The 72089-nt window shown below is 44.1% G+C and overlaps 1 protein-coding gene across 1 annotated transcript; it reads left to right on the top strand.

Annotated features, from left to right (window-relative positions):
- Positions 1-18437: 18437 nt before the first annotated feature.
- LOC147629729 (VAN3-binding protein-like) lies at positions 18438-65790 on the top strand. The gene is made up of 7 exons (XM_086811271.1): positions 18438-19573; positions 19745-19846; positions 43231-43606; positions 43805-44002; positions 44092-44141; positions 44365-44422; positions 64919-65790. The coding sequence occupies exons 1-7, from the start codon at positions 19214-19216 to the stop codon at positions 65119-65121; spliced, it is 1347 nt and encodes a 448-aa protein (XP_086667397.1). The 5' UTR covers positions 18438-19213; the 3' UTR covers positions 65122-65790.
- Positions 65791-72089: the final 6299 nt, after the last annotated feature.

Raw genomic sequence — 72089 nt, 5'->3', positions numbered from 1 at the left:
CTCTCTCTCTCTCTCTCTCTCTCTCTCTCTCTCTCTCTCTCTATGGTGCACAGTCCTAGAGCTTATTGACGCCTACAATAATCTCTCTCTCTCCCTCCCCCCCCCTCTCTCTCTCCTTATTTCTCTCTCTACAGTTCTTAGACATGCATCTTATTCAAGCCTCTCTCTCTCTCTCTCTCTCTCTCTCTCTCTCTCTCTCTCTCTCTACTGTGCACAGTCCTGGAGCTTATTGATGCCTACAATAATCTCTCTCTCTCTCCCTCTCTCTCTCTCTCTCTCTCTCTCTCTCTCTCTCTCTCTCTCTCTACTGTGCATAGTCCTGGAGCTTATTAACGCCTACAATAATCTCTCTCTCTCTCCCTCCCCCCCTCTCTCTCTCTCTCCTTATTTTTCTCTCTACAGTTCTTAGACTTGCATCTTATTCAAGCCTCTCTCTCTCTCTCTCTCTCTCTCTCTCTCTCTCTCTCTCTCTCTCTCTCTCTCCAATTATTGCAGCATAATCAACCATGGAGGTTAGTGCACCTTCGTCGAGGAGAAGGCCAAGAGACACAATAGAGTCTATTCTCTTACACAATGTGAGGGATGAGCAAGATTCTTGACTTGGGATGAAATTTCAGAAGGGAGATTAGGTCTATTTACAACCCAGTGTCACTGGACCCCATTGAGTTTGACGTCGAGATGTGGTTGAGCACCATTGGAAGGGGCATCTACTAGGTTTCAAGGACTCAAGGCGTGATGGGTTGGTGGCTCTTGTACATGTGTACTCAAAAATAGATATTTCATTGCGGCCCCAATGGCACACTCCTCTTTTTCCTTGTAATTGTATGGATTTCTCTCTAGTAGGTTGGTTTACATGGGCTCTTGTTTTCAACCTCATTTGATGGATTTGTTTGTTTCCAGATATTTTCCCTTCCAACTTCATTGAGGAGCAGCATGTACAAAGACTAATAGGGACATTCTATATCGTTCATGCTCATATAGAGGATGGAATACTCTCCAACATTGCCGCTTCTAACCTTGCTTGTCGGAAAGTTTTCTTCTACACACAAAACTATGTAGTGCCCACATAGGCCAACGGGTTTAGTAAGCTTGAAGAAATCCCATCCCCTCCTCTCTCTAGCACTGAATGATGTTTGGACTACGATTTCTCTTAAGGAAAAGATGGCTAGTGATATACAAGCCTCTTTGAAGTACACCACGGTGGCCTCAAGATCAACGGGTCTAACTTGGGCATGCCCTATGCATGTGTTTGCCCACATGTTTCAGGCCTTGAGTGAACACAAAGGCCCATTGTGTACATGTGCAAGGTTGTGGGTGTTGAAGAAGAGATGGTTAATTTACTTGGCCAAGGGTGGGACCTTATGGAGGGGGAGCACAAAGGGGAGAATTTCAAGTGCAATGTAGTACAGTCCAGTGTCTCCTTTCGATTCTTGCGAGCACGTGCCACTTTGTGCATTCGATTTTGTTATGACCGGTGGATGAGGAAGAAGGGAGCATGGATTCCCTTACAAGCTCAAGAGGAGGTTGCAGAGCCCATAGCTTTCAATATGTTTACCAAATGTGGGGGTAGAGATTGTCCAAGTAAGCAAGCATTGGCGCCTATTGAATGTTCGTGATGATCACCTACGCATCTTGGGATATGAGGGAATCAACAATGCTTGCTTCAAATTACAACGCAGGAAGGTAAGGGTTGTTTGCTCTTTAAACAAATGTATTTGCTCATAACTATCGTAGTTCACTTACAATGAGGTGTATTTGGATAGGTTAGAAGGTGGCTAGAAGTAAGCACCAAGGTGTCCTCATATTGGGGGCAAGATGACGTCACTTTAGCTCAAGGGACCTAAGTTGGAAGTGTTCATTTTGTAATCTCACTCCTTTTTGGGAAGATGTTTTGTAATCTCACTCCATTTTGGAGTTGGTCTATAATCTCACTCCGTTACACATAGTTTTATAAATATATTTATTTTCTACGGTACTTTGGTCTAATGAATAGGCATTTTGATTTATTGAAATTGTGGTTTTGTGGTATGGTTGGTTTATTTTCATACAAACCTTCTATAAATATCCAAGCCCCTTTTAGGGTTTTTTTTGGTCCAGTGTGATAGGACACAAACCTTCTATAAATACCCAAAGCCCCTTTTATGTGTCATTTTTTTCTTCGCACTCTCCAAAGCACCTAAACAACCCTCCTCATCATGACGCCCCTGGAGCAATTCATGGACTTCCTTCATGAGAGTAACTTCCTTGAGGCCACGCACCTACACGCTATGGTCACTCGTGTGGTTGACTAGACCTCCACCATCTGACTGCACTCAGATCTATTTGCCGACACGCCCACCTACATGGAGACCCACTTGAGGCCGCACTCACTGGCATTACGAGATGATGATGGCTTGTCGGTGCCATGTAAACTACTCGAGCACATAGCCCACAATGAAAAACCCTTCAAAAAATGGCTTAAAAGATTTGAACGTATGGCGGCACTCTCAGATCACTTCATAGAGCTTGAAAACAAACAAGTCCACAAGCTCGGGAAAGGGGATAGTGGCTAGCGCTTCCTCTCATGGTTGGCATGTTTTGTCTTCCACATTTCTAAAGGAACTGAGGAAGGTGAGGTTGAGCTCCCCCAGTTATGCCTTGGGGGGTTTATCACAGAGAAGGGTAAGCAAGACAGGGTAGCCACTACCAGTCCTAATGAATCAGTGCTCATCCAAAAAGACTTCCCGGAGGGTGGGCTGGGTTGGCCAAGAACCCTCGTCACTTCAAGGCTAGGGCTAATGGCAGGGAAATTGAAGAGGAAGATGACTCTGCCACCATTCCAGAAATAGAAATCGAAAGTTTATGTCCAGTGGTGGTTGGGGGGAGCTCTTTCTCTTTTTGCACGACATCAAAAAATCTTGTGGGATTTGCATGGATGAGTGCCTTAGCATGCTCAAAGTGAAATGTGAATTCCTTATAGATGATTCGAGTGTATAGGCTACCTTGAGGATATCCTCCTGCTATTGAGGATATCCTCCTGCTATTGAGGATATCCTCCTGCTACCTTGAGGATATCCTCCTGCTATTGAGGATATCCTCCTGCTATTGAGGATATTCGAGTGTACAGGCTATTCCTTATAGATGATTCGAGTGTACAGGCTATTCCTTATAGATGATTCGAGTGTCAATAGCAGGATATCCTCCTGCTATTGAGGATATTCGAGTGTACAGGCTATTCCTTATAGATGATTCGAGTGTACAGGCTATTCCTTATAGATGATTCGAGTGTCAATAGCACGATATCCTCCTGCTATTGACAAATTCCATGGAGGACACAGTGGCAATCATGCTACAAGCAGCGAAGAGCACGAAACAAGCTCATGTAACTAAGGAGGGGTTTCAAACTGCCCAAAAAAATCTCCAAATTGTGGACGTGCCATGCCAGGAGATGGGTGGCGGGAGTCCAAAGAGGGCACATTTGGATGAGATGAGGTTAAGGATTGATTTGGAACGCAAAGCCGATGAAGATGAAGATGAAAAGCAAGAAGATGTGGTGGAGGTCGACAGCTGGGCCGCGGGAGGTGGGGGGTCACGTAGTTCCACTGGCCCATACCTAACCCTGAACCATTATATTCCCCATCTCCCTGTGGATGATTTTGTTATAATCCATAAGGACTTCACCCCATGCCACTTTCCCACTTTTTGCATTGAAAGCGTTGTCAAAGCAGTTGTGCATGGCCACTTTAGGCTAGTCAGTTAGTTATGTTATATTAGTTAAGAAGTCTCTTGTAATGACTACATTTGGTATACCAACTCTAGAGGCAAGGTGTTAGCCCAAATAGGACCTGCACAATCCGCAGCCAAAACTCGCCCAAGGACATAGCAGAAGCAGTCTTAACAGGGGAGATACCCATAGCTAAAAAGCGTTGGATAGCCCTTGTAGGACAAATTCCACCATCTCATATGTAAAAGCTTATGTAAATGATTTCTTTCATAATGTTATGTTGCAATCTCTATGAATCATTCTCAACTTGTATTGCAATCTAAATAAATGGGCTTTTTCAAATTGTAATTCCTCTTTTGTGGAGTTTTTATACGATTCATCTTTTTATGTTCTCTATGAGCTTCTCCGTGCATTCGAATTGCACAAAACATCAAAATCTAAAAGGGCCAGAGGGGTGCAAAAATGCCCTGTGCGGGGCTCCCACACAGGCCTTTTTCACACCCTTCTGGCCCACTTGTTTTTTCATTTATTTGATATTAGGTTGATTAAAACACCATACAATTTGATTTATTTGGTTTAAATTGTTAACTTTAGTTTAACTCATAAATTTTGGGTGAATCAATTAAATTAGTCATACTATAAAAATTAACAGTCTGTGTCTTACGTTAAAATATTTCTAAAAATCAATAGTCTGTCTTAGGTTAAAATCCAAAGAGGCCAAAGGGGTGCAAAAATGCCCTGTGCGGGCCTCCCACACATGCCTTTTTTTACACACTTTTGGTCCACTTGTTTTTTCATTTATTTGATATTTGGTTGATCAAAACGCCATACAAATTGATTTAATTGATTTAAATTGTTAACTTTTGTTTAACTCATAATTTTTTGGGTGAATCAATTAAATTAGACATACTATAAAAATTAACAGTCTGTGTCTTAGGTTAAAATATTTTTAAAAACTCTGTAGACCGTAGTTTAGGAAATTTAATGCCTATAAAGACCCTAATTTGAATAGAATTAGAGACTTAAGATTATGCTAATAAATTTAATCCAAAAATTCTAAAAATCAATAATATTGTTTTAAGTTGGGTCAATTCAATTAAGGTGTGCACGTGCACCTCATGCACATAGGGATGTTTTGTTCAATCAATGTAGGAATATGGCCCAATAAAATTGCATTAAATTAGAAGATTAAAATGCCTAGAATTGACCCTGGAATTAGCAAGAGGGATGCCATAATTATAGAGAGATAGAATCCCTCTTAAAGGCCTATATCTTTCTAGAATATTAAAGGCTGAAGGAAGGGGGGATATTCTTAAAGACAAATCCTTGAACTTAGATTTAATTTCATAAATTTTGGAATAAATTTAGGGCTAAACACCAGTGCACCCTAGAAAATTCTAGAGAGAATAAACCCTTATAGTACAAGTAAATTTTTAAACCATTCTCAATGAAGGAATGCATATTTAAACCAAGAGTTTGGGAATATGAATAGAATTGACATGAGATTTTGAGTTATTTAATTCTTGTATAAAACATCGAAATCCAAAGGGGCCAGAGGGGTGCGAAAATGCCTTGTGCGTGGGCCTCCCGCACAGGCCTTTTTTGCACCCTTCTGGCCCATTAAGTGGATAGGTCTTGCTAGTAAAACATCAATTCCTCTTTAGGCTTATGTGTGACATTGCACAAAAAATCTCAAACATTGCACAAAACATCGAAATCTAAAGGGGCCAGAGGGGTGCGAAAATGCCATGTGCGGGCCTCCCACACAAGCCTTTTTTGCACCCTTTTGGCCCACTTGTTTGGTACATAAATAAAAAAACCAATCAATCGCATCAAACACAATCGCAAACTATGAAACCTTTGGAAGTGTTTTAATCTTCAATCTAGCTGCTAGACACCTTAGCAATAAAGCCTAGTGTGTTCTCGATGCTTCAATGCCTCAGATTTATGTATGAACAACCTCTAATGGCTCCAATTTCATGCATACATTCTCTGTCTTTTTGTAGCTCACAAACCATAATTTTAACCTCTTTAATAATGCATATATCTCAGATATTGCAAGTTCTAAAGTTGCTCTTGCTCCTCATTAAATTGCTAATACATCTTTGGTGTTAAGTACATCACATACATCACAGATCTGCCAGTACATATGCACCAATTGCTTCCAAGCTTTAATGGAAAGCTCAAACTGTCTTCTCTTGCAGGAGGGGACAGCCAATTCTTGGCTCTAATCTTGTTCAAATCACCTACAATCGCTCAAGAAGGATAGTACCACTCACTAATGGGACTTAGCTTTCAGATCTGCTTCACAGCTTCTTCTTCTTCACTACTTCTTTCCTCTTCCTTCACTTACTTACAAAACCCTATAATGAGAACAACAAGCTCTAATACCATGAAAAGAGAGAGGAGATAGACACCAGGGTAGAGAGGCAAACCCTAATTAGCTCTCATTATCTCAAACCATCAACACATACAAGGTAGAGAAGCTCCATAGCTTTCCTTCATTGCACACCACAAAATACATCACATTTTTCCTAGTGATAACTAAGTTCACACTCAAATAACCTACGTCTAACCTACGTCTAATGTCCACACACTTGGCTAGCTGTGGATGCAGCCATTATTGTCCACACACACACTGCTAGATTGGTATCCACACGCTATCGCTATCCACACCAAATGCAGATGAGCTTGCATTCTCAACAGTCCCCCTTATTCTTCTCATGGTATCAAAGTGCCAATTCGTATGAAGAGCTCAAGAGAGTCAAGCAAAGAAAGTGATATACGGCTAAGGGTAATTGCATCTCTTTCCTTCTTTGATTTTGGAGCAACACCTTTGGGTAGCTATGAGAGATACATGTAGACATAGAAGTCACTGTCTTAGATTAAGACATCCTCCTAGGTGAAGGAAGAATACCCCGTTGTGTGTGTAGTTAACTTTATTGACTTCCTAAGTATAGTTAGCTTTGTTAACTGTTAAAACTGTGATTCAAGTTGATTTGGGTACATTTAGAGTCCCATTTTTGGCTTTGCAAGTTTTCTACACACTTTGTGAAAGTGCCGATTTTGATTGTGTATGCCAATTTCTAGTTTAGTGTAAAGTTGTAGCAAAAATTTGGTTGCACGACAGTCTACACGTAGTGAATCTAAGATTTGCACGTGGTTGGTGGATGTATGTTTTTTTTTCATATATAACTACAATATAACAAGTGTATAGTAATACTTTGTTAAAGATTACAGGTTTGTTGTACGTACAAAGGTTTGTTGTACGTACAAAGGTTTTTGTAAGCACTATTTAGTAAGCTGATATAGGTAACCATTTCTGATAGTCTGTCCCAAATTGTGAGCAAAAAGCTAGACAACAATAACTTCTAAGCATGGAAGTTCAAGATGACCAATATCCTTATGGAAAAAGAATATTGATATTCATCACTCACACGTGATAAAAAGAAGCCAAAGATTGATGAAGAAAATCCCACCCCATAGGAGGTGCATGCATATAAAACATGGCATGAAAGAGCTAGAAATGTGCTATACTGGTTTATTTTCTTGGCATAGAAGTGGTGAGATCACTAGATAATATCTTGTTGTTTTATAGAGGTGGTATGGCTTGGACATGATATCCAAGTATAGAATGATAGGTTGTAAGTCTATTTTAGTGCCATTAGAGTAGAACACTAAGCTTTCTGCATATACACATGAGACTTTGGGGAGGACCCCACTATGCACACGCGCATATTAGGTAGCTTGAACTACATGACCATTACTAGGCCAGATTTGAGCTATGTTGTTAAACTTGTGAGTCAGTTTATACAAGCCCCCAAGAAGCCACACTTGGATGTAGCTAGATGGATTCTTGGTACATAAATTCCGTAATTTATTATGGACTTTTCATGGGTATGTAGATGCTGATTAGATTAGTAGTATCTCAAACAAAAGATCTACTAGTGGCTTTATGTTTCCTTTTGGGAGTCATGTTGTGAGTTGAATAGCAAGAAACAATTGACAGTTACATTATTGAGTAGATAGGTAGAGTACAAGGACAATCCATAATCCTCTCGTCAATCCATCCACATCATCCTCTAATGGGAGTACCTACTTTGTCACTTTGTCCATAGTTCAACCCCTAAGCCTAGAGCTTCTCCCCTAACTCAACCACAACTCAACCACCTCATCAATCACATCCATGAGCCCTCTACTATCATAGAATTATTTCATGAGGGGCTCGATCTTAATGAAGCACCACCACCAACTACTCAAGAAGAAGCCAATGAAGATGATGGAAAGGACCCCCATGGGTGTCCTTACATGTCTATGAACATAAACTCACATACTTGCCCAATGTATGAGATCTTTTATTCCAAGGCAACTTTACTGCCTTGCTACACCCTTCAATATGGATTAAATCTGTATGGTGAATTAACACATGGATCACGTGCTTGTGCAGTGGTGGAAGATCGAGAGGATAGTGACACTTTGTTGATCCTAGGAACTACCTAGCCAACAAGTCACATAGGATTCCAACCTAAGTGGCGTATGCCCTATCTCCTCAGTGAGATGATGACCACAAAATGTGGTAAAATACATGGATGCACTTAGAGTAGTCTAACCCACATGGCCAATTAAAAGAAGGTCTTAGCGCAAGTTCTTACACATGGACAAAGGGTCGGTCTACAACTTCCCATGCATTAACAGTCCCACACCACTCACCGCCCCATGGAGATGTGGCTTTGAATGAAGAACTTTATTGACATCTGTTACACCAAGGTTAGCCACATTCAGATCCTCCAGCTCATCATCCTCGTCCTTGAGGAGGTGCCTAAGAACTAACGGACAAGCAAAAACGGATGTGGTCTTCAACCTCAATAAAGGTCCCAACTTTCGCAAAGTAGGTAGATTTTTACAGCATGATCAAATACTTCCATGACCATAGGGTGGTCACAAATATATGCCAGATACATGTTTTAGAAACCCGTTTATATCATGCGGCAATCCGATCATGGATTTCTCCTTGCAAGTCCTTTATCACGTCCTTCTATGAGATCGACGATAACTTTAGAACCAATGCAAGTTGGTAAGTCTCACCCTATGTCGTGCCCTATCTACTACTTTTTGATTGTTTATGGCCCTAAAGTTGGTACACCACCTTGGTCTAGGGGTATCCTAAACACAAGCTGCATATAAAGAATCGAAGGAAGTAGAAAACTAAGAGTCAAAGACAGTAGTGCGATGGAGTTTTGATAGAAAGGAGCTTCCACACCCATTTCCCATGCAAGACACCTATTATACACATAGGTCTACATTTAGTAGACACATCTAGTAGGAATATGTATCACTAACTCAAGTACTTGTATATTAAATAAGTCTCATCGTCAACAAATGTTTCTAGGTACATTTCTAGATGGAGGCGCAAGCCTGGCCCCATGGTATAACCCATTGCCTAGATCCTCCTCAAATTAGTAGGAACCTTCCATGGCCTCTTCTTCGACCACACCAACTATTGATCCCCATGGCCAATTCTTCAACTACACCAACTATTAATCCCATTGTCTCTATTCTTCAACTATTAATAGGAACCTTCCATGGCCTTTTCTTCGACCACACCAACTATTGATCCCCATTGCCTCTATCCTTAGTGCTCATTAATAATGCCAAATCCCTCGAGCAAGAGCCCAACTCGGAAAAGTCTATTGCCATCATGCAGCATCAACATCTCACGATCTTCCCCAAGAAAAGGGATGTCAAGAAAATGTAGGGGAAAGCAACCAAAAGAGTCAAAACAGTAGTTGTGTTGGAGAAATCTTTAAGTGGGAGGAGTATATGTTGAAATATACAAGTGAATAGGGTGTGTGCGAGAACAAGCCCTTGGCAAGAGGCTGTAAAAGAAAATTTGTAAATGTGAGAGAACCTGTGAGAAGGTGAGAAGAATCTACTGGGAGAGAATAAAGGGTAGCATGAGAAGATTTAGGAGGTATGGAGATATTCTAGGAGAGGTGGAGAGAATCAAGCAAAAGAGGTGGAGTGAATCAAGGAGAAATCAGTGGGATTAGATGCTTGGATGTAAACTCTATAAATTGAGGCATTGGCCTAATGAGAACTTGCTGGTTTTTGATTATCCATGCTTACATTAAGCTATTAGTTAATTGCTCACTAATCACATCTTAATTATCGTCTAATCTCTTTGTTAATGATGTTGATTCTAGCATTTGATCCACCATAGCTCATCACATTGCTGTAATTATCAGAGCCAAGCCCAGAATCCATCAATTTGTGAGCCCATTATCTTGCTAATCATCTGGCTAATTAAGATTAGTAGAAAATTAATATTTTTTGCTCTTTTTCAACTAACCCTCTCTACCCCCAGCTGGTGGAGGAGCTCCCTCTCCTTGTAGGCTCAACATTAGCTCAAATGCTTCTAGCCCAACATAGCTAACTCAGTTGTGCTCCTGCCCATTCAAGAAATACCTCAAACCGCCGGCGCAAGCTCCCGATTTTTGCTGATTAAGAAGCACCGTTTTTCTGAAGGAGATCTGAGATCTACACTCACTCAAGGTGAATCAGCCTAGTTCCTCTTAGCCCCGGGGTTTTCAAGCGTGCTCTACAAGCTGGTGAAGTCAGAATTTGATTTGATCAAGTCTACAGTGAGATCCAAGCTCTTCATCAACAAATCTGCAGGTGACTTTGGTAAAACAGAGATTAAGCATTCAATGTTTGGTCAAATCTTGTGTTTCTTGGCTTAATCCTCTACTATACTAATTGCTATTGATGGCCTTGAAAGCATTTGAGCTCATTTGAACTCTAAGGCCTCAGATCTGGGCTCCCCGCATACTCTGTTTTTTGCACACAAAACAGAGGATTAATTTACTAATCAGTGATTAATCAGTGCTAATCACTATATTTTGGTGCAATTGAGGGTTTAAATTAACCATTAGGTATCTGATACAGATCCCTATAACTTGAGATTGCAATTCGGAGATGGTTTGATACTCCAACCATTCCGTACAAATTGGTTACCCTTGATTTAATGTAATTTTTGGTAATTTTATGCTGATAAATTTGTGGTAATCATCATTTTGCATTTAACCCTTGGTTAATGCCTACAAATCACACTCAAATTCAAGATTATTCACAGCCAGAGTTGCATTTGGGAATGTGCATAAGAATGAATGCTATATGCATTATGTTTTGGGCACATTACATCAGTGTAAAAATGGGATCAGACACTGCCCTTGTCCAGAATAAGGCAAGAGGTAAGACCTCCCGCATAGACTTGGGTTTGCATTGCATAATGACACAAGATAAACATCAAAAGCCCAAAAGAGCTGTCAACAAAACATTTAAACATGCTGCTCACATGGAGCAAGAACTGACGGACAAGCTCATGGCCCCAGCCATGAAAAAAGAAGAACATCTCTTTCCAAGAGGAAGATCCACACCAAGAAGAAAAGCTAAAGGAAGCATTGAAGGAAGACATGGATGCATGAAGAGAAGTTGCCACAACAAGAAGACTGAAAGAAGAGAAAGACATGGACGCGTGAAGAGAAGCTGCCACGACAAGAAGACTGAAGACAAGAGAAGATGTGAGGCTCCAAAGAGTGAGGAGCCATGTGAAAATTTATAAAAGAGAGAGACAGAGAGAGAGAGACACCACAAATCAATGTAACCTGCCTTAATGATGTTGATTCCAGCATTTGATCCACCATAGCTCATCACATTGCTGTAATTTTAACAGTATATACACATGGCACAAATTCCACTTCTTTCCCATGTACTTTACCTACATATTTGACTATAGGCATCACTTTTTTTTCACACATCACGTGTCATGGTGGCACACACAAACACATGCATCAACAACCAACCTTATTGATGCTAGCCAAGTAAATCTATGGCAGATGAAGGGACCATGGGAGCGGCTCATTAAATAACCCATCACCTAGAAAACCATTGACCTACCTTCAAAGAGCTTAAATAAATGCAACTTCTGGTTCGACTTTATTCCACACACTCAACCTTGCCTTGGCCGATACATTGACCATGAAGAAGCCCTTAACATTGAGAAATACATAATTAATCCATTGCAATAGAATACTTGTAAGCTCTTCTCTTCTCTATTCTTTCTTGCATGTATGCTATTGAATCTTGTTGCTTGATGGATGCATGCTAGATAAGTTTCTTTGTAGGTTTCCCTCTTTCATTAGCTTCTTCTTCTTCCTATGCCTTTTGTGAGAGAGAACCACCACGGAGAAAAATCTCTATTTGCCTCTATCTAGGCAAAAAGAGCTCTTCTGTTACCCCCTTAGCATTTCGGTGCAATAGTAGCACAAGGATGTGATGGACAAGCTAGTGCACCCACATCTGGGAGTTGCATTACGGCTCAAAAGGCAAGACCCAATGACATATGATTCTACAAAGCCTAAGGATCTTGACTTGAACACCTTCTAATGTATGAAAGTAGAATGACCTAATGCAGAGACAAACTTCAAAAGAAAATAATCTAACACATCCAAAGCTCAAAAATGTAATCTTTTGGAGTGTGACCTTCACCTTGTTCAAGACAAAAGCTTACCTTAGCCTTAATCATATCATTTGGTCTTGCCTTATAGCCACAAATACGACCTCTTGATGTGGGTGTGATAGCTCGTCCATCGCATCCTCACTCCATTATCATACCAGAATTCTTCTTTTGCTAAGTAGGTGAAGATAAAGTTTTCTTTGCTGCCTAGATGGAAGCAAAGAGGAGATAGCCTTCATGATGGTTCTCTCTTGCAAGAGGTGCTCGAGAAGAGGCTCAAGAGAGAGAGAACCCTATGCTTAATCCTATCCAAGCAAGAAAACCCTCAATCTATACAAAGATCCAATATAATACAAGCAAGCAAGAGTAAAGAAGATGGAGAGCTCACAAGTATTCTATTGTAAGGGAATGAATGTGTATTTCTTAATGTCAAAGATGACTCATATACAAATGACTAGCTTTCACACTATGCCAAACAAAACTTAAAAATAGTTTAGTAGCACTAGTTCTAGTCTTGAGCAACTATGGACATTGATTTTGAAGGGAGAAAACTAGAATAGAGAGCTATGTAGTATGCATTGAAGAAAGCATAATAGAATAGAGAGGTATGTAGTATGTTTTTAAAGAGAGCATAATAGAATAGAGAGATATTCTGTAGACAAAGACAAGGCCCACCAAATTTGAATCCCTTTGCATAGTCCAATGCCTTTAGGACACATGTAGATGCTTGCCTATGCACTTCACCTGCATATTTCACTACAGGCATCACATTGTTTTTCCACACATCACATCTCACGGTACATAGGAACACATGCACGTAAACTAACCTTGTCAACATGCCAACTAGGTAAATCTATGGATGAGAGGACCATGGTGGCTCATTGAAAGATCCATTACTTGGAAACCCATAAACCTTATTCAAAGAGCTTCAATAAATGTAACTTCTACTTTGACCTCTTTTCAACACACCTAACCTCGCCTTGGCTGGCACATTGACCATGAAGAAGCCCTTAACACTAAGAAATATACCATTAATCCCTTGAAATAGAGAAGCTCTTCTCTTCTCTATTCTTTCGTGCATGTATGCTATTAAAATCTTGCTTGCTTGATGCATGCATGCTATATAGGTTTGTTTGTAGGTTTCCCTCTTGCATTAGCTTCTTCTTCTTTCCACACCTTTTGCGCGAGAGAACCACCACATAGACCAATCTCTATTGCCTTCATCTAGGAAAAGAGAGCTCTTTTTCACCCATTAGCATTCCAATGTGACAACGGAGCAAGGATGTGATAGACAAGCTAGCGCACCCACATCCAGGGAGTTGCATTGTGGCTCAAAGACAAGGCCCAATGACACAGTATTCTATAAAGCCTAAGGCCCTTGACTTGAACACCTTCTAATGTATGAAAATGGAATGACCTAATGTAATCAAACTTCAAGATAAAATAAAAAGTAATAAATCTAACACATCCAAAGGTCTAAAACTGTATTTTTTTAGAGTGTGACCTTCGCCATGTTCAAGATAAAAGCTTACCTTAGCCTTTGTTATATCATTTGGTCTTGCGTTAGAGTTGCAAATGCAACTTCCTAATCTAGGTGTGCTAGCTCATCCGTCACATCCTCACTTTGTTATCACCCCAAAATGCTTCTTTTACTAAGTGGGTGAAGATAGAGGTTCCTTTGCCTAGACGAAAACAAAGAGGAGATAGCCTTCACGATAGTTCTCTCTCCCAAGAGGTGGTTGAGAAGAAGCTCAAGAGAGGGAGAAGCCTATACTCAATCCTATCTAAGCAAGAAAACCATCAAGATATGCAAAGATCTAGTATAATACAAGCAAGTAAGAGTAAAAAGACGGGGAGCTCACTAGGCGGAACAAAACTTAAAAATAGTCCAGTAGCATTGGTTACTAGGCGGAACAAAACTTAAAAATAGTCCAGTAGCATTGGTTCTAGTCTTGAGCAACTTTGTACATGAAGTCTATTGTAAGGGAATGAATGTGTATTGCTTAATTCCAAAATTAAATTACATAAAAATAACTAGATTTTATACATTTTCTTATGTAACATAAAAGAATGATTCACAATGCAATTAGTATCTATGTATCGTTACCTCTTTGATAAAGTTTATCACTTCCCTACTTGGTTAATCTCAGGGTAAATCCACTTTATAAAGTCCAACATTGGCTTACAAAAGATGGGTTTCCACTATATGCATGCAAGATAGAAAAGCACCTTACTTTAGGTCGGCAGGTAAAACTATGTTAACATGCAAAGTGATTAAAACCAAATTACAACACTGATGATTAATAAACCGCCACAATGTGACAATAGGTGTGGGAAGATCAGGTGAAGAGCAAGCTCTCAACACACAAAGGTGAAACTCTGAAGCACGATTTAAACTTAGTAATTTGGTGAGTTTCCCAAACCACTTTATGGGAACAAGTTTTCACATGTGGGCTTCATACAAAGTCCTAGTCATTATACATATGACAAGTGTTAGGAGTTGATGGAAGGTTTTAAGAACAATTGACCTTACCATAAAAATTATTACATGTGGGCTACAAAGAGCACCTACACTAGATAGAAAGGTAAGAAATACTCTCAGTACATAGATTAGTTGAGACAACGATACAAGAGAGTACATGGAACACCAAGAGTCTGGTTAGTTGCAAGAGAGACTCAATAATTATCTATAGAGCGTTGTTGCTAGATGAGGCAGGTTGCAATGCCTCAAAACTCAATTTAAAATCATAGCCACCTTAAGAGAACAAATGGGCAATCACTCAAAAATTGATTAGAGGCACAACCATGGTTAATTGAAGGGGCTAGGATACAGTCCTTGCTTTTTGTTTAAGTTTAGTTGTGGGAGAATACATTAGCACAAGAGATAGCATGCTTTTGAAGAGAGAATACTAGAATAGAGAGCTATGTAGTATGCTTTTGAAGAGAGCATAATAGAATAGAGAGCTATTATGTAGACAAACATAAGGCCCACAAAATTTGAATCCCTTTGCAAAGTCCAATGCCTGATGCCTGTAGGACATGTAGGTGTAAATGTGAGATTTTGGCCACCCACTTATCAAGTTGGAAAGACCAAGTTCTAACATTAACAATTGGAGTGTGGTATTCATGAGACTTCTCACATTATGATTCCAAAAGGTGGTTTTTTTTAAAGGGGCTGGGGGGGTCTAGGAGATATCATTGGGCATTGGGCAACCTCTAGAGCTCGATGTCTAGCCCTTTGTTGCCTTTTATGTGGCAATTGTAGTTGCCCAATGGAGATACATAATAACTTCCATATGCATCCCTCCACCTTTTAATTAGGAGGTAACAATACATAGTTGTTCATCTTTCAATAATGTCTTTTAATTGGGAAGGTAACATGCTATAATAACATAGTCTTTCATCTTTCAATAATGTCTTTATCAAGGGCAAGCAGCATAACCCAAACTCTTGTCATGGTGGCATGTTGGTATTCACATGCTATGGTGGTTTAATAATCTCATGCAAATTGATGTGGGTGGTTAACCCTACCATTCACATGCTATGGTGGTTTAATCATCTCATGCAAGTTGATGTGGGTGGTTAACCCTACCACTGCATAAGCTCCTCTACCTATCACACCCTAGAGAGTATAATATCTTATTATAAAGGGTCTTTGATGATTTTTGACGTTTTATGTTTTGACACAAATTATACCCCCCCTTCACTCTCTCTTTGAATCTATTTTTACTCCTTTCACAAACTAGTTCCATTTGCAATGATCATTTCCATGAGAATGCTTCTCAAAGCTATCGTACCTTGGAGATTGCTTCTCAAAGAGATTGCTTCTCAAAGAGTTCTTTCCAAAGATTGCTTCTCAAAGAGATTTCATCTTAGAGAGATCTTCCCAAAGATTGCTTCTCAAAGCTATTGTACCTTGGAGATTGCTCTCCGAAAATGTATCTTGGACATTTTTTCTTGATGTGTTAATGTACTCTAACTCACACTCTTGCATTTCCACAACTCCTTTCTTCCCACATTTACTACATGCCACTAACATGAATGCCATTCACAATTCGTTATAGTCATATTATGACCACTTTACTTCCTGAATTTTTTCCTGGGATCCTTGTTCATGAAGATTCTTTCTTGACATCCATGCGTATTCAATCCAAAAGCTATTAGATAATCTTTGTGAAGAATCTTTCCTTTAGTGGATTTCAAATTCTTCTCTTACTGTTTTTGCATTCCACTATTTCTTCTTTGTCTTTGCCACCACAAGATTATTTTCACAAAACCATATGTATTTCTTAAAAGCCACAAATTCTTCATCTGTATACTATAAGTTGCATATAACGTAGCACAATAGGTGCATTCTTTTAGCTACTCAAGGTGAAGAGAGCTTTGGAACATGGCTGCTAGTAGTCAAGAAAGTCACTTCTAAGCTTTGTATTGCACAAGTAGATTTTCACATTGCAAAAAAAGGAAACTGGCATAGGAGTACAATGTTACCCACAAGGAGTTCAAAGACCATGTGGAGAGAACATAATAGCTTAAAGAAAAATCAACCATAGGTGCAGATATATTGCTTTTAGAAAAGAGAAGATAAGTGTAGGACACTTCATTCCTTGTCCTTCACTTAATATTCTCTATGCATTAGCTATCCACATTCTATTCTTATTAATCTAAAAATCTATTACTTTTAGAAAAGAGAGGATAAGTGTAGGACACTTCATTCCTTGTCCTTCACTTAATAGTATCTATACATTAGCCATCTACATTCTATTGTTATTAATCTAAAAACCTTGATCATAGCTATCCCATTATTTTAAGATGTGAGGTTGCTCCTTGACAAGAAATTTGATGAGCACATGGAAATTGACCTCATGATTCTTCATGATGATGACGCTTGATGGTAACAAATAACACAAATAATCAAGTAATTATATTTTCTTTACGTGACTTGTGTCTAGACCTTTTGACAAGTGGTGAAGTGCAAAGAGAACTCTCATTGTTGCATGAATGATTTTTGTGGCTTTTGAAGGGAGGATGATGAAGTTGTTGGTAGTTGTTGATAGTGTTTAACCATGAACCATTCAAAACTATCCATGGTGAGACTAGTCTTTAGGCTGCTCTTAATTCTATGCAACTAGTGTTCTTGTGGATAATACAAGCATACCAGTAGCTAATGACGAGTAGGCCACCTGGTCAGTGTTGAGAAGAGGTACTAGTGGCGATCCTATACTCTACTTTGGGGATAGCTCTACATTGATGAAGTTAAGAAATCAATGGTCATATCTTCATGCTAGACCTAGTCACTTAGCCTATTGTTGAACTTGCAATTTGCATTTAAATCTCTCCTAGATCATTGTGAACATAAGGCAAAACCTTGATTGTTTGTTAGTCACTAGCAAGCTTCCTTAGTGATTCTATTTTTGGTGAGAGCTATGAAATGCAAAAAGAAATGTGGCGTGGGGCTGCGGATAAGAGAACATGGAGGCATTTGCAGCTACGTGGGAGCAACCGCTTAGCAACTTTTTCCGGGAATTGTGTGAAACATATAATGAAAGACGAGAGTTAAACTAAAGGGGTGTTTCCTGACAGAACTCGTGTGAAATGGGTCACTCAGTGCCGTAGGATTGGTATAACTTGTGTGCAGTGCGTTTGTAGGGTTTCTTGTAGTGCGATAAGACTGGTATTTACTATTAAGGTGTGTGTGTTTACGTGTGGAAGAGCTGAGGTTAATTAGGTCCGGACGCACGGCGCAAGCTCAAAGTGTCCCAGCTCGACGTGCATTCCAGAAAACATATTTCTCAACGAATCACAAAACTGAGAGCCTTTATAAATTGGAAGGTTTTGCTGCAGAATTGTTTTTGCTTATTATATTAGAGTTTTGCACAGGTTTTTCAAAAATTGAGAAAATGAAAATTTAGTAATAAAAATTGTTGGCTTTAAAAAAATAAAACTCGAGGCTCAAATTGAGGTTATAATATTATTATTTTGTCTAGCCTTGAATTGAAGTTTTAAAAACCGATTTAATCTATGCATTTTTTTTTCAATAAAAACCGAGGTCATCCTTTTTCTCAAAAAAAAAGGAGGTTATTTGCCGGCAGGCGCAAAAAGCGCCAGGGTCCACACACTGTCAGTCGGACGCACACGTATGCACGGTCAACGCATTTGTGATTTTGTATTTATTATAAAATATGCTTAACTAATAGCTTTGAGGTCCTTAAAAGTTAAGGGCTTTTAGGGTCTCTAGACGCGAGACGCGAGTCTCTGGTCTCGACTCTCGAGCCTTTGTTACCTTGCGGGATCCCGGCCGTTATTCAGAATGATGTTTGTTGTTGCAACAGTCTACTTTTTCTACACTAGAAATCAGAAGTCGAGCTGCTCTACAGCACAACAATATCCACTGCAGATTTTTGCCTACACTCTACCAAGGAAGGCCATGCAACCCTCAAGGCTCCTCAAGCCTCACATAGCATTTTGCCAGACACGGTCCCTGCAGCATCAGAAGCAAAAAAGAAGCAGACAGGAATCTCAGGTAGCATTTAGCACGGGCCCTGAGCGAGAGAATCATTACTTATTCTAGAGCATGATCTCAGGGTGAGGGTGGACACTTGGAGCCGGCCAAAATAGGACCCCAGACTCACAGTGCACACAGGCCAGCATACAAGTTTGTACAACACTACAAATCATTGCCATCCAACCTACAAGCAATATTGTATCAGTTTGTACATGCTCCGCCCCACCTCCCCTTCCCCTTCCCCTTGGCGGCCCAAAGCATAGCTTAGCCTTTCATCTGTGATCTCACATACAGCCTCCTAGCCTACAATTACCCCTCAGCTTCCACCTTAGCTCTTCCATTCTTTCTCACTGGCTTTCCCCCCCTTGCCCTTCATCTCTGAGCTCCCCTACCAAATACCTTAGCCTAAACTCTCTCTCTCTCTCTCTCTCTCTCTCTCTTTGCCCTTCCAGCATACAGCCAGCAAGCCAGTCCCCCTTAAGTCTTCACCATGGTTGACAGAGAATCTCTCTTCACAGACTCTACTCTGCATTTCCCCTTCTCTCAACCTCTCGAGAACATAGAGGAGGATGCTCCTATGTGTTTGCCCTTAAGCCGCTCTGCATTCCCGCCTCCAGAGACACCACAAGAGTCCATGGAGTTTCTCTCCAGGTCATGGAGCATCTCAGCTTTGGAAGTGGCCAAGGCTCTGGCACCTTGCTCTGATGCCAGAAGAAGAAGAACAATAGAAGGGGGGGACAAGCAACATCAAGCCATGGAAAGTTTCTCTGCACCTATAACGGCCCCCTTCACATTTGCATCCGCAGTGACTGCACAGATTGTCATGGAGCGTCTATTGGCACAGCAGTCGGTAAGAACCTCGGAAGCGTTATGCAAAATGCAGCAGTTTCCTATGGCTTATGTGTTCTCTGCATTTGGCAGTGCTTTCTTATGGGTTTATTTACTCTCTACGTTTACAAGTGCTTGTTTGTTATGTTGACAATGTTTTCTTGAATAGTGATTGTGCCTCCTCCTTTGGCAGGACCTTTTGCCAGCTTCTAGGAGGAAATCTCATAGCAGTGGCTCTGTGAACTTCATAGGAAATTGTCCAGGAAGTCCCCCTGTGCAGGGGGATGAACTCACGGTACAATTCAAGTCTCTGTCTCATATACATTACAGTCTACGTTTGCATACATTAAGAATCATTAAACACCTGCTTAATGAAGCAGATCACCTCGTTGATTGCATGTGCAGCCATAAACTGCACAAAACATGTTAGGGAAGTACAAAGCTTCACAAACATGTAGAGCTGCACGCTTCACAAACATGTAGAGCTGCACAGTCTGACAGATAGAGAGCTCGCCCAAGAGAGGGGTTGTTATTTTTCATTTTTTGGACATAACGAGACGACCATTGAGGTCGGACAATTCGTTATAGTGTGAATCGGATTATTGGATTACACATAGTTGGGGTGTGGCACATTTTAGAGTGAGTTGTGGCACATTTTAGAGTGAGTTCCTTTGTGGCTCTCATACCTTGGGGGACTCATTCTTTGGGAAGTGCCAGGTTAAGTATTATCAATGTACATCTGGACCATTAGTTACAGGTACTCATCGTACTCGGGGGGTGTTTCATTTGGTACATGAGCTGACTTTCTTTTGAGGATTGTGAAGCTCAATAATTAGTATTGGTTTTATTCATTTGTTGATTGAGTTGCGTATGGGTTCATATACAAACTATTAATCGAGTAGCCAAATAAAGGCTTTTTCATTGAAAAATTGTCCAAATCTTGGATGTGTATTGCGAGTTCCACATCAGAGATATATTTTGGGGTTTTGTCATTTGGAGAGAAGAGGTTCTATGGAACCTCTGAAAGTAACAACTTGAGAAAAGGTTTCTTAGCATTGAGAAAGGGTTACGTTAAAACCTTAGAGAAATAATGAAAATTGTTATATCTTAGGGTATGCAGAGTGTTTTTTAATGTCGCACATGGACAAAGTGCGCTCGACTGGTGGTTTGTGTTTGGTTTTAAACTATTTTCTATTTAACGTTAACGCAAGGACCAATCTAGGCAACACTGTGCAAATCACTAATGCATGCTAAACACATTAACCTTTTGTTTAAAATACACAGATATATAAGGTAATAAAAACCCCTCATTACAATGTACTAATTTGACCTACCAAATTCATTTAAAATTTGTGCAAATAAAAGTCTATAGCAGCACAATCACGAAGGGTTAATGAAGGCGAGATCTATGTCTTCTACTATGTACTCAATCAAGAGTGAGCGTGATAACAACCACTAGATGAGAGTACTTCATAAGAGTGAGCGTGATAGCAACCACTAGATGAGAGTACTATATGAAGTAGTTAAAAGAGATGAGGCATATAATCATCTCAATTTGCTTGGTGGATAAGAAAAGGCAATGGTAATGTGCGTGGATTATAAGATTCTTAATATAAATATGATTAAGAATACATATCTATTTGTCAAGAATGGATGATTTCATTTATGGACTTTGTGAAGTGAAATACTTCTCAAAGAGAGGATTTCCTTCAAAGCGAGCTGAGGCGGCCCGTACTGTCGCGCACGCCCCGTTTCTGCGTGTGCATCTTCCTTCCGCCCTTTCTTGCTACCCCCGCCCTCATCTCTGTTTTTTCTGCCTTCCATCCCTTTCTCCGCTTTGTTGCCTGCACCAGCATGGTAAATTCCCATTGTGTTCAAGCCGTCCGCCCGTCCCTTGATTCGAGTACCGGCTGGACTTTGATCCTGTGGGGAAGGATCAGTGCCTTACTGCTCTTCCATGGGTTTTTTGGAAGCTATTGGCTTTCATAGGAGTTGCATTTGGTGAGGCCTTGGAAGTACCTGTCCATCAAGGGCAACCTTCGTCTGCTTCTATGGTGGTTACTGCCACCTCTGATGGAGTACCCCGAGTTTTTGTTCTTGTTCCTGATCCTTCCATCACTACTGATTACATCTTGTTACAGATATCGGATGGGTCCCATTTTTGACTGAGGATGGAGATTGCTGGTAGATCAGATCAATGTGGTGTTTGCCGCCACAATAGGATCAAATTATCTTGGATCTAGAGGCCGCATTAGGAGGCAGCATGGACATGCTCATCAGATGTCTCCCCCACAGCGTCTCCTGCACCTCAGCACACTACACAACGATAGATGATGGTTAGGGATGGCAGGCGTCCTTGGACCTCCATCCTGCACTCAGTGAAACGCCCTAACCCCTTTGCATCCCTGGCTACACATGATGATGATTCTGCATAGGATGAGGATGCTTGTTATCATGGTGTTGAGGATGCATTGCAGCTGGAATGTAATGATGACGATACGTCACACTTTGTCCCCTTCTCTTATTCTTGAAGGGAAAGGATTTCTCCCTGGAATGGGAGGTGGACCTCTCCTTGGAGAATTTCCCCTCCCTCACTTACGTGAGACGTGCTCCTGCCTTGAAAGGGGGTCTTTCATTGACCATGAGATCTACTCGTAACTTTCAGTCCTTGTCTTCGACCTTGTCTTCATGAGGTTTGTCTCTTTGGTGGTGTTTTTTTGCATCATCGGAAACAACTTATCAAAGAACCAGCTTCACTCTGCAATCATGGAAGGTCCTATGGACATTTTACTCTTGTAGGAGCATAAACTCGAATGTGGTAGATTTGGCAAGTTATTATCTGGTCACACCTTTTGGTCGGGAGCTATAGGGACCAAAGGTGGTGTATGTATGTATTTTGGTGCGAGTCCCTATCTTGCCTTGCATATATTATTCTGCCTATTAGAGCGTAGTGGATCATCGTTATGCAGGATGGGAGACACATTGGTATTCTAAACATATATATGCACCTAATCATAGAGGGAAGAGGATTTCCTTTTGGAAGGTTCTTACTGATTTGCTTCCTCATGTTGATCATGTTAAAAGTAGTATCTCATGTGGAAACGAGTCGTAACAAAGGGCATAAGTTATTATTTAATTTATGCTACATGAGTCGGCCATTTCCAGTGTGAGGGTATAAATACCCATGCCCACCCATTGTAATCATTATCTATTCATTGCTAATACACGTCAAGCGTTGTGCGCCAACCTCTCTCTCTCTCCATCTGCGTCAACTTCTCTCTCGCTCACTGCCTGTGTAAAGCTTTCGCTGCACCAACTCTGACATGGTATCAGAGCTTGAAGGCTTCTGATCCTTGGACACACACAAGGCACGAGGGAGGAGACGCGCGGCAGACTGCGTCTGCATCAAGGCTAGAGCAAACCTGTGTTTCTTCTTGAAGAAGCAGCCAAAGCACCCAAGGCCAGCAAAAGCTACAGAAAGTTGCTGTGCAAGGGGCAGCGAGGAGTCGGAGGGGAGCTCAGAATCGAAGGCACCGGAGCAAGGTGAGCTGGTGGCGCTGGACAAGGGATTTTCATTCGAGCTGGACGAGCTGCTGCGGGCGTCCGCCTATGTTCTTGGCAAGGGCGGCCTGGGGATCGTGTACAAGGTAGTGCTGGGCAGTGGGCTGCCGGTGGCCGTTCGATGGCTGGGCGAAGGAGGTGCCTAGCGCTTCAAGGAGTTCAAGACGGAAGTTCAAGCCATCGCCCGCGTCCGGCACCCTAACGTCGTCAGGCGGCAGAGCAAGAGGAGGCCAGTGGCACCGCTCGTGCAGGAGTGCAGCCGCAAGAGAACCGCCGGCTGGGAGAAGAGAAGGCGAAGGGAGGAGACGTGCGACCGGGTCGACTGAGAAGAGGTGGACGGAGTTTTCGAGATGGGACTCCCGTGTTCGAGCAAGGATGACAAACTGAATGGCGACAATTATGCGCATTGGAACTTGATCATGAGGCTATGGTTTAGCAGAAAAGGCTTATGGGACATTGTTGATGGCTCGGAGGAACGTCCCCGAAGGGATAGCAATCGGTTCACACGTCTTCAGGAGGAGGAGTTTCTCAAATCTCTTGTGGATTGGGATGCTCACAATGCGAAGGTGATGTCGGCGATTGCAGAATCTCTCACCAAGGAAATTTCCCCTGCCATTCAGACTTTAAAGACTGCCAAGGAAATGTGGTCAAAGCTTGCAGGAATGTTTGATCGAGACTCAACAATGCGAGCAGTAACCCTTCTCGGCCAGTTGTTTTCCATCAAGTTTGAAGCCGGGACCTCTATGCAGTCATTTCTAATAAAGGCAAAGGTTATCCATGATCAGTTATCGGCTATGAAGAGTGCGTTAACTAGTACCCAGTTAGCTGCCTTGGTTCTTACGAAGTTGCCTGAGGAGTACGAGATGGTCTCGAGGGCATTACGCTTATAAGTCACGAAGGAAAAGCTGGAATTTGATGATCTCAGCTCTTTTCTCATTGAGGAGGAAGCAGTGCTCATTTCCCAAGGCAAGATTCGAGTTCCGAAGGATGTAGAATCGGCACATGCTGCATCGGAATCCAATAAGAAGTCTAGGAGCCGTTGTTATAAGTGCGGAAAGCGAGGGCATTTGGCTCGGGATTGCAAATCCAAAGCTAAAGCTCAAGGCTCGACGAATGACAAGGGCAAAGGCAAAGCTGACGAGGATGACAGTGACAGTGATTCTACTAGGGATGCTACGGCGTCTGCCGGTGTGGCGAGGACTACACTGGCACATGCTCCAGCATTCTAGCTTGGTGGATGGATGCTACCACGTGCTTCAGCTAGAGAGAGGCATGTGAGTGGCAGAGAGGGGCAGTCTGTGCTCCTGTTTTGGTGATTTGGACCCGTGTGTCGGAGTTCAAGGCACATGCATCTGGCATGGAACAGCTTGACAAATCTATGGACGTGATGTGTTCGTAGTTCATTGGTAGCAGACTATGGATGGGATGAGTTCCTGGTTCATTGTCAGAGAATTTTGGGCGTCATGTGTCGATAGTTCAAGGTTCAGAGGATTTTTTGAACGTGATGTGTTCACAGTTCAACGAATGGGGGATCATGAATGTGGAGTTGTCTGCAATTCATTATTCTATGTGGCAGCTGAAGCTCAAGATGGCATTCCTTGAGGAGACAGGTTGTTTGGTGCATTTTCCGAGGTGTACTTGGTATCCGGCCAGTACTGAGGTGTCCATGGTTGCATCTGTATCGACTTGGTTTCTTCATCTATGCCCACTATGAGCTACAGAGAGGGTGTTAAAAGTAGTATCTCATGTGGAAACGAGTCGTAACAAAGGGCATAAGTTATTATTTAATTTATGCTACATGAGTCGGCCATTTCCAATGTGAGGGTATAAATACCCATGCCCACCCATTGTAATCATTATCTATTCATTGCTAATACACGTCAAGCGTTGTGCGCCAACCTCTCTCTCTCTCCATCTGCGTCAACTTCTCTCTCGCTCACTGCCTGTGTAAAGCTTTCGCTGCACCAACTCTGACAGATCATTGGAATTTGGATTATTGGGGGTGACTTTAATATGGTTCAATAACTTGAAGACAAAAGAGGAGGACAAGTGGGTATGGTGCACCCACTTGAGAGGGCCTCTTGAGAGGTTTATTCTCTCTATACATGGTAGAGATTGTTGGCTTGAGGATGATATGCAAAGGAGGCCATCCTCTCTCCTCTTTTCTTGGTCTAATAGGAGGAGGGATGCATGTTGCATCTATGCACGCTTAGATCGCTTCTATGTTGATGATTGGGTTCTCGATAGGGGAGGACATACACTCATAGCATTTGGCAATTCCAAATCTGATCATTTTTGAGTGGTTTATGTATTAGAGATCGAGGATTCCATGGCTCTACTCCTCGTGTGCGTATTCTTGAGCATCTCTACTCAGATGCAGAGCTTTCACGGTAGGTGATGGATGTATGGAGGTGTCTTGACTTTTCTAATTGCCCAGAGAGTGTGGCTTCCACACTGGAGCATGTCAGTGATTTTTACCACAGGATGGCCTTACTTGGGAGACAGAAGGTCATTGATTATGAGCATGGTCACCACACGTTTCGGTGGCAGATAAGACGATTCATGGCCCAATCAACTCTATCGAATGCCTTTTCAAAGTCCATCTAGGGTCTGGTTGCTTTCCTTAGCCCATTCAACCGCCTCCCAAAAAGAGAAGATACCATGAAAGATGCTTCTTCCTTGAAGAAACCCATTCTACGTATCGTGAATCACATCCTGCAATACCGACTGCAACCTCATCTGACTGCCTTGGCAAGTACTTTTTGTAGGCAGTCCCAAGCAATTTGATAGGCCTCCATTGATCCATATTCGTCTTATCACCACCTTTTGGGATAAGGTGAATAAGATCCTCAATAAGAGAAGAAGGCATGATCCCTGTGTTCCACATTTCCTACAAGGCCATAGTGATATGCTGCCCAAATACATCCCAAAATGACACGAAAAAGGTGGGTGAGAGGTCATCATCCTCTAGATGCTTACCCTGAGTCAATGCATGGAGTGCTTGCCTAAACTCCTCAGTGGAGGAGGAGGCATCAAGTGAAGTACATACTCCGTGAACATATGATGCAAAGTAGCCCAAACCTTCTGTCTTGCTCCATGCCTTGGGTGGGAGTAAGAAGCCGACAATAAAAGGTAGAGGCAATCCGCCTCACCATGGCAAGAACCAAGTGAAGTGTGCCTTGAGATGGGATGAGCAAAGAAGTGTTTATTGCATGTGCCTCCCATTTGAGTCCAAAATGGCTTCTGGGCATGGTAACGATAAGCCGCTCTCTACTCCAAGGAGTGCTCAACCCTAACAAAACATTATCAGCCTCACCATGGCAAGAACCAAGTGAAGTGTGCCTTGAGATGGGATGAGCGAAGAAGTGTTTTTTGCATCTGCCTCCCATTTGAGTCCAAAACGACTCTTGGGCATGGTAACGATAATCCGCTCTTTACTCCAAGGAGTGCTCAACCCTAACAAAACATTAAGTATCTACAATCCATTAGGCATTGGGGGGCTTTTCATGTTCCCTCTAAAATGCTGATAACCTACTTCTCTTTTTGGGAGGCAGTTGCATGGGCTAAGGAAAGCAACCAGACCCCAGATGGACTTTGAAAAGGCATACGATAGAGTTGATTGGGCCATGAACCTCGAGTAATTGAATCCACAAACTACCCTAGTGCCACAGGTCTCGACTCCCTCCGCCTTGTCTTATCTGCCGCCATTCTCTTGGATTGACCCAGGAGGCAAAGCATCTTGCAAATTGGTGGTGCAGACCCAACCACATGGGGGCGCATGCCCAACCACATGGAACGCGGGCCCATGGCGCTTTGTCTAGTAGGCACAACCCTAATTTAGGTGATTATTTCTTCACAAATGGCATCACACAAGAAAATGTCAATGGATGTGTTAGAAGACGAGGTTTCACCAGAGACGCTTGGAGTGTTTTTTGTGTGTATCACACGGGGTACTATCTCGAGTACGTTCCACACGTAGCTGTCCATAGGGAGGACTAAACATTGGCTGCCAGCTGGTAGGGAGATGTTGGTCTGAGCATACTAGTGCCTAGAGGTAATGACGGATATAGTGCTGATGCATCAGCTCTAAGAAGCCATGGGTTTCCATTTGATTCATTCCTTGGCAGGCATATGTGGGGCTTTTGAAAACCTAGAATGTTGGTCCATATGGTTTCATGGGCGGCTGTAGTTTACATCATGAGTGTTTTCTACAGGAGGCAATTTTGCCAACAGAAGGATGCTCTACAACACATTTTTCCAAGGACTTGGATCAGGTGGTGATTGACATGGAGATTCATCGAAAAGTTGCTTTATACGTTTTGGTGCTGGCTTGACATGGAGAATGTTAGTTTTAGGAGTAGTGGTTTCTCAGATCTCAGGACAGTCCGTGCTGTGGACAGGTTTTATCCTTGCATTTCTCGCTCAAACACTTTACATGGTTACCTCACAGCCGAGGACACTTGTAACATGAGTGAGGAAGAATGTGACCTCTCTTGTACGTACACGTGGCTGACCTGTAAGAGTCCAACAGTAGGCATAGGAGCCAGTGGCAAGCATAGCCACAACATAGGTGCCATGTGGTAGTTGGCCAATGGACAGGTCTTTTCTCTCTCTACTCTCCTGTACTCTCAGAATCCTAGCACATAGGCACAAAGTACAAGAGCTCTACACTGCTTGTCCATAAAGCTCACGATGATCATATGAGCTCGGACTGTAACGTGCAACTGGTATGATCGTGTAACGCACAACAAGACCTTTTTTTTTTCCCCGACTGGCCTTTGGCCCAAGATCCTCCTGTAGTTACTGCCCAAGAGCTCTACACTGCTTGTCCATAAAGCTCACTATGATCATATGAGCTCGGACTGTAACGTGCAACTGGTATGATTGTGTAACGCACAACAAGACCACCCTTTTTTTTTTCCCGACTGGCCTTTGGCCCAAGATCCTCCAGTAGTTACCAATTTTTCACTGCCCGTAGGTGCTTAATTATCCGCCTGTAGGCGATGCCGTTGAGGAAGCACCAAGGGGAGGTTTTGAACCTAGGACCTCTTGGTCCTAGGCAAACGCCTTCACCACTTGAGCTATCACCTCATTGGCAACAAGACCTTCTTTATACCTTTATGTTAGCGAGCATGAAGCAATCCACTTTAATCTTTTATTCATAGGAGATAGAGTTGAAGAGAGAGAGGGAATGCAGAGACAACACCAGATTGGGTCCCACTTAAGGGCCCCCTCCTGCAAGCAGGAGTATTTGCTTTATTACTTTGGAGATCTTCTTTACAATGTAGAAAACTTATTGAAGATGATTGGATGGAGGATTGACAATGAAAGGACGATGTAGACCCAATGTTTGTTGAACCATGAAGACAACTGTGAAGCCACTTTGGAGAGCCTTATGCACAGCAATACTGAAGGCTGAATGCTGAAGATAGCTTCGGGCTGCCTTGGGACTGAAGCACAAAGAGTGCTTGGCTGAATAGATGTATGCACAAGACCAAGGCCTCATGCACACATACTTTTGCACTGTTTTACTGCTGAATTCTATGAAGAATGAGATGATTTTATGCAATGGCTGAGGGCTTTCCTATATATGATGTTGTTGGTCCATATGGACTGCTGTCGGCCAGTGAACAGCGCTCGTGACTGCTGAATTAGCATTTAAATGCCCTCTTTGCTAGTTATTGCTTCACACGTGTGAGTCCTTGCTGTCCTGGCTGCTGGCCAAGTGCAACTGAACCTGGCCGACTGTTGTAGGGCTGCCGACTAGGTCTTAGGCCCCTTGAATGCCCTATTTGTGTGGCCCATGGTGGCTCACAATGCAAGGCTCATAGGCTAGCCACAAGGGTTGGCCTAGAGCCTTTAATTCCTTTGCTAAACATGCTCTGAAATGCTACTATGCTATGGCAACCCATGTGCCTAACTGTTCTCTAGGTGGGTTAAGTGATAAACATTGACACCTAAGGCTTGGAAAGACCTCTCAAGGTGGGTTAAGTGACAGACATTGACACCTAAGGCTTGGAAAGACCTATGTAGCTCTTGCTTGACATGCCCTTGGACTGGGGCTCACAATGTGGTCACAGAGTATAACAAATATTCCTAAAAAGGTACTACTTCTTTACAAGTATGACACTGATGATGAGCCAGTGTCACACTCCACCTCAATGCATGCATGGGTGCATGAGACACGTACTAAGCTTAGTATCCAATTTTCAAATACCTCCCGCGAAAGATGTCCAATGAGCTTCAAATCTCTATCATTGACAATGTCAACTCACAAGCCATAAAGGCTAAACAACTTTTCAACAAATGAATGTGTGGAGCGTGCGTGCCTATGCGCTAGGGTTTTCAAAGGTAGAAAAGAGTAGAATCATCACACATAAGTGTTTGTCTATACATTTACACCAAGGCCTCTGTTGTGGGTGTGCCCGCCCGATTTAGGTGTTTTCTCATTTTTCCCCAGTCCATATTTTTCCCTATTTTTTTTCCGTTGGTGTGGAGGGCTGTATCACTGCTCTGCTGCCCCCAGGTTCTCCCTTGTATGTTGGCCGACTGTCCAGAGTTGGCCGACAAGTCTACTGTTGGCCGACTCGAGGGAGCAGGTCGTGGGCAAGGTATGAGGGCTGTTGGCTGTTTTTCAGCAGGCCGACTGGCTGCCTGGGGCCATATATAATGGCCCCTTGCCCCCCACACTCCATATCTTGTATTCCGGGATTTTCTTGTTTATATAGCAGAGTTATACGCTTCTCTCTCTCTCTCTCTCTCTCTCTCTCTCTCTCTCTCATTTCTGCGTTTTTCTGCTGTGCACTTGCTCTAGGTGTTTTCAGATCTTGTCTTCATCTCCGTTGCATATTCTGACATGGTATCAGAGCTCTAGGCTCTTGGAAGATCTTGGGAACTGTGTGAGCAAGAGGGGGGCTGTTTGTAGTGCTGATTGGAGGACTGTTTTGGGACGTATGGGAAGAGGAGAAGCAAGCGAAAGGCAGGCCTTGTTGCTGGACAGCCACTTGCAGGTTTAGTTCTTCATTTTTTTCCCACCCACCCTCCCTTCTCAGTTACACCGCCGCAATGGCAAATTTACTTGAGATGGCTGAGAAGCACGTGAAGATCTCGACACTCCCCACGTTCCCGGTCGACCGTCAGTTGGACGGGAACAACTACGGCATATGGAAGGTAATGATGGAATCTGTTTTGGAGTCTTATGACCTTGCTGATTTCATTGTTGTTGGGGTTCCACGGCCGGAGTTACAGGAAGGGGAGTTACCCTCTATTCGGAAGGAACGGGAGGCACAAGCACAGTTATGGGATCGTGTCGATGCCAGAGTCCGTTCTTTCATCTTCCTCAATTGCACACCATAGGTGATCAACCACATAAAGCATATGACATTGGCAAGAGGTATTTGGCAGCATTTGGCTTCTCTCTACAACAGGGTGTCACCCATGAAGAGAATCTCCTTGGAAGTTCAGATGCGGGTGATGAATTCTGCAAAGTCGTCGACGATGCGGAAGCACATCAACAAGCTGCAGGCTCTTCAGCAGAAAGTTCTCCAAGCAGGGAAAGAGAGATCATCAGAGGATATGGCCATAATGTTATTGTCACATTTACCCTCTCAGTACTCAGCCTTTTACTCTTCATTGATTACCATTGGCAGGCTCAGCACCATGGGAGGAGCTTGTGCCCATGGTCTTGGACTAGGAAGAGTGATTCACGACCCCTCCATAGGGCGGAGGTTTTGAGGCCTTAACTGGCCAACGGTCGAAAGGCCGTAATAATAACAAGGGCAAAGGGAAGGCTTCATCGGAGAAGTCTTTTAAGAAGAAGTTCGGCTCAGACACCGAGAGAAACTAAAGACCGAGAGGACTTGTAATGATTGTGGCGAGAAAGGCCACTATTGGAGGGAGTGTCCCAAGCGGATTGGGAAGAGAGTTGATTTTTCAGCTTCAGCTGCAAAGACTCCAGCCTTTGTGCACTTAGAGATGATGGACACGGATGCTTCATCTTCTTTGAGTGAGGAGGCAGTTGGCTTTACCGCAAATGATACTCGGGAATGGATTCTCGATAGTGGTGCTTCCAAGCACATGACCCCTTCCCGTGACTTCTTTCTGGATCTAAAATGACGGTAAGGTCGCATTTAACTCCTTGCCTGCTGCCAACATCTGGCAAGCCAACCACCATCTGGTCCCGGAAAGCTCGCTGTAGCACATCCACATTAAAGTGGCCAAACCGAAAGTGCCACAAAACACCAACCTGAGAACCTGTCAAAGAGGAGAGTGCGGAGAGTTTGTATATACCATTCTCCACACCGCCTTCCCAAACAACCTGGCCAGTCTCATGGTCCCGTAGAGCAACAGAATGCTCCTCAAACTCCACCCGGAAGCCAGTCTTGCATACCTCATGCACTGACAACAGATGAAAACGAAGTGCCGGGACGTAAAAAACACGAGGGATGCTTCCCCCCTCTGCCATCAGGAATGATCTCCATCCGGCCCTCAGTGTGTATCAGAATTGTGAAATTGTGGCCAATGGTGTATTTGCTTTATTAGAATGATGTGAATCTGAAAAGAAAATATAGAATTCTTGACCTTTCTTGGCTGGGAAATCCCTGCCCTTGACCTTCAGTTCTCCACCCCTTTGCTTAGCAACTCCCTTGGCTTGTCTAGCCCTTGATTTGCTTGAGCTCTTGGTGAATAATGAGATGAATAGCACTAGAGTGTGTTGAATAGAGAGTGCAGAAAAATATATAATTTGGGGTGGCCAGCCCATAATCAAGGGCCATGCAAAAGGGACTAAAAGGACACCAAACATGGGCAGAAATTGGGGATGAATGTGCTAACACCCTCTCTCAGCACCAGATGTTGAACATACTCGGAGAAGCCGAAGAAGTCGTCCTCTGTCAAAGACAAAAGAATGCAGCAACAACAGGTACCAGAAAAGCTCCACAAGAAATCTCCACAGCAACTCAGCTACAAAAGCAACAAAACAAGCTCCTAGGTACATTGCTCCTCTAGAAGAAAACAACCATGTAGGCTGCGTTGTGTTGCTCCAAATATCGGTGCCAAACCCAAATGTAAACATAGTGCCACAGCCCTAGAAGCCTGTAGCTCCAAGAAGATAATATCCTCAAAAGAAATAGAGTCCTTCTGCTCCAATTCTGTACCAAGAGTAGCCAGATGCTAGATGTTGTACAATAGCATCCTCCTTGAAGGTCGGCATTGCTAGATGTAAGAACTCAACTGCTCCCTCTGAAAACTGATGTCGGGACTCTACAAGTCCAACCAAATCCAAATCCCAATCCTTCAAGCCTTGGAAGTACCATTGTGCCCCAGGCACGGTCACGGACACACCTAACCACAAACCAGAATCCTCACACAGAGTAAGGAAAATAGGAACATTCACAGTAGTGGTAATTGAAGTAGTAGTAGCTTCCTCAATAGCATCACACAGCGTAGAAGCAGTTCCATAGAAGGCAAAGGGACTAGCAACACATCCTGGTCACTGGTTGTCAAAGAAAGAGTCGAAGGCGAAGCAATAGGAGACAAATCCTCTTCAAAAGCTGTGAGAAAAGCTAGCCCACTATCTTCCTCAAAAACATTACCAGATATATCATCCTGGCAAGGAGAAGTATGCACAGAAACTGAAGGCAAGGCAACAGGAGAAACAAACTCCTCAGATGCAGTGAGCAAAACTAGCCCACTATCCTTTGTTGCAGGAACATCTCCAAAAGAAGTATCCATAAGATCACTGGCTGCATATCACCCAGAAGTAGAAACCATCGGCCGATCACTGGCATCACCATATAGGTCACAAAGCAACTGCCACATAGAAAGTAGAAGCATCATCAGGAGAATAGATGAAGTGTCGAACTGACAATTCATGAGGAGAAAGACATAGATCTGTCCGTCAGTCTTCCTCCACCGACACACATCCTCCGCAGAGGCAAGGTCTAGCAAGCACCGATTCTTGTACGAGAGAAACTCCATCAAACCAACTCCCTGAGAATAGAAGTAACTTGCAACTTCCATGACTGAAAGTTACCACCATCCAACTTGTCTGTCTCATCTAGGAAATAACAAGACAGTGGTACGGGAGCCAAATCTGAAGCTATCATCATTGATCCAACCAATAGGACCAAACCTCATAAGATAAAAAAACTGTCCAAATCAGAAAACGCTGATGTAGGTCCCTTCCTCCCACCAAAACGTAGCCCTAAGAGGCTGGACAGCACCCGAAAATCCTCCTGTAGCAAAAAACGCAGAAGCTTCTGTCGACTGTACCTCCAACCTTGAGGCCTCCAGAAGAGGGAAGCAAAAAATGCAGATTTGATATAGAGAGAAAAGGTAGCCACACAGGGCTTGGGAATATGCTGTAAGTGGGTGCAAGAGGGAAAGGCATCAACAAGGATTGTAGCTTGGGCTCTCCTCAAGAAAAAACGCACAATCTCAGAAGAAGAAGTGTCCACCCCACAGGTACCAAGGTTGCCACCAAAGCCCATATTACCACAATCCCCCTCTGCAAAAGGGAATGTCCACAGCCAAAGAGGGGTTGCTGTCCTGAAAAAAACAGACCGCCTAGATCCAAACTCCAAGTAGAAGTGAAACGCTGATGAGAGAAAGTTACCTTTTGGCTGCAAGCGATGAAGCCAAACTGAAGGGAAGACAATCAATAGAAGCTGTCCAGAAAACACAGCAAGTAAAAGGCTGCAAATCTGAGAAAAACGCAGAGGTTAAGGGGCTGTAAATCGGGCTAAATCTGGGGCAGCAGATGAAATCGCTGAACAGGGAGCGATGATACCATGGAAGAGTGCACAGAGCGGAAGCAAAAGAGCACTAGAGTGTGTTGAATAGAGAGTGCAAGAGAGAGAGATATGGAGCAACTATGCTGAATATACTGAAGTGGTACAGTCCCAAGAAAGAGACACAAGTAGTCTCATAAGTGAGGGAGCAAAAGATAGACAAGGCAAGATGAAAAAGTGAGAGGCCAGCCCACCTATTTATAGGTGGGGAGAGCTGGCCGATTGGAACTGCATATGCTGGCCGACATCAATAGCTGGCCGACTAGGAAAAAACCATACAGGCAGGGAAAAATCCCATAAAAATATATAAAATAGGGGTGGCGAGCCCACAATCAAGGGCCATGCAAAAGGGACCAAAAGGACACCAAACATGGGCAGAAACTGGGGATGAATGTGCTAACAATATATATATATATGTGTGTGTGTGTGTGTGTGTGTATACATATATATGTATATATGTTTATGCACTTGAGGTGCAGGTGGGCCACGTCAAATGGTGTTAGCATGTGGAGAGGATTGCCCACAATCTGTTCAACCTCGTCGATAGTTGTACATGGGGCCACTGCATGTGGTATAGCCGCCTGTCCTAAATGTTGCGCATGCTACCCGACTATCCACTTTTTGGTCTTTGATTGGTCGATGCTTGGCGGTTGTCCTGAATATAGGTAGGTGTGTCACATTCTAGCCCCCCCCCCGCCCCCCCCCCCCCCCCCCCCCCCCCCTTGCATTGGAATTGTCCTCAACTACATGGCCTCTTGATAAGGTCTCAACAATGGGCAAGACTAGTCCATGAACTGATCCTCATCAAACCAGACTGCCTACTGAAACGGATAGCCCTTTGAACTTGAGGAGATATTGTAGTTGCTTTCGACAAGAACCCCGCTTGTATAGGTGCAAAACAACCTTCTCCCAATACCAAGACCTCTTATAATCCTATGTCATCCACCCACTCAGGTTCATCCTTATCCAACAGAGCTCTTAGCTATGTGTTAAGCTTTTAGCTTACATTCGTAAATATTTTTTTTTTCTCGAAAAAAGATCCTTCTGTTAGTTAACAAAAAACCAGCCTTGAAGGGCTAAATACAACCACGAAGGGCTAGATACAGACTCGCCTCCATGTACAAGGCAAGGATCAAAGAATCGGAAGGTGGAGAAAGATGCACTTCTCCTTCGGCTAGCTGCTCTATGAGGAGAAGGCTATCTCATATAGAGGGAGGGGGAGGGAATAACCACACGGTTGGTTTGAAATGCTAAGTGGGGATTGTCACCTTCTGTAAGAAAAGGGCCAGGCCGCCAGAGCCTCAAGAAAGCTTCCCGCCGCTTCTGCATGCGGTCAAAGCCACCCTGTAGCTTCCCCCACTGACTGTGGAGGGTATGAATGATGTCGAGCCAAATGCTCTTGATGGACTTCGTACGCGGAGTGTGGGTGCACTTGATGGCTTCGCTGCATTGAGCTCTCCAAATGTGCCAGGCTGCAATGCTGCTACAAATTTCCCAATACAACTAGCTCTCACCATTAATATTCTGTATATACATCAACCTCTGGCCTTTGCCGGCCCTACAACCTCATTGAACTTGTTTGGTCCCCAAACGGCCCCCACAACCTGTTAACGTTCATGGTACCAAGAGTGGAGCATGCACAAAAAGAAAGATGGAGGTGCAAAGAGAGAGAGAGAGAGAGAGAGAGAGAGAGAGAGAGAGAGATTGCACGACTCAAATGGTGCTCATTGTTATAGAACCACCCAAGTACATGCTTTTATAGGCATCAAGCCTTATCTTTTGACCAAAACCAAATAAGGGTTGTTCACACCCAAAGAGGGTGTTCATACCAACTAACTTGGAAATACCTAACACAACCCATGATTGGTAGATCAGCAGAGGGGGGCTGATGACCATATAAACAGGCACCTCCCTTCTTTTTTCATTCATCAATCAATTTGCCTAATAAAATTAAAATGGAGTAGTTCAGCAAGAGTTCACGAGCGCAATTCCAGCCTAGCCAGTAGCCTTGCAGAACCAAATCTAGATTTGACTTCTGCCTTGGTAGGAGTGCAAAGTATTTGCCTAGTATGGTTGATGCAAACTGAGGAATAAAAGAATTCCCAAAAGGTAGAGACAAGCCTAGTCCCTAATGTGGTGCACAATTTTATTACCCACAGTTCCATTGGTCGGAGAGAATTGTGCTGGTAAAATGGGGATTCATCAAGAAGCACAACAGATGGTGCGGCTTGGCAAATGTAAACCAAGCTTCTAGATCTTCTTTCAATCATTCTATTCAAAATGCGGGCATAGGGTTGCCAAGCACTTCTATGGGAAACGTTTTAAGTAGCCGGGCCGACTGGAAGTGGGCCTAGGGGTGGCCAGCAGGGGCGGACAGGCCAAGATAGTTTTGCAGCCATGTGTGAAAACACTGGGCAATCTGGTTGTGGACAAGATGGACAGCTAGCCAACCTCCCTACAAGCCGGTCTCGAAGAATCTAGAACTCTACCATTTGATGTGCAAGACAATGAGAGCTTGGAGTTAATATGCAGCCAGCATTTTTGTAAAGCCCAATTGGAGATTAAAACAAGATTAGCATTTTTGTAAAGCCCGGGTAGGCTTCCCATCATTGTTGGCCCACAAGAAGTTCTGGATCAACCGTTGTACCTGACCAATGCATGCTCGGGAGAAGGCCCAACAAGAAGTTATGTACCACATGGTGGCAAGAAGGACGTGGTTTACCACCACCACTCTGCCGGCAGCCAAGGAGAGCCTTGCAAAACTCCAGTACAACAACACATTTCCGAATGCTCAGAAGAAGAGGGGCGAGGTGCTGCTTCAGGGAGATATCGATGCCCACCTGGCATCTTGGATAGCGGAGTGGAGTGCCCCTCGGGATCCATTGGAAAGCCTCAACTGGATGCCAAGTTGAGGCGGGTGTAGAGCCTACCCAAAAAACTCATGACTTGTGCTAGTTGATCTGCGCTCTTGATGCACGACAAAAGATCTCGATCGCCTCTACGAATATCTAGAGATTCCCCACATCACTGGAAAGATATGTTGCCCTATCAAATGCAAACTCTGAGTCTAGTAGCTTCTCCTGAGTAGGGATGGGGAGACTCAATCCTTGGAGCCCCATCCTGAGTTGAGAGAAAACTGCTCATGGTCTCAACAACAAATAGGAAGAGGTAAGGTGCCAGTGGGCCCTAGGGAGAGTCTTGCCGCCGGACCGAACGAGATGTGATGGAGATTCCTCACATCTCTGGATAGGCATGCTGTCTTGTCATCTGCAAACTCTGAGTCTAGTAGCTCCTCCTGAGTACAGATGGGGAGACACAATCCTTGAAGCCCTGTCTCCTGAGTTGAGAGAAAACTGCTCATGGCCTCAACGACAAATAGGAAGAGGTAAGGTGCCAGTGGACAGCCCTGTCGGACCAAGCGAGAAAGGGGGAATCAGTCACCTCCGGCACCTTGAATGAGAACTTGATTGTGAGAGGTTGAGTAGAAGCGTGAAACACCATGGATCCACTCCACTGGGAACCCCATGTGGTACATCGTGCCCTCCAGAGAGCTACAATCAACTCTATCATAAGCTTTCACAAAGTCTAGGAGCACAATGAGGTTGTGTTGCCGCATCCTGGCCAAAGCTCTCGCCTCCCAGAAAGTGGAGATGTTGTCATAATGCTCCGAACCTGAACAAAACCTATCTTAGTGTCATGGATTAAGTCAAGGAGGAAAGGTTGAAGTCTTCGGCTGATGGCCTTGGCCAAAATCTTGTAGGCGGTCCCAAGGGGGGTGATGAGTCTCCCCACCCTCCTTAGGAATCACGTGAATCAAACCCTGTGAAAGTTTCTTTGGCATGGCACATGTAGTCATGATCTCATTGAAGGCTGCACGAAGGTCGCCTTCCATGAGATCCTAGTGGCGAAGAAAGAAGAAAATTGGAAGCCTGTCCGCCTTTTGGCATTTGTCCCTAGGAAGAGCCGTCAATGCCTTCGCCAGCTCCTTTGCTACGAAGGGAGTCAATAAGAAGGTCCGGACAGCGGGGTGGGGATAATGGGGCACCCGTGAGGAGAGATCTGAAAAAATCCATGGCAATGGCTCTCACATGAGGGGGTTAAAAACAATAGCTCTTGGCCACGCAACCTGCGAATACTATCTCTCCGCCTATGAGGGCCTGTAATCTCAAAGAAGTCCTTCGTGACTATCTCCGATCTTTGTCCAGGAGAAGGCTTTGGCATGGTGTGTGTACTCCACCCTCGCTTTGGCATGGTATGTGTACACCCTCCTCTCCTCGATGGATCTGATCTCTGTACAGGCGGCAAGAAGTTGACTCTATCCACGGGCTATCGAGGGAACTCTCCTGAAGGCACTAGAGGGAAGCAAGACCCCTCCGAATGCTTCTCTCTTGGTCACGAAATCCCTCCAATCTGAGCTATGCTGTCTCTTGCAGAAAGTTGTTGATCTCACCAAGGCCCGCATCCAATGTGTACGCAACAAAACCTGAGATAAAATCCAGTCCCGCTCATATTTGCTCTATCCTACCTGGCAGATCTCAAGGTTTTGTATGAGATTGTTCGGAATCCTAGTGCTCACATGCCTGTCCTGCCTTTAGGGGTCCTCCAAGGATAGAATAACCGGAGTATGATTAGAGAAAGTGGTGCCCGCCAAGATGCCAATCATGCCTCCGTGACCACAAGCCCACTCATCCACATAGAATCTATTAAGTTGAGAGAGGTTGCGGCTTGTGCTCCTTCTATTGGACCATGAGAAGCACAAGCTTGTAGAGCTACGCCCAACTTTGGCAGATGCTAAGGGTCTTGTACCCTGAGTGCCAAGATCAACTCCTCCCAGGCAGAGTACTTTGCACCTGAGACTGTAACTATGCCTTCTCTGTTCTTAAACATAATTAAAGAGATTAATACTTAAATACTTGAGTAAATATGAGGCAAAGAGCGGAACGCTGTGTTGTTTGCATTGATATACAAGGCCTTCTTAAATAGGACTTGAAAAGGTACAAATGAAGAGGCACATCCTTGACGAAAGGGTGTGACTCTTAAATGAATAGTTGTCTTCTAGATATAGAGATGTGTCTCTTTGAATAGACAAGTCCTTTAGTGATGACCCATGTGACAAGGTGTGACCCTTCACTGGTGTCCTTTCAATGTTTGAAGGCTAATCAAGAGGAGTTAGAGAGATCAAGTCACAATCGTGACATTCTCTCCCACTTAAAATAAAACTATGGTTAAATAAGAGACTTTTGATGTTGTTGAAGAGATTCGTCATTAGGCCATTTATGCTTGTGGTGAAGTGCAAATTAAGAAATATTGAAAAAGTTTCCTCTATTGTCTTGCTGTCGTGCTTTAAATGCTAAATCCCAAGTTGTAGCATCATTATTTAATGTTGTCTTCTTTGTTTGCTTCCAAATGTCGGGCTTGAAGTTGACTTGGGTATGTTGCAGTGTAGAAGAATCTGAAGGTTCAAACATGAAGTCTCTCAATGATACTTGAATAGCTGCTGAAGTGTTTGGCTTGAAAGTAGTGAAGTAAGCATCCAATTTGTTAGAAGAAATGATTGAAGCAAGGCTAGCACTAACATGAAGTGCATGAGCTGTTGCATGTTTTCCTTTTGAATTATCAGAGCACCAAGGCTAGAGAAGGGGTGTGCTGAAGCGCTATCATGTACAATTTTTACAGTCTCATGCAGCGAAATTACAGATGTATTAAACCACATTGAAAGAAGCACAAAGTGCAGTGTAGAGACATGCACAAGAGGCTAAGGTCCTCCACATGGAAAGGATTATTCTTGAAGATCAGTTGGAACAGCTAAAAGAAGAGGTAGAGATAAAAGAGAAAGTGTCTTCTGATCACATGATGTTGGAAGAACACCTATTTAAGTCTAGCAAGATTGTACATCAAAAAAATCAAATCATCAACAAATGTAGCACAGATTTGGCACAAGCACGTCCTAGGGCTAGCAAAATGTAGGTTAAAGTAGACAAAATGCAAAGAGCCCTAGAGTAAAATATAAACGATATGCTGCAACAGCCTAGCTGAAACAATAGCTCCATCCTGGCCATGCAACTTGTGAATACCATCTCTCTGCCTATGGGGGCCCTGTCAGCTCGTTGAGAGCATGATAGTCTACGCAAAGTCGGTGGTCCTCTTACAGCTTTATCATCGCTGACAGATAGAGGGGACATGGTCCTCTTATAGCTTTACCCCGGGGAGAGCTGTTGAGGACCTTGAGTGCCTGCCCTTCAGGAGGTCAGCTTCTTCTTGCAGTCATCAGCCTAGGAGAAGCTTTGAGCCTTTCAGGAGCAGGAGCAGAGTATCTACATGCAGCCTTTGCCTCCCTTTAGTGCCTCTAGGAGCAGACCTTAGAGAACCCATGGGTAGGCGTCGAGATGGAGGAGCAGCGGATTGAGTACTGATATAATGCGAGAGCTTCCTTCTGGACCCAGGCAGGGGATTGGGTAGCCAGATATTTCTTTGCTGCCTTAGGCCTCCACTTCTTCTGGGAGGGGGTGCGCATCCTGAAGAGGCCAGATGGTTCCATAGCCTCGGAGCCCTAGCAGGTCAGGGAGGTGGCTTCCACGTATTGCAGTTCTCTCTTCACAGTTGACTCTAACTCTCCACATAGGGAGAAGGCTCGCCAGAGAGTGTGGCAGCATGTATAGCCATGTGTTTCAGACACCCTGTGGATGTACTTGAGCTCCTCTTTTTTTTTAGCAGAGGAGCTAGTGGTTGCACTTCAGGCACTACCTCGCTCTGGAAGTGCCTTGGAGAGGATGGCCTCCCAGTTTCCCTATTCCTTCGGCATTGGGATCTCATGGAAGTGGGCTTTCGGTCCGCTTTCAATGAGGTCATGCAGATCGGCTCACTTCCCTAGAGTCTCATTTGCCTGATCCCGAAGGAGTGTGGTGATTGCTGGGAGATTCGATCACCCTTTTAGGGATAGCCCATAAGATCCTTGCCAAGGGGATCAGTCCCTCCCTCCAGCCTCACCTCCCCACTTTGATCCACTCCACTCAGATAAGTTTCCTTGGGATTGGAGTATCCTGGATATTAGGAGGCTACTGTGATGGCCTAGGCTCCGAGGAGAGGACATGGCAATACTGCTGCCAGACTTCAAGAAGCCCTATGACAGGGTGGATTGGGCCTCCTTGCAGGGGACTACGTTCTGCCTGGGCTTCTCCGCCTCTTGGATTCGGGGGTATCCGCACTCTAATCTAGAGCTCACTGCCAGGTTCTTATCCAGGGGGTATGTGGTCACTGGAGATTCCTCAATGCCTACATGACCGGCCTGCAGGGCTGCGCCTTTCCATCCACACCATGGAGGAGCTTCTAAATCACAACACTGTATACTTGACAGGTCCGGGGGGTAAACTAAACGTGTGGTTTCTAGGAAGCAGCACACCCAACCTGTGGTGATGAGTTCTGATGGATTCCAACAGGTGCAATAGAATGCTATTTGGGCTGCGAGGCGGGCCTTGATATTTCCGCAGTGAAGCCCTCTCTTTTGAGCATCTGGAGGAAGCTCCCTTACTAGAGCACAACTAGACTATCACTAGTTGGGAGGGTGGAGGTGGCCAATTAGGTTCGGTTGGCCGGTACATTACTTCTTACTCAGCTTTTCACTCATGCATTGGACAGATTCAGAGATTGATCTGGAACTTTTTGTTGTCAGCGCTTTGCATGGGCGAAGGTGGTTTGGTGCGTGCTTATACAGCCTCGAGCCCTGGGAGAGGCTTGATTTGATTGATCGAGTTATACAGAGTCGAGCCCTCTTGGGCAAGTTGATCGTGCGTGGTGTCCAGCCGGGCGATGATCCCTGGAAGGATTTCTTGATTAGCCATATCTCTTTGTGGCTTTCCATCTACAGGGGGCCTTGGACACCCAGCAACGCCCAGCATCGGATGGATCTTTGAGGCTCCTCTCTGTTGCTTAGGACCTTGTTGTGAGGATCGATTTGCCGCAAGCCTCTTCCACACATGGCAACCCCTCCGTCCAACCCTGACTCAGGTTCTTTCCACCACCCAGGAGGAGCTGGACCGACAGCCCCTCGCTTGGAACCCCTCCTTTCGCATCCCTACTGGTCACTTGGTGGGTGGTCGACCTTCCTCCCCTTGAGGTCAGAGGCGTCGCATCCTCCTGGCACCTATGGCTTCAGGAGAACCATCCGCTTGCTCATGTGCAGTGGGACCCAGGAGAGTGGCAGTGGTCCGATCTGACTGTTGCCCTGTTGGTGGAGGAAGAGTTACCCTTAATCTTCAAGCTTGTATGAATCTTTGAATACTCCACACTTTACAATGAGGCCTTGGGTCCTTTTTATACGAATTGGAAAAAGCAAAAGCTGAAAAAATCTATTCTACCCTATGTGCGATAAATCCTCATGTTAAATTCTTAGCACTCCCATGCTCACCAATACCCATGCAAATATGCTATATTCCCCAATTTGGATTTGATGTTTCCAACATGCCCCCCTGAGAGTGACATTCCTTTCTTAGATTACACTATAACAACAAATATGCTCTCGCCCATGTTCCAAACCCCAATTTGGATTTGATGTTTCCAACATGCCCCCCTAAGAGTGACATTCCTTTCTTAGATTACACTACTCGAGGTTGATAGATTTTCCATCGATGGCAGCCACACTGGCAGGCCCAGGGTGTGCCGGCCTCCTTCATCGAGGACTTCTGGCAGAGGCTAGCTATGGAGAAGCTTCCAGCCACAGAAGGTGACACTTTTCTTTGGCTACTGGCCCACAGGAGCCTCGTAGTTGACACTTGGTTGGCGATCATTGGGCGGTTGGCCAGTTGCCGCGGTGGTGTGGTTCCCTGGAGGAGAGCCAGCGGCACTGCCTTTTCCTCAAGCCTGAGCAAGTTTGGCAGCGCATCCTTCGACTCTTCACATTTGACCTGAAGTCGTGTGGGGTGCAGTCGCCTGGATAGCAGAGGCAGGTCATGCTATATTTAATGAGGATGATGAGAGCAGCTTAGCATTGGTTCTCACGCATCTCCGCAGCTCCGTAGTTATAGCGGAGCTCATCAACAGCGTAGCTGTTTGGCACATCTGGTGTGCTTAATGCAGTGAGACCATTGATGGACACACTGAGAGGGCGCTTCAAGCGCTTTACCGGCGAGTGGGAGCGCATGCAACAAAAAATCTCATGCTAGACTTGGTCATGTGTACACACACTCACTTACATGCATGCACGCACACACGCTTGCACATGTACACATACATAAATAGCACATGCGGGTGATATATGACATTTGAAAGATTTTCAGTGCATCAGTTGTTCTCCAGTATGGTTGACTGATGGATATTTTATGGTGATTTGCAGTTTTGCCGCAGCTTCAGTGGGGTGAGGAATCCGTTGCGAGAAATCTCCATGAGAAGATGGTTGAAAGATATCAAGGAAAGAAAAAAGGAGGCAAATCGTGCACACAATGCACAAGTGCATGCAGCTGTGTCTGTTGCCGGTGTTGCTTCTGCCATAGCTGCAATTGCAGCTGCGACAGCTACCTCTGCAACCGATGATGGCCAGAGTAAGACGAGCATGGCGGTTGCTTCTGCAGCTGCACTTGTGGCAGCTCAATGTGTAGAAATAGCAGAGGGCATGGGGGCTGATCGTGATCAGATGTCTTCTGTCGTAAGCTCTGCTGTTAGTGTGAAGTCGCCTGGTGATGTAATAACATTGACTGCTGCCGCTGCCACTGGTATGCATTCCAGATTCACCATATGTGTCTGGTGATTTTTTCTTTTGAGAAAAATTGTCCAATTTTTAAGAAATAGGGGTCATTTTATAGATCCAAGATTTACTAGCTTTTAAATAACCTTTCAACACACGTGATATATAGGGTTTTTGAATTATGATATGGTTTATGAAACAATGTCTGTGGAGTTTATTTTGGCAGCTCTAAGAGGAGCAGCAACATTAAATGCAAGAACTCTCAAGGATACTCAAAGCCTTGCAACATTCATTCCTTATGAGAGATGCGGCAACACCATGCTGAACTTTACAAGAGAATCAGCCTCTGAGGACAGTGACGCTGAGTATCACGTTCCTGACTTTTTGAGTAAAGGTTGTGAGTTTCTCAAGCGTACAAGGAAGGGTAAGAACTCCCTTTGGCTTAAGCCTTTATATGAGATACATTAATATAGAACTGCTAATCAAGAAAACATAATTTTGTTGGCTCTACAGGGGATTTGCATTGGAGGATAGTGTTTGTCTATCTCAACAAAGCCTCGCAGGTGATTTTTTTTTGGAGATGTATTGATCAGGCCACACGTTTTCCAAAATAAAAAGGGCACCCTTTAGAAAACAATTTGTAAAGAACCGCTGTAATTAAAGCTTCTTTCAGATCTTTCAATCTGCAGTATAGATTGAATCTATGGACATACTTTTACACGTTTATTATAGATGTTAAGTGCAAGAAATGTCCATGTTTACAACCCATTCTGCTTTGATTGATAGGTGGTAGTCAAGTCACAAGGCAAGTACATGGGCGGAGCGATCACAAAGAACAAAAAACGTAGGTGGCCTAACCTGAGACTATATGTAAGCTTATTGCAGTTGATAAATTGGGCATTTAGTTGATTTATCCATCTCCATTTTTAGATACATCCATGGCATCCCAGAAAAGAAGTGACAGTCTAGAGTTTTTTTTTTTCCCGAAAAAAGATCCTTTCATTAGTTATAAAAATGCCCGCTGGGCTACAAAACCTCTCCTGCTCATCGTAAGTAGGCAGAGCAGAGATCCAATCAAGGCAGCTAGGGAGACTCTCCCTAGGTGCAAAAAAGTACAAATATCAGTACAAAAAACTGAGAGGCTATATCATACAATAGGAGGGGGGAAAATCCAAACAGGTGGCTTGTAGTGCCAGCGGGGGGTACCCGCGTGTAGGGTATAGAAGGGGCCGTTGCGTCAAGTGGTGTGAAAGGCCTGGCGCCGCAAGATCGCTCGATCTGAGTCGCCCCGGATGCGGTCATACTGTCCTCGCAGGGTGTGAATCAACTCCTGCCAAATCCCCCGAACAGTCTCTGCTGGTGGCTCCAGTCTCCCCTCAAAGGCCTTGATACACCGGGCTCTCCAGGTGAACCAGATGGTGAGGCTGCTGAGGAGCTCCCATCGTAAATCCCTCTCCTGTGTCCAGCCGGCGGATGAGAAATCCGGTGAAGGAACAAGGCGAGGCTGGCCCCTAATGAATCTGATGGCCTGGCTGTCCTGCTCCATCTCGTATCCCAGAGCAGGCCCTGACGAAGTCGACCAAGCAGCGGCACCCCACTTATACATGCCCTTTGGAGAGAGGGGGGCCAAAATGCGCAGCATCAGCCAAATCTGTTGCGCCTGTGGACAGTTCCATAGGCAGTGTCTCTGTGTCTCCCATGGGTGGCCGCATCGGACGCAGGCCGCCGGAAGACCACTGTAGACAAGCCAAGTGCCAACTGCAGAGCCCCTGTGGGCAACCAGCCACTGGAAAGTCGAGATCCTGCGTGCCTGTCGACTAGCCCATAGCCTGGTCCAAAAATCCTCCAGGAACTCCTGTGAGAGTCCTGGTAGCCGCCAATGCTCCGATGCAACTGGAGAGACCATCCTCCTCGCAGTCAAAATATGCCTCCCCAACCGAACAGTGTACTGGAAAAAGGTGATCTCTGTGGCCTCGGGGGACGCATAAGGATCATGCCACTCGTACTCGCCAGGGTCCCACTGGAGCCGGGCCAAGGGGCGCGCAACATATGCCCATATGCGCCAATCAGAGTCCACATCTGCAGGGTCTGGATCAATATGCCACTTCCGGGCAGCGGCAGCCACTACCCGTATCCTCTGAAAGATGCACTCTGCAACCAAAGGCGACTCCGCCTCCACTCTCTGAAGTCTGCCCTCATCCTGGATCTCATAGTAGAGGCATCTACCATCCTCAGTGCAAGCTCTGACAGCAATCAGGATCTCCAACTGTGTAAAGGCTCCCATCCACCGTGGGGCGCTGGCTCGAAAGGCGTGAACCACTCCTCAGTGAGTGCCTCCTGAATGTCATCCCTCATAATCAGCCCCCCTCTGAAGTGACTCAGCCTCTCCACCTGGATCTCCTCTGGGAGACTGCAGAAGGCCTGCCAGTCTCCAAAATTGCGTGCTGGGCCTGCCGCCAATGGTCCCCAAGCTAGACGAGGCCGAGAACCTAGCATATGACCCTGCTCTGTGCGTACCGCGGGGCTCCAGATGAGCGGCTGTATGGCCCGCTCCTCATCACAAGTAGGAGGTCTCTGAGAAAGCCCCGGTCTGAGCAGCTCCCAAGCTCGCAGGATGCTCAAGGAAAATTTGTCCTCCCATCCTCTACTGAGGCCTGTCCTCCTCATCTCTATGAAGATCCATCGTATCTCTGGTGCCCAAGTGCCCCCTACTGGGGGAGCCCTAGCCTGCAGTCGCTGAAAAAGAAGCTCCTTCCAATGCTCAGCGCCTGGAAGCAGCCCCCGAACAATAAGCTTCCCCAATAAGGCTCTACTCTGATCAACTGGATCTATAATGCCCAAGCCCCCCTGGGCCAGCGGAACAGTAATAACTGCCCAAGCAACCTTAGCCCGGGCTGGCTGACCATCCCGCCCAGACCAAAGGAAGTTCCTGATGAGCCTCTGTACCTGGCTGATGCAAGAGCTCGAGAAGATCCAACAAGACTTGATGTACCACATGGTCGCTAAAAGCACTGGCTCATGGGGACCCTCCGCTCCAAAAAGCTGTGTGAAGGAGTAGTCAAAAGCCTCTGAGCGCTGTCTAGTGTCAAGACTACTTAGCCGACTGCGGATAGAGGATATCCGTGAAGCCCGAATTGGCATAGCAGGTCTCCTTTGCGGTGCACGAGCAAGGTCGGTGCTCAGTGCCCGCCGGACTGCAGGTGAGCGCCAGGGTACTGCCAGGGCCTCCCGGGGAGCTGAGGCGAGCGGAGGGGGAGGAGGGGGGGGGAGAAGGGGGTGGGGAAGAAGCCGCTGACAAAATGGGGGTGGGAACGGGAGGAAGCGAAGGTGGAAGCGAGGCGGGAGGGGGGACGAGGGAGGGGACGAGGGAGGGGGTGCTGGCATCTCTTGATCCTCCGTCTGCGCTGGGGTCTCCTCCTGGAGGGGAGCAAAGCTGTTCCTCACTAGAACCCAGTGATGCTGAGGCTGCTGCTGCATCGGTCTCTGGGCATGCTGCTGTGGCTGTCTCCCTCTACGGCGCCCTTGTCCAGGCTGCCAATCCGAGGTCTCTGTGGGCTGAGCAGGTGTCCCGGAGGCTGCCTGCCGAGCTGCATCTGTGGGCGGGCCATCGGGGGCTTGCTGCTGCTGAGAAGGTCGGGGTCTCCTGCGAGGGCAGGCCTTGGCCAGGTGACCGACCTGCGTGCATATAAAACACTGATTCGGGAGCCCCGAAAACTCCACTCTCTGATCGATCCATCCCCCCCCCCCCTATCCTAGGTAGCTGAATGACCTTCGGAAGCGAGGAGATGTCAGGAACCAAAACCCTGACCGAAGGCAAGCCAGCTGCTCTAGCCACCACTGAAGCTGCTGTGGGGCTAGTCTCAAGCACTGCGCCCACCAATGCTCCTATCCTAGAAAGGAGCAGAAGGTACTCGCGGCGGAGTCCAGGGAAGCAAACTGTGACATGGAATAGGCGCTCTCCTTGCTCGGCCGCTGCTGGGTCGAAGCCATGCTGCCAAGGTCTGAAAAAGGCCCGAGCGCCCTTGATGTCAAGGGGACTCATGGCTAGGACCTGGGCCACGCTCTGGGCTGACTCGAACTCAATCTGGTAGTGTCCGCGGCCCAGTAACGGAACGTCCAGGATCTTGCCCACATCTGCAAGAAAGGCGGGCGTGGAGAAGATCCCGGATCTCCCCTCTGCTGGGGCGAGTGTCGACTATATGGCAGATGGTGGAATGTGCCTGGAGGTGTTCCACCTCTGCGGCGAGGCTCGCTTCCTCTTCTGGCGAAAGAGAAAGCCTGATGGGGATATCCTCAGGGCCGGGCGAGGGGGCTGCGGACGAGTCCCTCTGAGGCAGGGCGGGAGGAAACTCCATCGGTGTCTGAAGCTTAGTTGAAGGCGAAGCGTAAACGGAGTGTCCTGCAAGAACCGAGCTGCACAAAAGGCGGAGCGGGGAGGGGCGGAGGGGGGAAGGCGGAAGACAGAGGGGGGGGGGGGGGGACAAAGGGGGGCGGAAAGAAAAAAAAAATGAGGGGAGGGGCTTAAAACAGAGGCGGCGAAAGGACGGGGGGCGGGGGGGGCGGAGGATGAAACACGAAAAGGTGGGGAGAGGGCGAAGGCAGGCGGAGGGGGCGGGTCACGGAGGAAGGGGAGAGAGCAGGGGCGCGAAGGAGACAGATCAAGGGGGGGCTGGCGCGAAAGAGCAGAGGCGGGGGGGCTGGCGCGAATGAGCAGAGGCGGGGGGGGGGGGGGGGGGGCGCGAATGAGCAGAGGCGGGGGGGCTGGCGCGAATGAGCAGAGGTGGGGGGGAGCAGACGCGAAGGCAGATAGGACGGGGCAGGCGGAGGAACAGACGCGAGGGCGGGGAGGGGGGTGTGCGTGCAGGCTGCAGCGCGAGCAGGGGGGGAGTGAAAGCTTCAGCGAGGTGCTATGGGAACTGACAGTCTAGAGTTTCTCTCCCCTTTTGAGCCACATAGCCAAATAAAAGTTCCCAATGAGTTAGCTGCCATTTGCCAAATGCATTTGGATTCCTATCAAAGCAAAGAGCTGCAAACATAAGTGTCTAGGGCTGTTTCCGAGCAATAAAAGTCGATAGTAGAGTGGCTTTGCGTGCCAAAACATGATAATGGATATTCAGAATATTAAGCCCTCTATGTCAAATTAAGAACTGTTTCCAATGGATTGAATTGTTCTTAATTTGACATGAAGTGGTCAAGTAGAGAGTTTCCAATATTCCAATTTAATCATAAGTATTTGCAACACCCAATCTGTAGCATCACGAAGTGAAAGATTCCATCCCACAGGATATCCCAAATGTTTGACATGTTGTGTAGGTGATATGATTTGCCCAGGCCATAGGCCATAGAATGCTGTGCCATTGAGCTTTATTAAGAGGCAACAATTTATTGATAAAAAGACCTACTACCAATCCAAACATATGCAAAGTGTCTATCAGACATTGCAGATCTGATTGCATATTCTCAGGAAAAAAGAAAGAGTCATCAACATATGCGTGAGCAACCAAATGTCGACCATCAGGGAGACCAAGCCCATGTAATCTGCCAGCCTTAGTGAGCTTATCCGTATATGTCAAGAAGGGATGTGTAGCAATAGCATATAGCAAGGCACTAAGAGGGCAGCCTTGTCGAATAGATCTAACCAAAACCTATCGAGAGGATAAGCCTTCTCTGAAAATGCATCTGGCAGTGTTGATATAGCCAGTAAATTATGTTTTGCATTTTTGAACCGAAGCCCAACTTTGCGATAACTTTTGCAATGTAATCCCTTTGGACTGTATCAAAAGCCATAGCAATATCAACGTGCAATAAGAGCACATCTTGCTTGGACAGTAGCAAGATGCCAACATAGACAGTAGCAATGTTATTTGTTATTTGTCTACGAGGCACAAAACCATATTGCGTTGGATGGATACCCCTATTTAAACTCTTTTTGACTTGATTAGTGATCAATTTATAGACCACTAGCATCAAGGTAATTGGGCGCCAGTCAAAGAGTTTTGGCACCAATCTTATCAGTCCCTCCTGCCAAGTAGAAGGCATGATGCCCGAATTCCAAGCCTCATTGATCATAAGCAAAAGTGATCCTTCAAGGATAGGCCAAAACTGCAGAAAGAACTCTAGAGTTAATCCATCCCATTTTGGAGTCTTCCATTTACCAAGTGCCTTTAGTGTCCTGTTTAGTTCCACAACTGAAAACATGGACTCCAAATCAATTGCTTCATCCATATCAACAATGTTAGAAACACGAGACAGGTCCTGCCTAGCTCTATTAATATCAGAAGTCATCTGGGGCGGTAATGCTTAAGAGATAAGACAAAGTCGTCAATGCAATGCAATGCATCTATATTATATGCAATGGTTACAAATGAGATCTATAAATAGATCTATGCTGTCCTAGATGTATATCTATCTCGGGAAGAGAGAGATGATGAATGCTGACTATGATTGTTCCCGTCTCCAATGCTGAGGTCCACCCTTGGAATGTTGGCTTCCCTCTATGGAGGAGCTAGGAGATGACTTGAATGCTGAATATGTTGCTGATCTGCTTCCCTCGTCTCCTAGGAAGGAACGTTGAAGAGAAGATGAGATATGATGCTGATTGTATGTTGAACTGTATCCCCTCGTCTCCTAGGAAGGAAAGTGCTGAGAAGATTCAGATCCCCTATGCTGAAGTGATGCGATTGCTTATATATGGGTGAATGCTGCTGGTCGGTTACCTTTACTTCAGTCGGCTGCCTTCTGTACCTCCAAGACCTGCAATAAATGCTTAAAAACTGCTGTCGGCTGCCAATAACATGCTATCGGCTGGTCATAACAGCCCCGACCTGATGAGATGTATGCATCAAATGCTCCTATATGCTTGGTAACTGCTGTTGGTGTTGTACAAGCCCCAAACACTGATGCTCATGTTGGATAATACTTGGATTAATGCTTGAATGTCCTGCTGAATGCTTATGGATGCTATGATATGCCATGTCACTGGTACACCTGAATCAGGACTGAGGTCGACTGCAGGAGTTGAATCCTTTTAGCGAAAGACTTGTCTACTGCAGGAACTACATGGCAAATGCAACTAAAATTGCTTGGAAATACCTGAGTCACCCCAGGCCTGTTTGTGGAATTCTTTGACACACCATCTCCGTCGTTCTTGAACCTTTGAACCTCCTGAGGCGATGTTGGAGCAAACTTCCGTCTTCTTATGTGGAAGAGAACTCCTTGCTGTTGCCAGTTGAACCCCAAAACTCCATTTACTCCTTTGATGATGGATGTCATTCTTCCTCGGAGAACTCATGGGCAAAACCTGTATGCCTTACATATGCAAGATGCTAGATTGATTGCTGGGATGACTACTATGCTGATGCAAGCCTTGTACAACCCTATATGCTGTGCAAGAATGTAGATGGATGGGTTATTGATGCATGCCTAAGGGGAAAACCCTAAGGATGGCCTGCAAGATCTTGAGAACTGGATTTTACTGAGCAGAAGTGACTAACATACTGACTTATTAAATGACTTTTGGAATGAAAATGATCTAAGGCTGGTACCAATGTGACATGCGGGGGATTGATCGTAGTAATCACAACCTTAGGCTAACAAAACTTCACTTAATGATGTATAAGAGATAAGACAAAGTTGTCAATGCAATGCAATGCATCTATATTATATGCAATGGTTACAAATGAGATCTATAAATAGATCTATGCTGTCCTAGATGTATGTCTATCTTGGGAAGAGAGAGAGATGATGAATGTTCCCAGCTCCAATGCTGAGGTCCACCCTTGGAATGTTGGCTTCCCTCTATGTAGGGGGTAGGAGATGACTTGAATGCTGAATATGCTGCTGATCTGCTTCCCTTGTCTCCTAGGATGGAAAATGCTGAGAAGATTCAGATCCCCTATGCTGAAGTGATGTGATTGCTTATATATGGGTGGATGCTGCTTGTCGGTTACCTTTACTGCAGTCGGCTGCCTTCTGTACCCTCACGACCTGCAATAAATGCTTATAAACTGCTGTCGGCTGCCAATAACATGCTGTCGGCTGGTCATAACAGCCCCAACCTGATGAGATGTATGCACTAAATGCTCCTATATGCTTGGTAACTGCTGTTGGTGCTGTACAAGCCCCAAACACTGATGCTCATGCTGTGAATGCCTGGATAATACTTGGATTAATGCTTGAATGTCTTCTTGAATGCTTATGGATGCTATGATATGCCATGTCACTGGTACACCTGATGGGTGTGCATGTGACACACCCAAATACCATTTGCCATATTCATTGATAACTGTTTGCATATGGGTAGCAAAATGATACCATGCAATGTCTATGTTCTCATACATTTCAGCTTGTAAGGTGTCAATAACATAAATAGTCATATCCTGAAATAGTGCACGTGATAGATAAGAATTGTTCACCAATAGAAGGCGTTTAGTGGGTAAGGAAATCTCATCAAGAGGCATATCAAAGTACAAACCCTACCAAACCGGCGCATGATCAGAAAGGTTCAAAGAGTAATCAATCCACATACGACATGGAAAACTATCAAGATGATTTGCATGCAAGAGGTACCAACGATCCAATCTTGTATGATAATCCAAGTGCGCATTATGGTGAAAAGTAAAACCTCTCTTATCAGGAGAAGTGGCTGTCCATAAAACTTCTCTTATCAGGAGCAGTGGTTGTCCATAGATCTCTCAATCCAAGATAAACCACAACATTTCTCGAGGTCGCTTTCTCAGAGCAAGTATATGTGAATGACCCTGAGTGTTGTCTTGAGAAGAAGGGTGTTGCCCTTTTCATGAAGGGCAGACGGATATTAGTGAAAATAGTATTTTATGGCCTAGATATCATGAAGTAGAGATGTGCCTCTTGGACGCTTTGATAGGTGGAGGTTACAAGTTTGATTTCACATCAGCTTGCGTTTCCTCATGTTCGGAGTAAGTCCTCAGTAGACATGCCGGACACTATTTTAGAATGCCGGACACTATTTTAGAAACTGCCATTTTTGCTCAAACTTGTCTAGACTACGCAAAGATGGCCGGTTGTCACGTGCACTTTGCACTGGGGTACATAGTGACACACTGACATCATCATCAGTGCAACATTTGTACATAAGTAATACCTTTTTTAGGAATATTTGTCATACAGCGTGACCCCAGTGTGAGACCTGAGTCTAGGGACAGTCAAGCACGAGCTAGGTAGGCCAGTCTTCGAGCCATAGAGGTCAAGTCTGGAGTCAGTCCTCTTAACTCACTTGGAGAATTCATCAGATTAGTGCATGTAGCAGTCAGCCTTAGCCTTGGTCTTGCATTAGAAGCACATAACAGCATATAGGTCAGGATGGCATGCCCATGGGTTAGCCAAAGGCCAGCCCATGGCTGGTGTTCTAGTCGACAAGCCAGATTAAGCATTGTTTACAGCCTGAACCTCTACTAGAGGCAGCTGACAACACGAGGAAGTCCTATGATTCCTGTCGGCCAGCATTAGACAAAGTCCAGGCAACAGGCCGGGTAGTAGAGCAGTCGGCCAGCAAGACTGTGCACAGCATTAAATGCTGGCTACACAGCATTTTATATATATATATATATATATATATATATATATATATATATATATATATATATATATATATATATATATATATATATTTGGGCATTTTTGTGTCCACATGAACTGGCCGACAGCCTTTGTATTGGCCAACCAGCACCTAGCATCATATATAAGCAATCGCATATATTCAGCATAAATCATTCAGATTTCATCAAAGTCTCTAAGCAGATTACAAGCAACAAATCAGCAATCAGCATCCTATCCTGTCTAGGCTAACATTGAAGCTCCTCTTCCATTCTTAGCCAGCATATGTGCAGTCCTACAACTATTTTGGACTTGCATAAGTGGCATGAAGATTTGTTTGCAGAGCCCTTGGATTGGTGGATACTCAGCCGACATACGGTCTTCCTCATCCTTGTGTTGGGGTAGTCATATCTCTTGTTCTCAAGCATTGTACATTAGTTCTCCAAAGAATTAATATAAGAAAATGCTCTTGCTTGTAGGGAGGGCCCTTTCAGTGGGTGATTGGGACTCAAAACTGTGTCGTCTACTTCTCTTCTATTCTCTTCTTTGTCTCTACTTTGTGAATTGGATACTGAGATCCGACTCGGCTACCTAAAGAAATGAGAGCATCCGGTGGATGGTAATACTGCAGTTTGAAAAAAACACCAAGGCCTCCACCATGTCGGGAAAGACATTGCTGCATCAAGAAGAAAGCTAGCAGGAAGTTATGGAGGCACAAAGCTTCCAAAGCGACACACCAAAAGAAAGTATGCTTTTGCCAAGCACAGAAGGGCTCTTGAGAACAACGATGGAGCAAATAAATTCATTGAAGATGCAACTTGCTACCAAAAAAGAGAAGCCCAAAGAAGGCCCCTCAGATCTGGCAAAAATGTTCTTCGGTCTGGAGGAACAAAGAAGAAAAGGCGATGAAAGACGCGAAGAAGTAAGAAGAAAATCTCAAGAAGAAAAAAATAAAGCGGAACAAAGACGTGTGGAGGAACAAAGAGATAAGGAAGCCACACACAAGTATGAGGAAGATCAATGCCATCGAGAAGCTGTTGATCAAGAGTTTTAGCAAGGACTCAACTCGGAGGCTCTGCAAATCCAGCATCAACATATGATGGCACAAATTCTGGCATCGCTCCTCTAATTGGCTCCAAATATCTCGTCTTGCACCGCCCCTACCAGCATGTCGTACGAACCTCTCCAAACTTCAGTAAGTATGATGGTAAGTGTGATCATGTGGTTGTTACACAATTCATTCATCAATTTGAAGCACATTTTCCATTAGCTAAAATTATAGATCCACAAGCTTTGGCTGGCCACAAAGTTTTAAGCCCAAATAGGTGTTGTTAGAATATATGCAGGTGAATTGCTTGCACTTCCAATGTATGCAGGTGTTGTTAGAATGTATGGAGGTGATTTGTCTGCACTTCCAATGCCCAATGCATGGCTGGCTACTCTCGGAGGAAGAATGCATCTGGGGGTCACATTGGGGGCATGTAATGCGAAGTGATGTCATTATCTTTTTGGGTGAGGAAAGGTCCAGGGCTCCAAGCAATTTCCCATTAAGGGCTCCAAGCACAGATGGTCTCCGCTAGCGGGGTGCATGCATTGCACTTTGCCCACTAGTTGTGCAAGGTGAAGATGTTGCTAATGAGCTCGCATTGCGGATTTGTGTGTATGAGGGGTCCAAGACCCAGAATTGCATGAGCTAGATGATAGTGGCCATCCTTTGGGTGCCCGTGGTTATATGCACAATGGCTAGGTTAGGAGAGATGTGCACCAATAGGATTTGTGTGTATGAGGGGTCCAAGACCCAGAATTGCATGAGCTAGATGATAGTGGCCATCCTTTGGGTGCCCGTGGTTATATGCACAATGGCTAGGTTAGGAGAGATGTGCACCAATAGTTGGGCATTGCAAGAGTCTCCGAGTCTTCCCATGGATCAAAATGATGCCTCCACATACGGATGGAGCAGATCAATGCAGCTATCCCCCATGAGTGGCTCACTGGAACCTTTCATGATTAGTATCACCCCAAATGGCTGGTTGCTTTTTCTAAGACAGGTGTACCGCTGCAAGTATTAGCCATGACAGACCAGGACCAAGAAGGAGATTGCATAATATTTACTATCTGGGTTGGTTGGAGATTCATGAGATGTGACACTCAGGACTTCATCCTTGGAATTGTCATCCGGCTTGTGAGTTGTGGGTCGCTCAGGGCGGCACTGGTCTATCGACCCTCCCTCTTGAGTCTATCATTCAAGGTTCTTGGTGCCTATGGCTTTATGGTGGATTTCCCATTAATCATCTCCCGTGGGATGCAGGCGGTGAGTGGAGATGGATAGAAGCAACCAATCCCTTGAAGAGTTTGCCTTTCTTCAGTTACATTCTAAGAAATGCCAGAGTATTACTTATTCAAAGGATTTCTGAGTGTGTGAAGAAGAGTGGGAACAACAAGAGTCTTTGTTATACATGAGCAGTCCTCACCGAGGGTAGGCAATTGCTGGTGAGCATGCGTTAGGAACTTCCATTATACCTAAACCTTATTTAAGAATTGACAGATCTTGCAGGCTTGTTGCTATGTGAATCTATTTAGGAGACGGTGACTCTTCTTGCATAGCCAATTCATTCCATCCGAACAGACATGTAGTTGATGGGCGTGTCTTTAGGGAACTCCAGGGCCATGCAGTGCTGATGGCAGCTCTTCTACACATCTGGAGCCCTTGACGTTCTTTGTCTTGAGGGGAGGATATGGGTGCGAGAATCACCTTCCACAATTGTAAGTTTATCCTCATGTCATGGGCATTGGTGTGTGAACACTCTAGGACTGGTCGTGGCATTTTTTCCCTCACTAGGAGATTTTTTTCCCCGTGTACAGAAAGAGATTTTGTCACTTTTGGGAGTGCATGTGTGAAGTGACTTTCGTACTTTAGGTCACTCTCACTTATCTTTTGTACTAGCATTGTGGTCACTCTCACTTATCTTTTGTACTAGCATTGTGGTACAGTCAATCATTATAGAGTATTGTGCCTCCTCTTTGCTCACAACTGCTTCAGTGTGTGTGTGTCACCCTAACCCTAATCCCAACGTTTGGTATTAGAGCCCCCAAGGTTTAGCTTGCCTTGTCTTAAGGCCACAGGCGTTAGGGTTAGGGTTCCTTGGAGTGCAGGCAGCTATGGCGGCTTGAAGGGCTCCATGGTGGAAGTATACAGGTAGAGAGAAAGAAGAAAGGAAGATATATTGACGTCTACAAGAGGCCAAAGTGGCCTATGAGACAAAAGTACCAATACATCTAAAACTCAAGGAAACTAAATGTCCCGAGTAGAAAATGAAAAGCATAAACTGAAAAACAACTAGCTATAACATGTGGCCAAAGAGGAACTAGTGGCCTGATACAACTGCCAGAAAAAGGCATATCTGATAAAAGTGTGGAACTGGAAAATGGTAGGCTATGGGAAGCAGCTGAGATAGACTCATCCCATAATGTCTTGCATAGGTCAATCCAGCAGACAGGCTGAAGCACCGAGGTCATGCCACACGACGTCGTGCCAATATTGCCTGTATTCTCTGATAATGTCTCGGTTGGGTATCTGTCCAGGGTGACTTCTCGAGGTGGTTGTGTGGGCCCAGTCGACTCGTGGTCAATGGTGCGTGGGGTTGCTGTGCTGCTTTGAAGAAGTCGGTAAGGGTGTGCTGGCCTGTGTCTTGGATATGTCCCCCCCCCCTGTTTGGAGCGTAGGATGTGGTCTCGGTGTTTGTGCAGCTCGAGGAGAAAAAGCCCAAGGCAACGCTGGTTTGAGAGAGAGAGAGAGAGAGAGAGAGGGAGAGAGAGACTCAATGCTCTAGAGAGAGATGATTGCACGACTCAATGATAGATTAATTATATTGAAGCACACCAACTACATGCTTTTATAGGTTGCAAACCTTATCTGTTGACTCACATAAATCATATACACATACAAGCATATGACACATGTCATACACTTATCTTATCCAGTTATAAGAGTGTGTTCACACCTCACACATATACATGAATAAGGCTACGCACACATACATACGAACACAACCATTTGGGGGCAGCACACACATGGATACACACACACACGCGACTTTGAAATATCCAACAAACTCCCCTTTCGTGTCACATGCACTCTGCACTCAGTGCATGGTGACAAGATGGCTCATCATGCAACAGTTGTACAGTATTAGAACCCAATAGGATGATATTTGTCGTACGTCGTGACCCCATTGTACATCCTCAGTCCAGGATAAGTCAGGCACGAGCTACGTAAGTCATTCCTCAGCCTTAGCGGGTTAGTCAGTCAGTCAAGTCCCTCAACCCACTTGGAGAGAATTATTTATGCATGTAGAGTCAGTAGAAGCCTTAGGGTTTGCATCAGAAAGCACTCTGCATCTTGCATAATATGCATTCATATGCCTGTGCATCATTTAGAACATCCCAGAAGCCTTAGGAAATTTACTAGGATTTATTTGGTATTTTTTTTCCATATTTTATAGTATTTATTTAGCATTATTTGTCATTTATAAATATAAACTTTATTAAATGACCAACCAACTTGACCAACCTCCAGTTAGTATAAATAGGCTTGCATAGGGCTTAGTTTCTCATTCAGTCTTCAGTGTGCTTAGAGCTTTCCTCCTCAGCCCTAGGAGTTCCCTTGCCTTCAGCACTAGACTAGTCTCTTGGAGTGCTTGAGTTTGCTTCAGCCAGCCCTGGTTTTCCAACGCCTGTAGTTCAGCAGTCCCTACAGCCATAGGCGCCTGCATTCAGCCTCAGTTCAACGCCAGAATTCAGCATACAGTCCAGCCCATCAACGCATCTAGTTCAGCATAGTGCATCTCATCCAGTTCAGTCCAGCAGATTCAGCCAACGCATCTATCTCCTCAGCGTTTCCTTCCCAGGCAACAGGAGAGCATTTGCGTTTTCAGCATCGCATCAGCATTGCATCAGTCCCAAAGCCATCCCTTAAGCGTTTTCTGCATGTGAACCAGCACATTTGCGTTTCTGTCCAGCAGCAGCCGTACACCTCTGCGTTTTTGTCCAGCAGCAGTACAGCCTGCGTTTCAGCCCTACAGCCTGCGTTTTCAGTCTTGCATCAGTTCTACAGCAGTACCCTGCCTTCTGTGCATCATCCATACATGCAACAGTCATCTAGTGAATCTGATACCTGAGTCACCCCTGGCATGTCTGTGGAATCCTTTCACCTACCATCTCCGTCGTTCCTGAAGCTCTGAACCTCCTGAGGCGATGTTGGAGCAAACTTCCGTCTTCTGTGGAAGAGAAACCCCTTGCTGTTGCTAGTTGAAGCCCAAAACTTATGTCCTCCTTTGATGATGGATGCCGTTCTTCCCCAGAGAGTTCATGGGCAACCATGTATGCCTTGTAGATGCAAGACTGACTTCTAAGATGACTACTATGCAAGCCATGTGCAACCCTATATGCTGTGCAAGAATGCAGATGGATGGGTTACTAATGCATTCCTAAGGGAAAATCCCTAAGGGTGGCTTGCAAGATTTTGAGAACTGGGTATAACTGTGCGGAAGCGATTAACATGATGTCTGATTGAATGACTGATGGAATGAAAATGATCTAAGGCTGGTTACCCTATAACGCTCTGATACCAATGTGATATGTGAGGTCTTTGACCGTCGTAAACACAACCTTAGTCTAACTAAACTGCACTTAATGATGCTTAAGAAAGACAGATAGTGTCAATGCAATGCAATGCAGCTATATTAGATGAATGGGTTACAATGAGATCTGAATAGATCTATGATGCTGTCCTAGATGACTATCCTTCTCGGGATGAGAGGAATAGGCTGAATGCTGATGCTGAGGACCATTCCTTGCTCCAATGCTGAGGTCCACCCTTCGATGCCGGCTTCCCTCTATGTAGGAGATAGGAATGATGAACTATATGCTGAATATGCTGCCTATATGCTGAATATGCTGATGAACTGTTGTCCCACTGTCTTTCCCTTGTCTCCTGGGAAGGAAAACGCTGAAGGGATGGCTTTGGGATTGATACAATTCTGATGCGATGCTGAAAACGCAGATGCTCTCCTGTTGCCTGGGAAGGAAACGCTGAGGAGATAGATGCGTTGGCTGAATCTGCTGGACTGAACTGGATGAGATGCGCTATGCTGAATTGGATGGGTTGATGGGCTAAAAACGCTGATGTCAGATGCTTTGATGGACTGAATGCTGATGCGCCTCTATTTATATGAGGGACTGGTGCTGGTCGGCCAGCTTTGCTGCAGTCGGCCAGATGCAAATGCCCACGACTGCCATAAAATGTCATAAATACTATAAAATGCCAGTCGGCTGGTTTATACATGCTGTCGGCTGATGCCATAAATGCCATAAAATGCTCATGATGATTAGGATGCTGATGTTGGTGATGAAACACCCCCATATGATGCTCATACTGGATGAGTATCCTGATTATATGCCTGATGATGCCATGCCACTTGTATACCTGATGGGTGTGCACGTGACATTCCCCTCTGCGAAACTGTTGCTGGGTGGTATACCTGGCAACCTTTCGACTCCTCTGGTGATCCTTCTAGCGTGGGGGCATCCTTGGATGGTTAGATTGCGTTCCGGCACGACCACCGACTTCAGCATCATGTCTACAGAAGAAAGTACTCATCAGTCGGAAGACATCTCCCCCGAAGGAGACCATGTTCTTCCGCCTACAGCAGACACCATAGCTCTTCTTAGAGCTCAGAACCAGCTGCTCATGGAGCGTCTCCAACTCTTGGAGGCAGCAGCAGCACGTCCTTCTCCACCTCTAGCAGCACCTGACTACATCTCCCTCTTCTTTCAGATGGAACAACAAAGGAGAGAGGATGAGGCCCGAAGGAAAAGAGAAAAAGCAGAAAGACGGGACTATGAGGAAGCCCAACGCAAGATCGACGAAGATCGACGTCAGGCTGAACTCACCGCTCAACGTGAGCTTGATCGTGTTTTTTCTGTCATACCATTGGGCATGGCAAGGATTGTCCAAAAAAGCAAGCGGAGCAAGCCTCCAAACAGCCTTCTGCCACAGTTGCCGCAGTATCCCCCGCTCCTCCAGACCTGCCTGCTACCACCAATGCGGTTCAGATCTTACCTTCTATGCATTCCATGCCATCCGTGGTACTTGATGCTAATGTTGAGAAAATGTGGTGCTCATGCTAGATCAAGTGTGTGGAGGAAAAGAGCTCACAAAATACAAGAACAATATCTTGCTTATTAAGTTGTTTATGAATACAACTAGGCCTTGCTCAATACAAAATGCCTCCTAGCTCCACCTTTAAATAGATGAGCTAGTGGACCTTAAGTCCCTTCACACTCACACCCTTCTCTTCCCCTTTTACATAACCTTAGTCTCTTAATACCCCCCCTCAATACCAACTATGAAAGAATGGAATAGGTGGTATTGGACATAGGATGCCTTTATAACATTAGGCGTACAAGGTTTGGAATATAGGTGTGATTACATTGAGATTTAAAACAATTTCTCAGCGGAGTTAGAGGTTGAAACAAAGTTTGCCTCTGACTCTTTGTTAGGACATTTAGAAGTGATATGTCCCGTTTGTTTACATTTGTTACATTTCATTTTGTTGGGATATTTGATCGAACAATTATTTGCCAAATGACCCACCTTTTTGCAATGGGCACATCTTACTTTGACCACTTGATGTGACAAAGCTTGTTCGATAGTCGATGAAGTGGTTGCATTTGAAGATTCAGCTCCTCCCTTTGGCCTCTTTTCTTCATCAAGACAAGATTGAATGACTCCTTCGAGGGTGGGATTAGGTATGTTCTTGAGGGTGGTGACCAAGGTGGGGTACACCTTCTTGACTGCTTTGAGCAAAACAGCCACTGCATCATCTTCTTCCATTATTAGTGTTAAAGAACACTTTGGTTGGTGATTAAGATTACCATTAGTGTGTAGAAAACACAATTAGTGCTTAAAAGTACATTTTTAGTATCTAATGACACTTATTTTGGTGATTAGTTCACCATTAGTATTTAATAACACTCTTAGTGTTTAAAAACACTTTATAATAACTTTCCTTTGTTGGATTAACAGCTTAATTAGTGTTAAACAACACTATTAGTGCTCATAAGCACATTTTGAAAGCTTTGAAAGCTTGAAAGTTGATGTTGATGATGATGAAGCTTGTTGAGAATGAGATTTATGGATACCTCATGTGGTTAGGCACCGCTTCAAACTCAAGAGAAAGATTAGCAACAATCATTCACATCATCACTTGGATGATTAGAGCAAGGAGGGAAGGATTTGAGCAAAAAAAAAAATCAAGTTGAAGCTTTAATGGAAAGCTTGCATGAAGTGAGGAGAGGCGACTGATTTTCTGCTTCTAGCCGGCGTGTCAGACCACCAAATGAGCTCAAAATTGAGCTGTGGAGTGCTCAGAGAGTGGGCTACCAAAGCCCTGAAGTCCCATGGCTAATGGTGGTCTACAGCTGGCGTATGGCTGTACGGCTGTAGAAAACGGCGCCGGCCTGCTACAGAAGGAATGCCGCCGCGAGGAGTGAAGTATTCAGACGATTGGCCGTACGAATACATGCGCCCAGGTCTCCTCTACATCTCCCATGAAGAAATCTCTGAGAGTTATGCCCTCTACAAGCTTCTGGAAGGCCTCCACCAGCAGAGGGTTGAGCTCCACAAGTGAATAGATAAGAAAAAATGGAGAAAAATGACCTAATCTACACCACAAGAGTCCTAATCAACCTAGGCTCTAGATACCATGTTGAGAAAATGTGGTGCTCGTGCTAGATCAAGTGTGTGGAGGAAAAGAGCTCACAAAATACAAAAACAATATCTTGCTTATTAAGTTGTTTATGAATACAACTAGGCCTTGCTCAATACAAAATGCCTCCTAGCTCCACCTTTAAATAGATAAGCTAGTGGACCTTAAGCCCCTTCACACTCACACCCTTCTCTTCCCCTTTTACATAACCTTAGTCTCTTAATAGCTAAGCAGGAGGGTGAGGCAACAACCACACAGAAAAGCTTGATCCGAGCTTATGGCTCTGCCAAGGGCCGACAGTTCATAATCCTTTTTGACATGGGCAGTTCTGAGGACGCCATCTCTTCCCAGTTGGCTACCAACATGAGCTGTACCTTAGTGCCCTATCATTTGGAGGTAGACGGGTTTACACCTGGTCTTCGAACCCACATTTCCCAGAAGGCACAGCAATTTGCCTTTGAAGTTCAGAAGGTCTCATTTCAACGAGATTTCATCGTCTCACCTCTGTTGGGGTGTGACATGATCTTAGGAATTCAGTGGTTCCTATTCCCAATTGGGGGCAGGACACCTTTATTATCTTTAAAGGTTTTCCTGAGCCTGTCATGATTCGGAGGGATAGGAGCATTCTTGGCGTTCCTATGATTTCTCATCTCCAGGCCCGACGAGCTATGTGCAAGGGAGCAGTAGAAGGAGCATTGATTTATGCTCAGACAGCTTCTATCTCATCAATAACCGCCGTCTCATCATCTTCAGTCCCTCAGTTAGCAGATCTCCTTTCTTATTCAGACATTTTTAAGGATGATCTCCTACCCAGTATCCCACAGTTAGCAGAACCTCCTAGCAAGTTTCCCTCGTCTTTACAAACCTCCTAGCAAGTTTCCCTCTTGTCTTTCCAAGACTTTCACAGGCAAGCTAGAACAGCAGTTAGTTCTCAAACATTTGAAACATGTTCCTTATGGATACATTTTCATAGTCACCACAGACCACCAAGCACTTAAGTGGCTTCCGACGATGCCAAGTGCCCAGTGGAGTGCTCAGCACACTAGACAGGGTCAGCTCTTCCAACAAGTTGGAGGAATGATTAAGTACATCCGTGGTCAGCATAACCCAGTAGCAGATGTTCTTAGTAGAAAGACCAACATCCCGACCAGTCAGGAGTCTACCATTCTAGAAAAGACTTAGAAGATCAGTATGTCGATTCCGCAGAGTTTGGTATTCAACCCAGTTTGGCCCTCAATTTTGAGCCTGGCCATCATTTAGTTCACAAACAGGCATGTAAGTTTAGACGAGATATCCACTTCAAGGAAGGGGATTGGGTCTCTCAGTGCATCATGAAACAAAGATTGAAACAAGTGGGCAAACATTGTCCCAAGCTTTCATTCCATAGTTTTGGCCCTTTTCCAATAGTTAAGAAGTAAAGTGATGTCTCCATGAAGTTAAAGTTGCCTACCAGTTAGTTGGACAATGCATGATGTTTTCCATGTTTCTTGGCTAAAACCACATCTTGGTCTAGAAGTGTTTGATGTTTCAGATGAACAGCAGCCAGACGTGGTAGACGAGGCAGAAGTTATTGAGCATGAGCAGATCCTTCTTCATCGATGGAAGCATGGTTTTGGTCGACGGATACGTCAGTTCTATACGAAATTCCGAGATCGAGGCACCCACGAAGCCGTATAGCTAGACGAGGAGTTCTTCCAGGAGTACCCCCAGTTGTTGGCGGACTACTTGGAAGCCATGAACCTGTCGCCAAGCTAAGCAGGAGGGAATGTCACATCTGCACTCAGTGCATGGTGACAAGATGAGAAGTGCAATAGTTGTACAGTATTAGAACCCAGTAGGATGATATTTGTCGTACGCCGTGACCCCATTGTACATCCTCAGTCCAGGATAAGTCAGGCCTCGATCTTCTCAGTACATGTAGCCTTTCATATCTGCCGGGCAATGATGTTGGTAATAATCTCCCAGGTGGTATCAAGTCTTCCCAAGGACGATGTGGCTGTGATTGAGGAATATTCTAAAGTGTGCAGCTTTGGGCCATCCCTCCATGGATCACGATGACAAAGCCATGGTCCTCACCCTCAAAGAAAACCTGTGGTCTTGATTGAGTAAGCCAGGCAATAGAGCCCCAAGTGTGATGTATATAGTACCTAACAGCCTGTGGTCTCTCCTCAGCCTGCCTAAAAGGCGAGCTATTCAACTCCATATCCTCTGGGCAACTCTGCAACCCCAAAGACAATGTTGGTACAATCTTAGAGGCAATCGAGCATCTAGGGCAAGCTGGATCCGCACCGAAGATAGCTCTATATTTGGCTCCTCCCCAAAGCCGATGCCAATATCTCTTCTGAATCAATGGAGTAATCCCAAAGCTTTCCGAGGGTGGCCTGAGGGTAGCCTAAAGCCTGGACTCCACTCAATACTAAGGAGGGGTTAAGCAAGAAAGGATTAAAAGTGAACACTACAAACCCAACTTGCCCCTAGTCCATGAAATTGCGTACTTGAACATGGAAGGTATAAAGTGTAGAAGACCATCATTTGCCGATGCCAATATCTCTTCTGAATCAATGGAGTAATCCCAAAGCTTTCCGAGGGTGGCCTGAGGGTAGCCTAAAGCCTGGACTCCACTCAATACTAAGGAGGGGTTAAGCAAGAAAGGATTAAAAGTGAACACTACAAACCCAACTTGCCCCTAGTCCATGAAATTGCGTACTTGAACATGGAAGGTATAAAGTGTAGAAGACCATCAATGGCGAGGCAAATGTCTCTTCGTTATTTGGGTAAATGGGGGGTTACGTAGATGCTGGCAAATTGTCTTCTCTTGATTTTTAATTCGGCGTAGTTAAAAGATGCAAGAAATGGAACTGTTGTGCTTCCCTTAATAAGGTTTGGTTCTAGATGTTTTGGAACTAGATGTTTACAAGCAGGTTTTGCAACTAGGTTTGGCTTTAGATGTTTACAGGTTTAGTTCTAGTTGTGCTTTCTCAACTTTGTTTTGCAAACAGGTTTGGTTCTAGATGTCTACAGTGACATCCCTTCTTGGCCGGGAAGAGAGATTCATGGTGGTGAAGAGAAAAGGTGCTATTTTGGTATAAAGACAGATCATGGAGTGATGGAGCTAGAGTGTAAAAATGAGAGCAACCACCGGCAATGGACAGAAGGCATATCACACTTGCTTTCTCTGTCACAAAATCAAAAGCAGACTTAGGAAGCTTTTGCTTGATATTGGATTGGCCATGCTTTCAAGCTTGCCATCTTATGAGTGGCAGAAAGAAACCTTTATGGGTTTTGTGCTTTCCAACACACCATTCGCCCAAGGTTCTTCACATCAACGAAAAAAAAAATGATGTGGTAGCTTCTGTACTGTTGCGTGTGCCATGGCTATGTATGATGGTGAGATGGTTATTCCTTCCTTGAAGCTGGCAACTGTATATGGAGTCTTTGGCCATGGAAACATACGAGACCCTGTCAACACATCCAATGCAGATATGCATGTATGTGGAAGAGACCAATCACACAAAGAAAACTTGGCCTCTCTTTAGCTGTTGTATATGTGAATTGACTCACTGCAGAATCAAAGCCACGAAGCTTTGCCTGGTTATTGTTTTTTTTTTTTGGTTTTTTGTTTTTGTTTTTTGTTTGTTTGGCGAGAGTATATTATATGTATTAGTGATAGGCAGCTTGAGATCCATCCTCGCATCTCACAACACACTCACACATGCATAACACAAAAAAATCATTTTATTTGTGTTGCCGTCTGTTGTGTAGCCCCTAGGCATTGAACCCGGGTCCTCATCGTGGAACTTGACAATTCTACAAACTGAGCTACACGCCCGTTTTCATTTTGTCCTATAATATTGAATGCCATCTTCATAAGTAGAGAGATGACTAGAAGGTTCCTCATCTTTGTCATATCATTTCATCTTTGATCTCAAAATTTCCAAGTGCATGATATAAACAAATATGTAATCGACAAATGTAATTTTAATAGTAGTCTTGCAATCAACCGATAAAATTAGCTTTGGCCAAAAAATTCAAGGTTGGCTTGCACAATTTTTAAGAAATGGAAAAGCAAAAAATTGTAAGACATGAAACTACTTGAGTGTCCTTGGTAAAATCCTAAAATACTAAAAATGGCTTTAAAACAATGTAACACCCTTGAGTTGGGGAAATGTGTAAGTAATGGAAGGTACATGCCAATGGTGTGAATGTGTGTATACATAGAGAAATTCTCTATTAACTAGCTTGATGTGATTTGAAAAATAGTCCTAAAAGTTCAATCTTTTGTGTAGAAGATGTCTAAATGTTGAATATGGGAAAATTTATATTCTAAGCCTTTTTGGTACTTGTTCTATCCCATGTTACGAGTATTTGTTTTGAGTACGAGTACCTTATGATTAAAGAGAGATTTTTTCACACAAGAATAGCCAATACAAGCTTGAAAAAATCAAGTAGTCTACAAATTGGTGTGTTATTCTCAAGAAAAGCTTGTTAGGCCATAAGAGTCCCCTTGGGCACCTTTGAGACCTTGACTTAAGTGTTTGTTTTGGTGTTTGACCAATGCCATGAAGGGTTTGGGTAAGATGCAATTACTAGGGATCTTAAATTATTGGGCTACGTGTAGTACTTGTGAGGGCTAGTTGCTCAACATATTGTAGTACTTGTAAGGCTAGTGGTGGTGTGGAGCTTGATGCTTGAATTACTAATAATTTAAACAAAGCTATGGACAAAAGGCGTATCATGCTTGCATTTTTTTTTGGGGAACATAAGATAGTTATATTTTTAAGCTAAGAATAGCCATTTTCAAAACACCTCTTTTTACTATTGCAACATTCATCCCACTTTCACTCACTATTAAGCAGGTTACAAATTTGACCCCACCACTCATCCCAAACAAAAAGATAAATGTTTCCAAGATACATGATAACCCAAGTGCATAAATGTTTCCAAGATACATGATAACCCGAGTGCATAAATGCTACAAGCAAAGAGTCAGTAGTGCAATCATCCCTTCTCGTTTCTTTATTTTATCAAGGAACCTTTCAATTACCCAATTAGTTACAACCTTGTCACCCCAAAGGGAACCCTTTGATGTTTGATAATCTCTCCCTTCTTTATAATCTCACTCCCATCTTCCCATGTCAAAGTTATCCTCCTTAGCTAATTCAAGATTTGTGGATGTTGCATCTAGATCTAGAAGCATCAGTAAACAACTGGACTAATTGCAAGGCATACCTTAGATTATCATTATCAGCCCCTTTAGGAATAGGAGTGAATCATCAGCAAAGCATTGAATCACCAATTGCTCCCCATCCTTCAACCACTAGTCCCTCTTTAACAAGCATCCTCTAGAGCCACAATCAAGGGATGAGAAGCAATGGCAAATAGGAAAGGATCATCCTTGCCTCATAGATCTTTTGATTTCAAATCCCCTCACTAATCTTCCATTCAGCAAACTGTTTAGAATGACCTTTAGCAGTTAGAGTGGATATGCAGGTAGCCATCATGCTTCCACATCCTAGATTTTCCATAATCTTGGGTACAAAGGACCAATGGACCTTGTCAAAAGCTTTCTCTAGATCCAGCTGAAGAATTACACATTTCTAGCTAGTTCTTTGAGCCACTTCCTTACCTAACATGACAGAAACGATGTTGTCATATATGGATCTTCCTTTAATAAATCCATATTGCTTGTTGGAGATCACCTCTTGCAAAACAGGGTTGATCCTCAAAGCAATGACCTTTGCTAATACCTTATAAATCACAGTAAGCAAAGCGATAGATCTCCAATGGTTGAAACTGTGACAAGTAGCTTGTTTAGGGATTAGCTTCACAATTCGTTACTTCAAATCATTATCCAGCCTTCTTGTGGCAAAGGCATTCTTACATGTGGTCCACACCAAGTCCTTGAGAGAGGGCCAAAAGGCAATAAAAAATTCCAATGGCAGTCCATCCCACCTAAGAGACTTCTCCTTTCCAAGCTTCTATAGAGCCAACCAATATTCTTCCATCTTCACATCTCCTTCCGACCTTCTAGCTCTATCAGTCTCCAGAATCTTACTAACCATGCCTAATAAACTGCTCTTTTCCTAAAATCTTTTTTGGGAACAATCCTCCTTCAGGCTCAAAGTGGCCCTAAGGAACTCAACCCATTTTAGGGCAATCTAATTAATATCACCAATCTCTTGACCTCTCTCATCCCTAATGTGTCCTAACACTTCCATGCTCCCTTTCTCCTTAGCAATCTCTTGACCTCTCTCATCCCTAATCTGTCCTAACACTTCCATGCTCCCGTTCTCCTTAGCTAAACCAAATAGGTATCTAGCTGGCTTTCTCCTGTTATTGAAGGATTTCCACATGTCTCCCTTTTCTCTTTCCCTAGCCAACTTATCTTCTCTCCTCGAATGAGCTTGGCACTCAATGTATTGATTAACCTCAGCTTTAGAAAGACCTCCAACCTGTCTCTTCCTTATAAATTCTCCAACAGCTCACCCCAGACTCTCCTTTCCTGTCTCTTCTCCTCAGCCCTTAGTTTACCAACTCTCTAGATAATACCTTACATCTCATTAGCAAAGTTTCTCTAGGATCCATCCCTACCCCTGTTACCTCCCTAACCCCTGCTACCTTAAGTAAAAGATTATTCACCCTCAGCTTCCTTGTGGGAAATTGTTTGAGCTTATCTTCCCCCCATTGAGCCACATGCCACTCCCATTTCAAGGGCATTTGATTAGATAAGGTTGAACAAGACTCCACTTTAGCATAGAAATATAAGGAACCCACCATGAAGCTTGATGATTGAAGAAAACACTATCTATTCTTGATGATGACCGAAAGTATTGAAAGATGAAGTAGGTATGTCCAAGTTCAAATCCCCAAGCCCCCAATTCCCATCCATCAACAAGATCCATCTTACATCTAAGAATTTCCCACTTGTTTCTCTCGACCCATCAACACCGTGCTTCCCGCACACCTATCAATATGTTTCTCTACCATATTATAATCCCCCATAAATATGTAGGGGCATTGAATATCCATCGTAGAAATCCATTCCTACATCTCCCCTCTAACCTTATGATTATGAGCTCCATATACATTGACTATCCACACCCTTCCCTCTTTATCCAACACTTTAGTCCAAACAAATCGTGTCCTTGAACCACCATCATTGACATCCCCCAAGCCTTCACTAGCCTCCAAAAGGTTTGAGTTCTTCTTCTTGTCCCTTAATCACTTCACTTTGCTTAACTGATTTCTAAACTAATCACAAATTCCTATGAAGAATAAATTAATCATTTATTTAAAATTCCGAGCTTCGATAGTTTTCTTTTCTGAGTTTTCTCATTAATATCCGGGAGAATATAAAACGGTAGAATTTTCTCTCACAGATTATTTACTTATTCATTTACCAATATTCATGGGATTTAAACATAGGATTAAAGAGCTCTTTTTTTGATATCAAAATTCTGTATGCATCTATTTATGCATAAAATCCAACTTCTATGGAAATAACACTTATATATAAAAGAAAATCCTTTTATGCATCTATTTATGCGTAAAAATCAATTTTGATGAAAGTAACACTTTTATAAAAAAAAAATCTTTTATGCATCTATTCATGCATAGAAATCAATTTTGATGAAAGTAACACTTTTATAATAAAAAAATTCTTTTATGCATCTATTTATGCACAAACGGTGGGGATTACTCTTTTTGAATAAAAAAGATAAAACTTATTTCACAAAATTTAAGAAATTTTTGCCATAACCTCCTTTGTATGGCTGACCATTTTTCAATTTTTTTCATTCTCAAGTTACTTAGAAATTATCCCAAATAGTTTAAAGCATTTTAAACTAATCAAATTTCACTTTTTAAAGAGAAATAAAATTTGATTACATATCTAGGATAAAGAAAGACTGAATTCAAGAAGAAGAGAGGGGGAAAGCCTTTCCAACAAGGCATAATATCATTTTTTATTTTAAAGAAAATAAAAATTAGAAAACCATTAAATGGAATAAAGAAAAAGTAGGATTTCTAGCTTACATGAATTTTTGTGAGCTTTCCTTTGGTTTGATGGTTTGAGGGATCTACTCTTGTTTGCAACAAGAGTGGCCACCAATTCTTTTGAAGAGGAAATGGTCAAAAACTAATGAATTATCAATAAATTCACTGTTTTTGGCTCTAGGGAGGAGTAGAGTAACAATGCATAAAACACTATTAAGCTTCTACAAAGGGGGACGCTTCTATTTATAGGAAAAAGTAAACTGATTCTAGAATTTTCCATATCACTTTGGTCAATTTTTGACCATTTTTGGGTCAGTGTAGTTCACTTTTTGGATCCAGTTTTGAATTAGGAGAGAGGAGAGATGAAATATCTAATTTTATTGATTTAAAATTCAAAAGCAATGATGGGAAAAAGGCACCTACTTCATGAGGGGGGGAATCCCCACTCTGAGGTGTCAAATTTTTTTTTTTTAGTATTTCCTTTGGTCCTTAGTCCACTCTTCATCTTATGTGAGTATTTACTCATTTTTGGAGGGATTTTCTTTATTTCTTCAATTTACCTCCTCCTCGTATTTGGATTAATCTTATTGGTCCATAGGAACCTTAATTTAAAATTTTTAGAAAATCTGGACCTTTAGGATAAGGCCTTTTGAACAGATTATAATTTATTTCTAATGCACCTTTTGAAATTCTTTTTGAACTTCTGTTTCGGGGGAATTTATTTTAATAAGATGAGATATTTTTCCATCCAAAATCTTTTATATTTCTGAAGAGGGATTTGATTACAGGGGAAGATACTAGACTTGTTGAGAGGCTGGGGAGGAATCTTACATTCTCTCCCACTTGAAAAACGCGAGATGTCCTCATCTCGCAAACTGGGGGTATCCTGCAAAACAGTTCGGCTTCTTTCTCCCAGGTGGCATCTTCAAAAGTATAGAACTTCCATTTAACCAATAATTCTCTCAGAATTCTATTCTTGAGAACCTTCTCTCAAACATCAAGGATTTCTTCAAGTTGGAGTTCCATCTGCCCTTGGGTTGAAGAAGTTAAGATTTCATCACATCAAGCACATGATTCGGGCTTGGTACATACTTTTTAAGTAGGCTGACATGAAATACATTATGTACTTTGAGATGAGGAGGCAGAAGAAGTTCATAGGCTAAGTCACCTACTTTCTTTGTAATCAGATATGGCCCATAATATCTGGGGGATAACTTCTTGTACTTCCCAAGAGATAGAGAACTTATTTTGGGGCGTACTCGAATGAAGACCATATCTGATTCTTCTAATTTTCTGTCTGTCCTCTTCTTATCTACATACTGTTTCTGTCTATCCTTGGTAGCTTTTATATCTTTGCGAATTGACTGCATCTGCTGCTGCTGCTCCATGTCGTCAAGCATCTGTCTGGACATCTCGACTCTAATCAATGGGTCGGACCAGATTAATGGAGTTAAGCAATCCTGTCCATACAGAGCTTTGAAAGGGCTCATCCCAATACTTTGATGATAAGAAGCATTGTAGGCAAACTCGATTAGGTGCAGATAACTTAGCCACTTCTTGGGTTCCCTGCCATAGTATGACCGAAGTATATCTTCGATTACTTGGTTTACCCTTTCTGTTTGATTGTCGATCTCGAGGTGGTAAGCTGTGCTGAGATCCAAGAAGGTTCCTACTGCTTCAAAAAATACAGTCCATAATCTTGACGTGAATTTGGGGTCTCGATCACTTACTATTCTTCTGGGTAGGCCATGCAATTTGAAGATTTCCTTGAGGAACACTCTGGCCACATCCACTGCAGTGTAGGTTTCTTTTACTGGAATCAGATGGGCAACTTTGGTTAGCCTATCAACTTGAAGATGGAGTTGTAATCTGATTGCACTGAAGGTAATCCAGAATAAAATCCATACTGATGCATTCCCACTTCATCTGGGGGATGTCTAATGGATGTAACTTCCCAGGAATTTTTACTCTCTCGGCCTTGACTTTCTGACATGTCAGACATTGACATACATGATTAAGTACATCCTTTTTTAGTCCAGGCCAAAAGAAGCTTTTCTTCATAGACATGTAGGTTTTGATGAAACTTGGATGTCCTGCAATAAGGCTGTCATGGGCTTCATTCAGAATTTGACCTTTAGTTCCCTCATCATTAGGAATGCATAGCCTGCACGATTA

The sequence above is a fragment of the Cibotium barometz genome, chromosome 17, assembly GCF_041138505.1.
Source record: "Cibotium barometz isolate CiBa-2024 chromosome 17, ASM4113850v1, whole genome shotgun sequence".
In the NCBI taxonomy this organism is placed as follows: Eukaryota; Viridiplantae; Streptophyta; class Polypodiopsida; order Cyatheales; family Cibotiaceae; genus Cibotium; species Cibotium barometz.
The sequence above is the reverse complement of the archived record's forward strand: the minus strand, read 5'-3'. Positions and strand labels throughout refer to the sequence as shown.

What these genes read in the sequence shown, in the direction of transcription:
- LOC147629729 (XM_086811271.1), top strand. Translation starts at nt 19,214, where the DNA reads ATGGTTGACAGAGAATCTCTCTTCACAGACTCTACTCTGCATTTCCCC. An exon ending in GACTGCTGCCGCTGCCACTG is followed by an intron (nt 43,607 to 43,804) that starts GTATGCATTCCA and finishes TTATTTTGGCAG; the next exon opens with CTCTAAGAGGAGCAGCAACA. An exon ending in TCTCAAGCGTACAAGGAAGG is followed by an intron (nt 44,003 to 44,091) that starts GTAAGAACTCCC and finishes TTGGCTCTACAG; the next exon opens with GGGATTTGCATTGGAGGATA.